The 70,623-nt window shown below is 51.9% G+C and overlaps 3 protein-coding genes across 4 annotated transcripts in view; all 3 read left to right on the forward strand.

Annotated features, from left to right (window-relative positions):
* Window positions 1–3,624: 3,624 nt before the first annotated feature.
* On the forward strand, window positions 3,625–30,743 carry POC1A (POC1 centriolar protein A). The gene is made up of 11 exons (XM_069736161.1): window positions 3,625–3,789; window positions 7,352–7,436; window positions 24,432–24,603; window positions 25,031–25,210; window positions 25,762–25,869; window positions 26,449–26,564; window positions 27,791–27,924; window positions 28,106–28,174; window positions 29,852–29,980; window positions 30,151–30,276; window positions 30,491–30,743. Exons 1-11 carry the CDS (start codon window positions 3,778–3,780, stop codon window positions 30,608–30,610), a joined length of 1,251 nt encoding a protein of 416 aa, XP_069592262.1. The 5' UTR covers window positions 3,625–3,777; the 3' UTR covers window positions 30,611–30,743.
* Window positions 30,744–35,593: 4,850 nt separating this feature from the next.
* LOC138647264 (dual specificity protein phosphatase 7-like) lies at window positions 35,594–49,634 on the forward strand. Its single transcript, XM_069736162.1, has 3 exons — window positions 35,594–36,027; window positions 43,060–43,488; window positions 45,723–49,634. The coding sequence occupies exons 1-3, from the start codon at window positions 35,670–35,672 to the stop codon at window positions 46,028–46,030; spliced, it is 1,095 nt and encodes a 364-aa protein (XP_069592263.1). The 5' UTR covers window positions 35,594–35,669; the 3' UTR covers window positions 46,031–49,634.
* A 10,112-nt stretch (window positions 49,635–59,746) lies between these two features.
* Window positions 59,747–70,623, forward strand: part of LOC138647265 (inter-alpha-trypsin inhibitor heavy chain H3-like) — a 56,763-nt gene continuing 45,886 nt past the window's right edge. The window contains exons 1-7 of one of the 2 annotated variants that reach the window (XM_069736163.1): window positions 59,747–59,959; window positions 61,815–61,981; window positions 63,079–63,183; window positions 65,079–65,241; window positions 67,002–67,112; window positions 67,180–67,308; window positions 67,906–68,022. In XM_069736163.1, coding sequence (XP_069592264.1) covers window positions 59,879–59,959; window positions 61,815–61,981; window positions 63,079–63,183; window positions 65,079–65,241; window positions 67,002–67,112; window positions 67,180–67,308; window positions 67,906–68,022 — 873 coding nt within the window. In that variant the 5' untranslated portion in view covers window positions 59,747–59,878. Of the gene's footprint in view, window positions 59,960–60,222; window positions 60,348–61,814; window positions 61,982–63,078; window positions 63,184–65,078; window positions 65,242–67,001; window positions 67,113–67,179; window positions 67,309–67,905; window positions 68,023–70,623 lie in introns of those variants that run through there. The other variant, XM_069736164.1, reaches the window with a different exon arrangement.

Below are 70,623 nucleotides of genomic sequence, written 5' to 3' on the forward strand. Positions count from 1 at the left end.
GGAGCCGCACGCTCCTCTTCCTAGTGCCGGCGCCAGAGGAGGGATTTCACCTGCGAGACTCGGCCGTATCTCGCGTATGTGTGATCCTGGCAGCACAGTGGCTCAGTGGTTAGCACTGCACTATATATAGGGCAGCATGGTGGCTCAGTGGTTAGCACTGTACTATATATAGGGCAGCACAGTGGCTCAGTGGTTAGCACTGCACTATATATAGGGCAGCATGGTGGCTCAGTGGTTAGCACTGTACTATATATAGGGCAGCACAGTGGCTCAGTGGTTAGCACTGCACTATATATAGGGCAGCATGGTGGCTCAGTGGTTAGCACTGTACTATATATAGGGCAGCATGGTGGCTCAGTGGTTAGCACTGTACTATATATAGGGCAGCAAGGTGGCTCAGTGATTACCACTGCACTATATATAGGGAAGAACGGTGGCTCAGTGGTTAGCACTGTACTATATATAGGGCAGCACAGTGGCTCAGTGGTTAGCACTGCACTATATATAGGGCAGCATGGTGGCGCAGTGGTTAGCACTGCACTATATATAGGGCAGCACAGTGGCTCAGTGGTTAGCACTGCACTATATATAGGGCAGCATGGTGGCTCAGTGATTAGCACTGCACTATATATAGGGAAGAACGGTGGCTCAGTGGTTAGCACTGTACTATATATAGGGCAGCATGGTGGCTCAGTGATTAGCACTGCACTATATATAGGGAAGAACGGTGGCTCAGTGGTTAGCACTGTACTATATATAGGGCAGCACAGTGGCTCAGTGGTTAGCACTGCACTATATATAGGGCAGCATGGTGGCTCAGTGGTTAGCACTGTACTATATATAGGGCAGCACAGTGGCTCAGTGGTTAGCACTGTACTATATATAGGGCAGCACAGTGGCTCAGTGGTTAGCACTGCACTATATATAGGGCAGCATGGTGGCTCAATGGTTAGCACTGTACTATATATAGGGCAGCACAGTGGCTCAGTGATTAGCACTGCACTATATATAGGGAAGCACAGTGGCTCAGTGGTTAGCACTGTACTATATATAGGGCTGCACAGTGGCTCAGTGGTTAGCATTGCATATTATATAGGGCAACATGTTGGCTCAGTGGTTACCACTGTACTATATATAGGGCAGCATGGTGGCTCAGCGGTCACGTTCGTATCTTTCTGCTGCGGAGCCACGGTCACGTTCGCATCTTTCTGCTGCGGAGCCGAGGTCACGTTCGTATCTTTCTGCCGCGGAGCCGAGGTCACGTTCGTATCTTTCTGCTGCGGAGCCGCGGTCACGTTCCTATCTTTCCGCCGCGGTGTTTTCTGCACAGTGGACAGGAGATTTATCAGTCCCATATATACAGGTCCTTCTCAAAAAATTAGCATATAGTGTTAAATTTCATTATTTACCATAATGTAATGATTACAATTAAACTTTCATATATTATAGATTCATTATCCACCAACTGAAATTTGTCAGGTGTTTTATTGTTTTAATACTGATGATTTTGGCATACAACTCCTGATAACCCAAAAAACCTGTCTCAATAAATTAGCATATTTCACCCATCCAATCAAATAAAAGTGTTTTTTAATAACAAACAAAAAAACCAACAAATAATAATGTTCAGTTATGCACTCAATACTTGGTGGGGAATCCTTTGGCAGAAATGACTGCTTCAATGCGGCGTGGCATGGAGGCAATCAGCCTGTGACACTGCTGAGATGTTATGGAGGCCCAGGATGCTTCAATAGCGGCCTTAAGCTCATCCAGAGTGTTGGGTCTTGCGTCTCTCAACTTTCTCTTCACAATATCCCACAGATTCTCTATGGGGTTCAGGTCAGGAGAGTTGGCCGGCCAATTGAGCACAGTAATACCATGGTCAGTAAACCATTTACCAGTGGTTTTGGCACTGTGAGCAGGTGCCAGGTCGTGCTGAAAAATGAAATCTTCATCTCCATAAAGCATTTCAGCCGATGGAAGCATGAAGTGCTCCAAAATCTCCTGATAGCTAGCTGCATTGACCCTGCCCTTGATGAAACACAGTGGACCAACACCAGCAGCTGACATGGCACCCCACACCATCACTGACTGTGGGTACTTGACACTGGACTTCAGGCATTTTGGCATTTCCTTCTCCCCAGTCTTCCTCCAGACTCTGGCACCTTGATTTCCGAATGACATGCAAAATTTGCTTTCATCAGAAAAAAGTACTTGGGACCACTTAGCAACAGTCCAGTGCTGCTTCTCTGTAGCCCAGGTCAGGCGCCTCTGCCGCTGTTTATGGTTCAAAAGTGGCTTTACCTGGGGAATGCGGCACCTGTAGCCCATTTCCTGCACACGCCTGTGCACGGTGGCTCTGGATGTTTCCACACCAGACTCAGTCCACTGCTTCCTCAGGTTCCCCAAGGTCTGGAATCGGTCCTTCTCCACAATCTTCCTCAGGGTCCGGTCTCCTCTTCTCGTTGTACAGCGTTTTCTGCCACATTGTTTCCTTCCAACAGACTTACCATTGAGGTGCCTTGATACAGCACTCTGGGAACAGCCTATTTGTTGAGAAATTTCTTTCTGGGTCTTACCCTCTTGCTTGAGGGTGTCAATGATGGCCTTCTTGACATCTGTCAGGTCGCTAGTCTTACCCATGATGGGGGTTTTGAGTAATGAACCAGGCAGGGAGTTTATAAAAGCCTCAGGTATCTTTTGCATGTGTTTAGAGTTAATTAGTTGATTCAGAAGATTAGGGTAATAGGTCGTTTAGAGAACCTTTTCTTGATATGCTAATTTATTGAGACAGGTTTTTTGGGTTATCAGGAGTTGTATGCCAAAATCATCAGTATTAAAACAATAAAAGACCTGACAAATTTCAGTTGGTGGATAATGAATCTATAATATATGAAAGTTTAATTGTAATCATTACATTATGGTAAATAATGAAATTTAACACTATATGCTAATTTTTTGAGAAGGACCTGTACAACCTGTGAGTCGCTTTTTATTGCACTTTTTGAGGGGAGAAAAATTACAACAAATAATAATTTTGCCATTTTGATGTTTATGTTTTGAATATTTTTCACATTTTAATAGATTTTCCAGTGAGATTTATTTTTATTTTGCACAACATAGGAAATCAGGTTTTCCTGAGAACCCGGAGCCGCTGGGACCTGTGTGACGAATACGGGGGGCACAGGTGCATCATTAAGGTGGGGACCCCACATCAGACCCCAGCGCACATTACTAAGAGGGGACTGGGTGCCCTTCATGTAAAGTCTAGGGCGTTGATCCAGGGAACTAGTCTGATTGCCGTATGTGGAGTCGGGAAGGAATTTGGGCCGGGATCACATGAACTGAGGTCTCCAGAAATGTAACACCTGCTGATGGAACTACAAGTCCCAGCATGACGTGAAACTTAGGAGCTTTAGAACATGCGCAGTAACCAGCTGCAGGGATTGCTGGGATTGATACTTGACACCTCCCTCCCACGCGGTGCATTCTGGTATTGTCAGCTCTATCAGCAGAGTGACTTCCGCTCTATCCTGTAATCCCGTAACCTAGCAACGCGTCGTCCGTTAGCCACGCCTTCATGTTTTTCAGCCAATCAGTTTGGAGGCGGCTAGCGCGGCGCTCGCACTCCTTAACCCCTCGGTGTCTGAACGGCAGGAGCCATCATTGCTGATCAGTGAAGAGAGCGGCGGAGGCGGCGCATGAGGGGTTAACAGGCGCGGAGCGGCAGATTCGTAGTGTGATCAGTGCGGAGAGGAGACGACGGCGGCCGGAGCAATGGAGCAGCCGGTGAGTGCGCCTCAGACCGCAGCACCGACCGTGTCGCCGAGCCTCCTCACACCGAGCGCCTCAGACCGCAGCACCGAGCGCCTCAGACCGCCCCACCGAGCGCCTCAGACCGCCCCACCGAGCGCCTCAGACCGCAGCACCGAGCGCCTCAGACCGCAGCACCGACCGTGTCGCCGAGCCTCCTCACACCGAGCGCCTCAGACCGCAGCACCGAGCGCCTCAGACCGCAGCACCGACCGTGTCGCCGAGCCTCCTCACACCGAGCGCCTCAGACCGCAGCCCCGAGCGCCTCAGACCGCCCCACCGAGCGCCTCAGACCGCCCCACCGAGCGCCTCAGACCGCAGCACCGAGCGCCTCAGACCGCCCCACCGAGCGCCTCAGACCGCCCCGCCGAGCGCCTCAGACCGCCCCGCCGAGCGCCTCAGACCGCAGCACCGAGCGCCTCAGACCGCAGCACCGAGCGCCTCAGACCGCCCCACCGAGCGCCTCAGACTGCCCCACCGAGCGCCTCAGACCGCCCCACCGAGCGCCTCAGACCGCAGCCCCGAGCGCCTCAGACCGCAGCCCCGAGCGCCTCAGACCGCCCCACCGAGCGCCTCAGACCGCAGCACCGACCGTGTCGCCGAGCCTCCTCACACCGAGCTCCTCAGACCGCAGCACCGACCGTGTCGCCGAGCCTCCTCACACCGAGCGCCTCAGACCGCAGCACCGAGCGCCTCAGACCGCAGCACCGAGCGCCTGAGACCGCAGCCCCGAGCGCCTCAGACCGCAGCCCCGAGCGCCTCAGACCGCAGCCCCGAGCGCCTCAGACCGCAGCACCGAGCGCCTCAGACCGCCCCGCCGAGCGCCTCAGACCGCCCCACCGAGCGCCTCAGACCGCAGCCCCGAGCGCCTCAGACCGCAGCCCCGAGCGCCTCAGACCGCCGCACCGAGCTCCTCAGACCGCAGCACCGACCGTGTCGCCGAGCCTCCTCACACCGAGCTCCTCAGACCGCAGCACCGACCGTGTCGCCGAGCCTCCTCACACCGAGCGCCTCAGACCGCAGCACCGAGCGCCTCAGACCGCAGCCCCGAGCGCCTCAGACCGCAGCACCGAGCGCCTCAGACCGCAGCACCGAGCGCCTCAGACCGCAGCACCGAGCGCCTCAGACCGCAGCACCGAGCGCCTCAGACCGCAGCACCGAGCGCCTCAGACCGCAGCACCGAGCGCCTCAGACCGCAGCACCGAGCGCCTCAGACCGCAGCACCGAGCGCCTCAGACCGCAGCACCGAGCGCCTCAGACCGCCCCACCGAGCGCCTCAGACCGCAGCCCCGAGCGCCTCAGACCGCCCCACCGAGCGCCTCAGACCGCAGCCCCGAGCGCCTCAGACCGCAGCCCCGAGCGCCTCAGACCGCCCCACCGAGCGCCTCAGACCGCAGCCCTGAGCGCCTCAGACCGCAGCCCCGAGCGCCTCAGACCGCAGCCCCGAGCGCCTCAGACCGCAGCCCCGAGCGCCTCAGACCGCAGCCCCGAGCGCCTCAGACCGCAGCACCGAGCGCCTCAGACCGCAGCACCGAGCGCCTCAGACCGCCCCACCGAGCGCCTCAGACCGCCCCACCGAGCGCCTCAGACCGCAGCCCCGAGCGCCTCAGACCGCAGCCCCGAGCGCCTCAGACCGCATCACCGAGCGCCTCAGACCGCATCACCGAGCGCCTCAGACCGCATCACCGAGCGCCTCAGACCGCATCACCGAGCGCCTCAGACCGCATCACCGAGCGCCTCAGACCGCAGCACCGAGCGCCTCAGACCGCAGCACCGAGCGCCTCAGACCGCAGCACCGAGCGCCTCAGACCGCAGCACCGAGCGCCTCAGACCGCAGCACCGAGCGCCTCAGACCGCAGCACCGAGCGCCTCAGACCGCAGCACCGAGCGCCTCAGACCGCCCCACCGAGCGCCTCAGACCGCAGCACCGACCGTGTCGCCGAGCTTCCTCACACCGAGCGCCTCAGACCGCAGCACCGAGCGCCTCAGACCGCAGCCCCGAGCGCCTCAGACCGCAGCACTGAGCGCCTCAGACCGCCCCACCGAGCGCCTCAGACCGCAGCACCGAGCGCCTCAGACCGCAGCACCGAGCGCCTCAGACCGCAGCACCGAGCGCCTCAGACCGCCCCACCGAGCGCCTCAGACCGCCCCACCGAGCGCCTCAGACAGCAGCCCAGACCGTGTCGCCGAGCCCCCTCACACCGAACCACTGACCGCCCCTCCGAGCGCCTCAGACCGCCCCTCCGAGCGCCTCAGACCGCAGCACCGAGCGCCTCAGACCGCAGCACCCAGCGCCTCAGACCGCAGCACCGAGCGCCTCAGACCGCCCCACCGAGCGCCTCAGACCGCATCACCGAGCGCCTCAGACCGCATCACCGAGCGCCTCAGACCGCAGCACCGAGCGCCTCAGACCAAACTCCTTAGACTGCATCACCGAGCGCCTCAGACCGCGCCGCCGAGCGCCTCAGACCGCAGCACCGACCGTGTCGCCGAGCCCCCTCACACCGAACCACTGACCGCCCCTCCGAGCGCCTCCGACCGCAGCACCAAGCGCCTCAGACCGCAGCACCGAGCGCCTCAGACCAAACTCCTTAGACTGCATCACCGAGCGCCTCAGACCGCGCCGCCGAGCGCCTCAGACCGCAGCACCGACCGTGTCGCCGAGCCCCCTCACACCGAACCACTGACCGCCCCTCCGAGCGCCTCAGACCGCAGCACCAAGCGCCTCAGACCGCAGCACCGAGCGCCTCAGACCAAACTCCTTAGACTGCATCACCGAGCGCCTCAGACCGCGCCGCCGAGCGCCTCAGACCGCAGCACCGACCGTGTCGCCGAGCCCCCTCACACCGAGCTCCTCAGACCGCCCCTCCGAGCTCCTCAGACCGCCCCTCCGAGCTCCTCAGACCGCCCCACCGAGCGCCTCAGACCGCAGCACCGACCGTGTCGCCGAGCCCCCTCACACCGAACCACTGACCGCCCCTCCGAGCGCCTCAGACCGCCCCTCCGAGCTCCTCAGACCGCAGCACCGACCGTGTCGCCGAGCCCCCTCACACCGAACCACTGACCGCCCCTCCGAGCGCCTCAGACCGCCCCTCCAAGCTCCTCAGACCGCCCCTCCAAGCTCCTCAGACCGCCCCTCCGAGCTCCTCAGACCGCCCCTCCGAGCTTCTCAGACCGCCCCTCCGAGCTCCTCAGACCGCCCCACCGAGCACCTCAGACCGCAGCACCGACCGTGTCGCCGAGCCCCCTCACACCGAACCACTGACCGCCCCTCCGAGCGCCTCAGACCGCCCCTCCGAGCTCCTCAGACCGCCCCTCCGAGCTCCTCAGACCGCCCCTCCGAGCGCCTCGGACCGCCCCACCGAGCGCCTCAGACCAAACTCCTTAGACTGCACCACCGAGCGCATCAGACCGCACCTCGGTAATACCCGTCATGTTGCCTCATTATAACCCGTCCTGTGCCATGTCACTGCCAATACGTGTCCCACGTCCGGCCGCCATCACTGGTTTCTGACAAACCTCTGACCTCTCTCCTCAGGAGGATCCATCTCTGGAGCGGAGCTTCAAAGGGCACCGAGACACCGTCACCAGCGCCGACTTCAACCCCAACATGAAGCAGATCGGTGAGTGGCCAACACAGGCAAGAAACCGCCGCACCGCAGGAAGAACGTAGAAGAGTGAATGCCAGGAGTGTCTGGTGACCGCACGTCACCTCCGTCATCAGTATCTGGTGACCGTCCGTCACCTCCGTCCATCAGTATCTGGTGACCGCCCGTCACCTCGGTCCATCAGTATCTGGTGACCGTCCGTCACCTCCGTCCATCAGTATCTGGTGATCGCCCGTCACCTCCGTCCATCAGTATCTGGTGACCGCCCGTCACCTCCGTCCATCAGTATCTGGTGACCGCCCGTCACCTCCGTCCATCAGTATCTGGTGACCGTCCGTCACCTCCGTCCATCAGTATCTGGTGACCGTCCGTCACCTCCGTCCATCAGTATCTGGTGATCGCCCGTCACCTCCGTCCATCAGTATCTGGGGACCGCCCGTCGCCTCTGTCCATCAGTATTTGGTGACCACCTATCACTAGAGATGGGCGAACCCCTTGATGTTTGAGTTCAAACATGCTTCTGATGGACGGTAAAATCATAACTGCCAGTCAGAGAGCCTCAGTTCCCTCGCGATCAAATAGAACAGCGTTGAAATCGGAGGTAAAATGTTTACCTCCAGTCACTGGCGTCAGCTGATGGGACTACTACTCCCATCAGCCTTCGCCTACTGCCGCTAATAACAGTCGGAGCATGAGCAGCTCATGGGAGTATTCATCAGCTGGCGCCTGTGCTCTAAATAAATAATATAAATGGGGTTGCAACACTCAGCATTCAGCAAGGCTAGTTATCACGAATAGAGGGGTCCCAGAAAAGGGACATCTATTAGATGTGCAAATTCTGGTGCTTTGACCGGCTCTTCCCACTTACTCTGCAGCGGTGGCAAGTGGGGTTCATATTTGTGGGGTTGATGTCACCTTTGTATTGTCAGATGACATCAGGCCCACGGATTAGTAATGGAGAAGCATCTATAAGACACCTATACATTACTAATCCTATACTTATATGGTCAATAAAGACACAGCAAGAATAAAGTCCTTTATTTGAAACAAAACATTTACTTTTTTATTTATAAATAACAAACACAGTTAGTTGAGTTTAACGTCTAATTTCACTGAATCCATCGTCTCCTGTAATAAAACTAAAATAAAAAACAACAATACCCCTCACCTATCCCACGTCGTAATCCATGTCTGGGGATAAATAGCTTTCAACCTGGACGGTGTCAAGATGCGACCGTCCAGGCAGAGAATCACTGAGGAATGAGCCGCTGCGTGTGCAGCCTCAGTGACTAGCGGTGACGTTATCGAGGTTACCTCCGGTCACTGAGGCTGCGTTCCCAGCCGGGCTGAACTGCGGGGACATCGGTGAGATCAGCGCTGCACCATGAGACTTTTTCTCACTGTGCCGGTGGTGATCTCACTGAGGTCCCCGCAGTTCAGGGGCCCGGCTGGGAATGCAGCCTCAGTGATTAGCGGCAACCCTTAATAATGAGGATCTCCAGAGCAGTGATAGAGGTGGAGGGTCCAGAAGATCTGGGTCTTCAATTCTGCTAGTGGAGTTGTATGTTTGGTCAGGATTAATGGGGTCCTCAATGCTGAGAAATCCCGGCAGACACTGAGCCATCATGTAATGTCATCAAGAGGCATCTGATTAGCTCCAAATGTATTTTACTTACAAAGAGCACTCGCTATTCTGCTGGTGCAGTCACTATGTACATACATTACATTACTGATCCTGAGTTACATCCTGTATTATACCCCAGAGCTGCACTCGCTATTCTGCTGGTGCACTCACTGTGTACATACATTACTGATCCTGAGTTACATCCTGTATTATACTCCAGAGCTGCACTCACTATTCTGCTGGTGCACTCACTGTGTACATACATTACTGATCCTGAGTTACATCCTGTTATACCCCAGAGCTGCACTCACTATTCTGCTGGTGCAGTCACTGTGTACATACATTACATTACTGATCCTGAGTTACATCCTGTATTATACCCCAGAGCTGCACTCACTATTCTGCTGGTGCAGTCACTGTGTACATACATTACATTACTGATCCTGAGTTACATCCTGTATTATACTCCAGAGCTGCACTCACTATTCTGCTGGTGCAGTCACTGTGTACATACATTACTGATCCTGAGTTACACCCTGTATTATACCCCAGAGCTGCACTCACTATTCTGCTGGTGCAGTCACTGTGTACATACATTGCATTACTGATCCTGAGTTACATCCTGTATTATACTCCAGAGCTGCACTCACTATTCTGCTGGTGCAGTCACTGTGTACATACATTGCATTACTGATCCTGAGTTACATCCTGTATTATACTCCAGAGCTGCACTCACTATTCTGCTGGTGCAGTCACTGTGTACATACATTACATTACTGATCCTGAGTTACATCCTGTATTATACTCCAGAGCTGCACTCACTATTCTGCTGGTGCACTCACTGTGTACATACATTACTGATCCTGAGTTACATCCTGTTATACTCCAGAGCTGCACTCACTATTCTGCTGGTGCAGTCACTGTGTACATACATTACATTACTGATCCTGAGTTACCTCCTGTATTATACCCCAGAGCTGCACTCACTAGAGTTGAGCGACCTTGACCTTTTTAGAGTCGAGCCGGGTTTTGCGAAACCCGACTATGTCCAAAGTCGGGTCGAGTGAAATCGGCCGATTATGACGTAAAGTCGGGATCGACCGAAACACGAAACCCAATGCAAGTCAATGGGGCAGCATAGTCGGCAGTGAGTGGGGGCCAGGAAAACACCTAGAGTGCCCATTTTAATGTCAAAACCATCCATTCTTCTTAATGAAGCTTGTCAAGCGTAATTTACCTTATAATAATTGGAAGGCATTTGAAATTGGGGGTCATTTGGCTAAAGTTGTGGGGGGTAGGGCTGGTTCAAGTAATTAGTGGGCCCAGGAAATCTGGACCACGTCACGGCAGTGGAGCAGGGAGAGGTAAGTATTTCAACTTTGCAAGTGCTGTGAACCTGAGCAAGCAGGGGGGGCCCACTCGTTGGCATTGGCACTGGCACAGGGCCCCTCAAAGTACAGCGGTGTGTTTGCACGGCGGGGGCGCCTCCCACCGGCAGCAACACTTTTGCGTACTATGAGAGGCCCTGTGCCAGTGACGTCGCCAACTAGTATTCCTCCCCCCACCTGATGAAGGAACCTGCACTTTCATCTGCACCTTCCTCTTTGTCCCCGTGTAAGGTGGTATGGTATGCGGGAAGAGCAACCTGACTTTCAGCAGGGTCACAATGTTGTTGTGTAGCGTGCACGGGGAATGTTGCGTTATGGGTCAATGTACCAGCAGACTCATCTATCACTGGCTGGGCAATGGGCACGATGAAGTGGAAACACAGATATAGGCCCAAAGAAGAAAGTGGGCTAAATGCAGTTCAAAATTGGTAACACAGGAATAACCAGGGGGCATTGCAGTGGAGGACAACTGGAATGAGAGGCTGACACAGAGAGTAGGGCCAAATCAGTAAGTAGTCGAAATGCAGTTCAAAATTGGCAACCGTAGTAAACAGGCGGCACAGCTTTGTTCAGTGGAGGAGAACAGCAAGGAGTGGCAGACACCGATAGTAGGCCCCAAACCAACTAGTACGCCAAATGCAGTTGTTCCATTTAACCACAATTTAATGAGAGCCTGAAGATAGAAGCTCAGGAAAGGCAACCTGGGGAACACCTTGGAGTGTAACACACCATCTCTCTCCACCCCATACCCATTTTGTATGGCCTAATGCAGTGTACTTTTCTACAACTACTAAACGAGAGTCGGAAGACCGAAGCAATGGCAAGGAAACCTGGGGAACACCTTAGAGTGTAACACACCCTCTCTCTACACCCCATACCCAATTTGAAGGCCTAATGCAGTGTAGTTTCCAAGAACTACTAAACGAGAGCCGGAATATCGAAGCTCAGGAAAGGCAACCTGGGGAACACCTTGGAGTGTAACACACCCTCTCTCTACACCCCATACCCAATTTGAAGGCCTAATGCAGTGTAGTTTCCAAGAACTACTAAACGAGAGCCGGAAGATCGAAGCTCAGGAAAGGCAACCTGGGGAACACCTTGGAGTGTAACACACCCTCTCGCTACACCCCATACCCAATTTGAAGGCCTAATGCAGCGTAGTTTCCAACAACTACTAAACGAGAGCCGGAAGATCGAAGCTCAGGAAAGGCAACCTGGGGAACACCTTGGAGTGGAACACACCATCTCTCTACACCCCATACCCAATTTGAAGGCCTAATGCAGAGTAGTTTCCAAGAACTACTAAACGAGAGCCGGAAGATCGAAGCTCAGGAAAGGCAACCTGGGGAACACCTTGGAGTGTAACACAACGTCTCTCTACACGACGGAAGGGCTGATTCTTAGGAAGGAAGGCTGTTGGAAATAAGCATTGCGCGTCCGAGGGTGATTATATTCTTATTAGGTATATACTCACCCTCGGACGCGCCCTGCTTCTTTATTTGGAATGAATGTTTATTTGCAATGTGGTGTTGACTTTCTCTATTATTTTGGTAATTAATGATTTTATTATTTTCATTATTTTGCATCTTCTCGGCAATAATATAAAGAAGACGCGACAGGACAACACTCGGTGGATGCCATATGTGTGTTTTCAATTTAAAAAAACTTTCAGTTAACTACTTGCAGGAGAAAGTAATTGTAGCTGGTGGCCATTTTTAGTACTGTACCAGATTAGAGTTGTGTGTTTGTTTTTAATGTTAAAATGTCTGCATTTGATATCTCACCAGTATTTTCTTTTTTATAAGCAAAATACTTATTTTTATATTTTCTGATGTTGGTTCCAGGGGTACACGGCCAGCAGTGCCCTGGTCAGTGTAGTAGTAGTTGAAAGAATGGACCGCAGACAGGCATCGAAGGCCTAAAATAATAACACATGGCTGTAGGCAATTTTAAATTGGTTCCAGGGGTACACGGACAGCAGTGGTGTGGTCAGTGGAGGCCTAGTGGAAGGAGTGACCGCAGACAGGCATCGAAGGCCTAAAATAATAACACATGGCTGTAGGCAATTTTAAATTGGTTCCAGGGGTACACGGGCAGCAGTGACCTGGTCAGTGTAGTAGTAGTTGAAAGAATGGACCGCAGACAGGCATCGAAGGCCTAAAATAAAAAAATTGGGCTGGCTGTAGGCAATTTTAAATTGGTTCCAGGGGTACACGGGCAGCAGTGGTGTGGTCAGTGGAGGCCTAGTGGAAGGAGTGACCGCAGACAGGCATCGAAGGCCTAAAATAATAACACATGGCTGTAGGCAATTTTAAATTGGTTCCAGGGGTACACGGGCAGCAGTGACCTGGTCAGTGTAGTAGTAGTTGAAAAAATGGACCGCAGACAGGCATCGAATGCCTAAAATAATAACACATGGCTGTAGGCAATTTTAAATTGGTTACAGGGGTACACGGACAGCAGTGACCTGGTCAGTGTAGTAGTAGTTGAAAGAATGGACCGCAGACAGGCATCGAAGGCCTAAAATAAAAAAATTGGGCTGGCTGTAGGCAATTTTAAATTGGTTCCAGGGGTACACGGACAGCAGTGGTGTGGTCAGTGGAGGCCTAGTGGAAGGAGTGACCGCAGACAGGCATCGAAGGCCTAAAATAATAACACATGGCTGTAGGCAATTTTAAATTGGTTCCAGGGGTACACGGACAGCAGTGGTGTGGTCAGTGGAGGCCTAGTGGAAGGAGTGACCGCAGACAGGCATCGAAGGCCTAAAATAATAACACATGGCTGTAGGCAATTTTAAATTGGTTCCAGGGGTACACGGACAGCAGTGACCTGGTCAGTGTAGTAGTAGTTGAAAGAATGGACCGCAGACAGGCATCGAAGGCCTAAAATAAAAAAATTGGGCTGGCTGTAGGCAATTTTAAATTGGTTCCAGGGGTACACGGGCAGCAGTGGTGTGGTCAGTGGAGGCCTAGTGGAAGGAGTGACCGCAGACAGGCATCGAAGGCCTAAAATAATAACACATGGCTGTAGGCAATTTTAAATTGGTTCCAGGGGTACACGGACAGCAGTGACCTGGTCAGTGTAGTAGTAGTTGAAAGAATGGACCGCAGACAGGCATCGAAGGCCTAACATAACAAACTTGGGCTGGCTGTAGGCACTTTTAAATTGGTTCCAGGGGTACACGGGCAGCAGTGGTCTGGTCAGTGGAAGTCTAGTGGAAGGAGTGACCGCAGACAGGCATCGAAGGCCTAAAATAATAACACATGGCTGTAGGCAATTTTAAATTGGTTCCAGGGGTACACGGACAGCAGTGACCTGGTCAGTGTAGTAGTAGTTGAAAGAATGGACCGCAGACAGGCATCGAAGGCCTAAAATAAAAAAATTGGGCTGGCTGTAGGCAATTTTAAATTGGTTCCAGGGGTACACGGGCAGCAGTGGTGTGGTCAGTGGAGGCCTAGTGGAAGGAGTGACCGCAGACAGGCATCGAAGGCCTAAAATAATAACACATGGCTGTAGGCAATTTTAAATTGGTTCCAGGGGTACACGGGCAGCAGTGACCTGGTCAGTGTAGTAGTAGTTGAAAGAATGGACCGCAGACAGGCATCGAAGGCCTAAAATAAAAAAATTGGGCTGGCTGTAGGCAATTTTAAATTGGTTCCAGGGGTACACGGGCAGCAGTGGTGTGGTCAGTGGAGGCCTAGTGGAAGGAGTGACCGCAGACAGGCATCGAAGGCCTAACATAACAAACTTGGGCTGGCTGTAGGCACTTTTAAATTGGTTCCAGGGGTACACGGGCAGCAGTGGTCTGGTCAGTGGAAGTCTAGTGGAAGGAGTGACCGCAGACAGGCATCGAAGGCCTAAAATAATAACACATGGCTGTAGGCAATTTTAAATTGGTTCCAGGGGTACACGGACAGCAGTGACCTGGTCAGTGTAGTAGTAGTTGAAAGAATGGACCGCAGACAGGCATCGAAGGCCTAAAATAAAAAAATTGGGCTGGCTGTAGGCAATTTTAAATTGGTTCCAGGGGTACACGGGCAGCAGTGACCTGGTCAGTGTAGTAGTAGTTGAAAGAATGGACCGCAGACAGGCATCGAAGGCCTAAAATAAAAAAATTGGGCTGGCTGTAGGCAATTTTAAATTGGTTCCAGGGGTACACGGGCAGCAGTGACCTGGTCAGTGTAGTAGTAGTTGAAAGAATGGACCGCAGACAGGCTTAGAAGGCCTAACATAACAAACTTGGGCTGGCTGTAGGCACTTTTAAATTGGTTCCAGGGGTACACGGGCAGCAGTGGTCTGGTCAGTGTAGTAGTAGTTGAAAGAATGGACCGCAGACAGGCATCGAAGGCCTAAAATAAAAAAATTGGGCTGGCTGTAGGCAATTTTAAATTGGTTCCAGGGGTACACGGGCAGCAGTGACCTGGTCAGTGTAGTAGTAGTTGAAAGAATGGACCGCAGACAGGCTTAGAAGGCCTAACATAACAAACTTGGGCTGGCTGTAGGCACTTTTAAATTGGTTCCAGGGGTACACGGGCAGCAGTGGTCTGGTCAGTGGAAGTCTAGTGGAAGGAGTGACCGCAGACAGGCTTCCAAGGCCTAACATAACAAACTTGGGCTGGCTGTAGGCACTTTTAAATTGGTTCCAGGGGTACACGGGCAGCAGTGGTCTGGTCAGTGGAAGTCTAGTGGAAGGAGTGACCGCAGACAGGCTTCCAAGGCCTAACATAACAAACTTGGGCTGGCTGTAGGCACTTTTAAATTGGTTCCAGGGGTACACGGGCAGCAGTGGTCTGGTCAGTGGAAGTCTAGTGGAAGGAGTGACCGCAGACAGGCTTCCAAGGCCTAACATAACAAACTTGGGCTGGCTGTAGGCACTTTTAAATTGGTTCCAGGGGTACACGGGCAGCAGTGGTCTGGTCAGTGGAAGTCTAGTGGAAGGAGTGACCGCAGACAGGCTTCCAAGGCCTAACATAACAAACTTGGGCTGGCTGTAGGCACTTTTAAATTGGTTCCAGGGGTACACGGGCAGCAGTGGTCTGGTCAGTGGAAGTCTAGTGGAAGGAGTGACCGCAGACAGGCTTCCAAGGCCTAACATAACAAACTTGGGCTGGCTGTAGGCACTTTTAAATTGGTTCCAGGGGTACACGGGCAGCAGTGGTCTGGTCAGTGGAAGTCTAGTGGAAGGAGTGACCGCAGACAGGCTTCCAAGGCCTAACATAACAAACTTGGGCTGGCTGTAGGCACTTTTAAATTGGTTCCAGGGGTACACGGGCAGCAGTGGTCTGGTCAGTGGAAGTCTAGTGGAAGGAGTGACCGCAGACAGGCTTCGAAGGCCTAACATAACAAAATTGGGCTGGCTGTAGGCACTTTAAATTGGTTCCAGGGGTACATGGGCAGCAGTGTATGGTCAGTGGAAGTCTAGTGGAAGGAGTGACGGCAGACAGTCTTCGAAGGCCTAACATAACAAAATTGGGCTGACTGTAGGCACTTTTAAATTGGTTCCAGGGTAACACGGCCAGCAGTGGCCTGGTCAGTGTAGTAGTTGTAGAAAGAAGGGACCGCAGACAGGCTTCGAAGGCCTAACATAACAAAAATGTCAAAACAATGGTATTGTCAGTGCCAGGCATTGAAGGATGTCAGCGGCTAGACTACACATTGGTGAAGCTGTGAGAGATAATTTTGCTAGTGGTAGAGCACTGTTTGAGCTGGGGGGGGGAACTGTCTTGTGGCCGGCGGTACAGGCACAGGGCCCCTCATATTACAACGGTGTGTCTGACGTTGGGTGCGCACCACCACCGCCAGAGACACTTTATTGTACTATGAGGGACCCAGTGGCAGTGCCGTCGACCAAAAGCGGCCACACCCACCTCTTCAGACAAACAGCACTCTCAAGGGTCCAAGCGCAAAGTGGCGATAGCACGGCCCCGTGTGGGGAGTTTGGCCATTTCGTGAGGTGGAAACATGTCGTATGCTGGACAATCAGGTGAAGAAAATTACGAGATTGGAAAAGTCATTCAGAATAGTCCACAGGCAAGACCTTTTCATAGGAAAGCTAGGTGTCAGCCGGGCAGGGTGGGGCAAAAGATTTTGAAATCCAGTTGTGGTTCATTTTAATGAAGGTTAGATCATCTACATTTTGGGTAGCCAGACGAGTCCTTTTTTCTGTTAGTATTGAACCTGCAGCACTGAATACTCTTTCTGATAGGACACTAGCTGCCGGGCAAGCAAGCTCCTGCAATGCATATTCTGCCAATTCTGGCCAGGTGTCTAATTTGGATGCCCAGTAATCAAATGGGAATGACGGTTGAGGGAGAACGTCGATAAGGGATGAAAAATAGTTTGTAACCATACTGGACAAATGTTGTCTCCTGTCACTTTGAATTGATGCTGCAGTACCTGTCCTGTCTGCGGTCATAGAAAAATCACTCCACAACCTGGTCAGAAAACCCCTCTGTCCAACGCCACTTCTGATTTCTGCCCCTCTAACACCTCTGGTCTGCTGGCCCCTGGAGCTCGTGTGAGAACGATCACGGGCGCTGTGTGCAGGGAATGCCAGAAGCAAACGGTCAACAAGAGTTGATTGTTTTGTTGCTAATATTAGTTCCAAGTTCTCATGTGGCATAATATTTTGCAATTTGCCTTTATAGCGAGGATCAAGGAGGCAGGCCAACCAGTAATCGTCATCGTTCATCATTTTTGTAATGCGTGTGTCCCTTTTGAGGATACGCAAGGCATAATCCGCCATGTGGGCCAAAGTTCCCGTTGTCAAATCTGCGGTTGTGCTTGGTTGAGGGGCAGTTGCAGGCAAATCTACGTCACTTGTGTCCCTCAAAAAACCAGAACCCGGCCTTGCCACGCCACCAATTTCCCGTGCCCCCGGGAAAGCTTCCTCATTAAAAATATACTCATCCCCATCATCCTCCTCATCCTCCACCTCCTCTTCGCCCGGTACCTCGTCATGTACACTGCCCTGACCAGACAATCGCTGACTGTCATCAAGGCTTTCCTCTTCCTCTGGTGCAGACGCCTGATCCTTTATGTGCGTCAAACTTTGCATCAGCAGACGCATTAGGGGGATGCTCATGCTTATTATGGCGTTGTCTGCACTAACCAGCCGTGTGCATTCCTCAAAACACTGAAGGACTTGACACATGTCTTGAATCTTCGACCACTGCACACCTGACAACTCCATGTCTGCCATCCTACTGCCTGCCCGTGTATGTGTATCCTCCCACAAAAACATAACAGCCCGCCTCTGTTCGCACAGTCTCTGAAGCATGTGCAGTGTTGAGTTCCACCTTGTTGCAACGTCTATGATTAGGCGATGCTGGGGAAGGTTCAAAGAACGCTGATAGGTCTGCATACGGCTGGAGTGTACAGGCGAACGGCGGATATGTGCGCAAAGTCCACGCACTTTGAGGAGCAGGTCGGATAACCCCGGATAACTTTTCAGGAAGCACTGCACCACCAGGTTTAAGGTGTGAGCCAGGCAAGGAATGTGTTTCAGTTGGGAAAGGGAGATGGCAGCCATGAAATTCCTTCCGTTATCACTCACTACCTTGCCTGCCTCAAGATCTACAGTGCCCAGCCACGACTGCGTTTCTTGCTGCAAGAACTCGGACAGAACTTCCGCGGTGTGTCTATTGTCGCCCAAACACTTCATAGCCAATACAGCCTGCTGACGTATGCCAGTAGCTGCCCCATAATGGGAGACCTGGTGTGCAACAGTGGCAGGTGCGGATGGAGTGTTTGTGCGACTGCGGTCTGTGGACGAGCTCTTGCTTCTGCAGGAGGACGAGGAGGAGGAGGAGGAGGGGGTGCGAACGGCTACAGACAACTGTTTACTAGACCGTGGGCTAGGCAGAACTGTCCCAAACTTGCTGTCCCCTGTGGACCCTGAATCCACCACATTTACCCAGTGTGCCGTGATGGACACGTAACGTCCCTGGCCATGCCTACTGGTCCATGCATCTGTTGTCAGGTGCACCTTTGTGCTCACAGATTGCCTGAGTGCATGGACGATGCGCTCTTTAACATGCTGGTGGAGGGCTGGGATGGCTTTTCTGGAAAAAAAGTGTCGACTGGGTAGCTCGTAGCGTGGTACAGCGTAGTCCATCAGGTCTTTGAAAGCTTCGCTTTCAACTAACCGGTAGGGCATCATCTCTAACGAGATTAGTCTAGCTATGTGGGCGTTCAAACCCTGTGTACGCGGATGCGAGGCTAAGTATTTCCTTTTTCTAACCATAGTCTCATGTAGGGTGAGCTGGACTGGAGAGCTGGAGATCGTGGAACTAGCGGGGGTGCCGGTGGACATGGCAGACTGAGAGACGGTGGGAGATGGTATTGTTGCCGCCGGTGCCCTAGATGCAGTGTTTCCTACTACGAAACTGGTGATTCCCTGACCCTGACTGCTTTGGCCTGGCAAAGATACCTGCACAGATACAGCAGGTGGTGCGCTAAATGGTGGTCCTACACTGCCGGAAGGGATGTTGCGTTGATGACTAGCTTCATTGGCCGAGGGTGCAACAACCTTAAGGGACGTTTGGTAGTTAGTCCAAGCTTTCAAATGCATGGTGGTTAAATGTCTATGCATGCAACTAGTATTGAGACTTTTCAGATTCTGACCTCTGCTTAAGGAAGTAGAACATTTTTGACAGATGACTTTGCGCTGATCAATTGGATGTTGTTTAAAAAAATGCCAGACTGCACTCTTTCTAGCATCGGATACCTTTTCAGGCATTGCAGACTGAGCTTTAACCGGATGGCCACGCTGTCCTCCACCAGGTTTTGGCTTTGCCACGCGTTTTGGGCAAGATACGGGCCCGGCAGATGGAACCTGTGGCGATGTTGATGCCTGCTGCGGCCCCTCCTCCTCCTCTGCTTCAGAACTGCTGCCGCCTGCACCCTGTTCCCCCAATGGCTGCCAATCGGGGTCAAGAACTGGGTCATCTAATAACTCTTCTTGTACCTCCTGCGCAACTTCGTCTGTGTCACCGTGTCGTTCGGTGGTATAGCGTTCGTGATGGGGCAACATAGTCTCATCAGGGTCTGATTCTTGATCAGCACCCTGCGAGGGCAATGTTGTGGTCTGAGTCAAAGGACCAGCATAGTAGTCTGGCTGTGGCTGTGCGTCAGTGCACTCCATGTCAGATTCAATTTGTAATGGGCATGGACTGTTAACTGCTTCACTTTCTAAGCCAGGGACGGTATGTGTAAAGAGCTCCATGGAGTAACCCGTTGTGTCGCCTGCTGCATTCTTCTCTGTTGTTGTTTTTGCTGAAGAGGACAAGGAAGTGACTTGTCCCTGACCGTGAACATCCACTAACGACGCGCTGCTTTTACTTTTACCAGTTTCACGAGATGAGGCAAAAGAGCTAGAGGCTGAGTCAGCAAGATAAGCCAAAACTTGCTCTTGCTGCTCCGGCTTTAAAAGCGGTTTTCCTAATCCCAGAAAAGGGAGCGTTCGAGGCCTTGTGTAGCCGGACGACGAACCTGGCTCCACAGCTCCAGACTTAGGTGCAATATTTTTTCCCCCACGACCACCTGATGCTCCACCACTACCACTACCCTCATTACCAGCTGACAATGAACGCCCCCGGCCACGACCTCTTCCACTAGACTTCCTCATTGTTTTAAAAACGTAACCAAACTAACGTTATTTGTTGCAGTCACACAACTTACACGGTGAGCTATAACTTCAGTATGATTTAGCTACCCCTTTACAGGTTGGTGAGACCACAGCGAAAATCAGGCCCAATGTTACACACTCTTTTTTTGGTGGCTGCAAATTAGAGAGATGCCCCACACGCAGGACTGTCACTGAAGCACAAATGTTAATATTAATGTCACACTATTATTTTTTTTTTATTTTTATTTTTTTCAGGAACACTTTAGAAACCCCCCAAAAAAAAAAAAATAGATTTTTGCAGGGAGAATTTAGAAAACAAATGTAACAAACTATATGCTTTCTATGGGCCACTGAGTGAGAGATGACGCACACAGGAATCAGGAGTGGCACACAAGCCCAGAGGCCAATATTTTTCTACCAATGATTGATGGAGTTATTTTCTCTGGTAGATTTTGGAACCCAAATCAAGGAAAAAAAATGTAGGCTTTCTATGGACCACAATTGGAGAGAGAGAGAGAGAGAGATGGCACACCCAGGAGTCAAGACTGGCACACAAGCAGAAAGGCCAATATTAATCTCCCACTGTTTTTTTTGGTTGTTTTTTTTTTTTTTTTTTTCAGGGAGACTTTAGAAAAAAAAATAATAAAAAAAATATGATTTTATCAGGAAGAATTTAGAAACCAAATAAAATAAAATTATTTTTTCAGGGAGAATTTATAAAACAAATAAAACCAAAAATAGGCGTTCTATGGCCCACTGACTGAGAGATGACGCACCCAGGAGTCAAGACTGGCACACAAGCAGAAAGGCCAATATTAATCTCCCACTGTTTTTTTTGGTTGTTTTTTTTTTTTTTTTTTCAGGGAGACTTTAGAAAAAAAAATAATAAAAAAAATATGATTTTATCAGGAAGAATTTAGAAACCAAATAAAATAAAATGATTTTTTCAGGGAGAATTTATAAAACAAATAAAACCAAAAATAGGCGTTCTATGGCCCACTGACTGAGAGATGACGCACCCAGGAGTCAAGACTGGCACACAAGCAGAAAGGCCAATATTAATCTCCCACTGTTTTTTTTTTTTTTTTTCAGGGAGACTTTAGAAAAAAAAATAATAAAAAAAATATGATTTTATCAGGAAGAATTTAGAAACCAAATAAAATAAAATAATTTTTTCAGGGAGAATTTAGAAAACAAATAAAACCAAAAATAGGCGTTCTATGGCCCACTGACTGAGAGATGACGCACACAGGAGTCAGGAGTGGCACACAAACCCAGAGGCCAATATTTTTCTACCAATGATTGATGTAGTTATTTTCTCTGGTAGATTTTAGAACCCAAATCAAGGAAAAAAAATATAGGCTTTCTATGGACCACAATTGGAGAGAGAGAGAGAGAGAGAGAGAGAGAGAGAGATGGCACACCCAGGAGTCAAGACTGGCACACAAGCAGAAAGGCCAATATTAATCTCCCACTGTTTTTTTGGTTGTTTTTTTTTTTTTTTTTTCAGGGAGACTTTAGAAATAAAAATAATAAAAAAAATATGATTTTATCAGGAAGAATTTAGAAACCAAATAAAATAAAATGATTTTTTCAGGGAGAATTTAGAAAACAAATAAAACCAAAAATATGCGTTCTATGGCCCACTGACTGAGAGAGAGAGAGAGATGGAACGCTTAGTACTGGCACACAAGCCCAAAGGGCAATATTAATCTCCCTTTTTTTTTCCATGGAGAATTTCTGAAACCCAAAAAAAAAATAAAATAGGCTTTCTATGGCCCACTATTTGTGAGAGAGATGGGACGCTCAGGACTGGCACAGATGGCACGCTCAGGACTGGCACAGAAGCCCAGAGGCCAATATTAATCTCCCTTTTTTTCTGGGAGAATTTATAAAACCAAAAAAATATTTAAATAGGCTTTCTATGGCCCACTATTTGTGAGAGAGATGGCACGCTCAGGACTGGCACAGATGGCACGCTCACAACTGGCACACAAGCCCAGAGGCCAATATTAATCTCCCTTTTTTCAGGGAGAATTTCTAAAACCCAAAAAAAAAATAAAATAGGCTTTCTATGGCCCACTATTTGTGAGAGAGATGGGACGCTCAGGACTGGCACAGATGGCACGCTCAGGACTGGCACAGAAGCCCAGAGGCCAATATTAATCTCCCTTTTTTTCTGGGAGAATTTATAAAACCAAAAAAATATTTAAATAGGCTTTCTATGGCCCACTATTTGTGAGAGAGATGGCACGCTCAGGACTGGCACAGATGGCACGCTCACAACTGGCACACAAGCCCAGAGGCCAATATTAATCTCCCTTTTTTCAGGGAGAATTTCTAAAACCCAAAAAAAAAATAAAATAGGCTTTCTATGGCCCACTATTTGTGAGAGAGATGGGACGCTCAGGACTGGCACAGATGGCACGCTCAGGACTGGCACAGAAGCCCAGAGGCCAATATTAATCTCCCTTTTTTTCTGGGAGAATTTATAAAACCAAAAAAATATTTAAATAGGCTTTCTATGGCCCACTATTTGTGAGAGAGATGGCACGCTCAGGACTGGCACAGATGGCACGCTCACAACTGGCACACAAGCCCAGAGGCCAATATTAATCTCCCTTTTTTCAGGGAGAATTTCTAAAACCCAAAAAAAAAATAAAATAGGCTTTCTATGGCCCACTATTTGTGAGAGAGATGGGACGCTCAGGACTGGCACAGATGGCACGCTCAGGACTGGCACAGAAGCCCAGAGGCCAATATTAATCTCCCTTTTTTTCTGGGAGAATTTATAAAACCAAAAAAATATTTAAATAGGCTTTCTATGGCCCACTATTTGTGAGAGAGATGGCACGCTCAGGACTGGCACAGATGGCACGCTCACAACTGGCACACAAGCCCAGAGGCCAATATTAATCTCCCTTTTTTCAGGGAAAATTTATAAAACAAAAAAAAAAATTAAATAGGCTTTCTATGGCCCACTATTTGTGAGAGAGATGGCACGCTCAGGGCTGGCACAGATGGCACGCTCAGGACTGGCACACAAGCCCAGAGGCCAATATTAATCTCCCTTTTTTTCAGGGAGAATTTATAAAACCAAAAAAAAAAATAAATAGGCTTTCTATGGCCCACTATTTGTGAGAGAGATGGCACACTCAGGACTGGCACACAAGCCCAAAGGCCAATATTAATCTCCCACTGTATTTTTATCAGGGAGAATTTATACACCCCACAAAAAAAAATACAGAAAAATGAAAAGGCTTTCTATGGCCCACTATGTGAGAGAGATGGCACACACAGGGATGGCACTCTAGCAGAAATGCCAAATTGCCAATCTTAATCTCCCACCAAAAAAAAAAAAAAAAAAAAAACAGGGAATGTCCTACAATTACTATCTCCCTGCCTGCAGTAATCTCAGCCAGGTATGGCAGGCAGCTACTATCTCCCTGCCTGCAGTAATCTCAGCCAGGTATGGCAGGCAGCAATAAGGAGTGGACTGATGCACAAATGAAATAAAAAGTGTGGACAAACAAAAAAGATAGCTGTGCAGAAAGGAAGGAACAAGAGGATTTGTGCTTTGAAAAAAGCAGTTGGTTTGCACAGCGGCGTACACACAGCAATGCAGCTATCAGGGAGCCTTCTAGGGCAGCCCAATGAGCTACAGCGCTGAGGGGAAAAAAAAAAAAAAAAAAAATTCCACTGTCCCTGCACACCGAGGGTGGTGTTGGACAGTGCAAATCGCTGCAGCACAAGCGGTTTTGTGGTTAATGGACCCTGCCTAACGCTATCCCTGCTTCTGACAAAGCGGCAGCAACCTCTCCCTAAGCTCAGATCAGCAGCAGTAAGATGGCGGTCGGCGGGAACGCCTCTTTATAGCCCCTGTGACGTCGCAGACAGCAAGCCAATCACTGCAATGCCCTTCTCTAAGATGGTGGGGACCAGGACCTATGTCATCACGCTGCCCACACTCTGCGTTTACCTTCATTGGCTGAGAAATGGCGCTTTTCGCGTCATTGAAACGCGACTTTGGCGCGAAAGTCGCGTACCGCATGGCCGACCCCGCACAGGGGTCGGATCGGGTTTCATGAAACCCCGACTTAGCCAAAAGTCGGCGACTTTTGAAAATGTTCGACCCGTTTCGCTCAACCCTAGCACTCACTATTCTGCTGGTGCAGTCACTGTGTACATACATTACTGATCCTGAGTTACACCCTGTATTATACCCCAGAGCTGCACTCACTATTCTGCTGGTGCAGTCACTGTGTACATACATTACATTACTGGTCCTGAGTTACACCCTGTATTATACCCCAGAGCTGCACTCACTATTCTGCTGGTGGACATATGTAATGGTGATGATTTCCTTGCAGCCAGTGGATCTATGGACTCGTGTGTGATGGTTTGGAACATGAAGCCTCAGATGAGGGCTTACCGCTTTGTGGGCCATAAGGATGCAGTGATGTCTGTGGAGTTCTCTCCCTCTGGTCATCTCCTCGCTTCGGCCTCCAGGGATAAGACCGTCCGCCTGTGGGTCCCCAGTGTGTGAGTATCTGGGTCTTGTTCTCGTACCTTCACTTGGTGTCAGTGGTGGGATTCACATTTCTGAACACTTTTCCTAAATGTGGAGCTCTTTCTCCCCCTGGTGGTGGATTTAGTTATTGCCACTGATCTGCATACATCCTCGTTCACATGACCCGGGCAGTGAATGGTCTCCGTTTGGTCCTGGCACACGATTTCTGGTCCCCATTCTTCTCATGGGGCATTTTGGGTCATGTTCCTTCAGTAAATCTTATAGTCTTACTATATAGAATATGGCAGGAGATGCTGGACGTGGCTACACTATTTCTTAGATTCACCTACAAGACCGGCAGAGCAGGGGGGAGCAAACAGTCCTGCGGCGTCCGCACATAAATGCCGATTCCCTGTGTTCAGACCACCAGACGTTCTCACATGTGACTTTATTTTCTAGGAAGGGAGAATCGACCGTGTTTAAAGCCCACACGGGCACGGTGCGGAGCGTCAGTTTCTCCAGCGATGGGCAGTCTCTGGTCACCGCGTCAGACGACAAGACGGTGAAAGTGTGGACGGTGCACAGGCAGAAGTTCCTGTTCTCCCTGAATCAGCACATAAACTGGGTGCGCTGCGCCAGGTAAGAGCGTCACAGCGGCGTCACAGCCTTCCACATCAGCACAGGGGACAGGACATAGCCCGCCCAACACTGCACATGTGTAATACCCCACTGCCTTCTCGGGTCCCTGCGCACATCGGTCTGTGGCCAAGCAGTCAGTGGTGAGTTTATTACCTGGCCACATGTGACTACCACAATTCTGTGCCACATGGATCAGTTCAAGACAATAAAGTCCAAGTGTCCACATGAGGGCCCACGTGGCCCTTAGCTAACTGGCGTTTCTCTTCGTGCAGATCCGGTGAAACATTTTGCTGGGTGAATTTTCATCCTCTGCAGCACTACTCTCCTCCTGCTCTTGCAGCACTACTCTCTTCCTCCTGCAGCACTACTCTCTTCCTTTTCTTGCAGCGTTACTCTCCTCCTCCTGCAGCACTACTCTAATCTGCAGCACTACTTTCCTCCTCCTCCTGTAGCACTATTCTCTTCCATCTCTTGCAGCACTACTTTCCTCCACCTCATAGAGCACTACTCTCCTCCTCCTGCAGCGCTACTCTCATTTTCTCCTCCTCCAGGTTTTCACCAGATGGACGGCTGATCGTGTCTGCCAGTGATGACAAAACCATAAAACTGTGGGACAAGAGCAGCAGGGAGTGCACACACTCATTCTGTGAGCACGGCGGGTAAGGAGCACCCTGTCACTGAACTACATCGCCCAGCAAAGATTAAAGGAGCAATCTCATAACCCCTGCACCATCCCTTCTTATTTACATAAAGGAGGTTCCTCACCATTATGCACATCTCTGCTTGCTGTCAGTTCCACATTTCTCACAGCAGAGGTTTTGTAACAGTTGTAGACAATCCTGGGGGTGCACGGATACATTGTAACAAACCAGCAGGACAGGAGAGGGATTTTGTGCGGCTAGTGTCTTTAGCTCCAAGTGAATACTTTGCATTGGATACCATAACATATACCCTCAGCTGCGGGAAGTATGGGGCCTGTAGGTATAAACAAGAATGTTCCTGTTCACTGACGGCAAGCAGAGATACTGCATCGGTGAGGAGTTTAGGATCCTCCTCTGTCCCTGTGAGGCACTGAGCTTTGTGCATATTTCATATAATATAGAGATCCCTAGAACGTTGTCCTCCAGAGGCCGCTCCTGGGGATGCGTCTCACTCAGCTTTATTCGCAATGGTGGGTTATTGCCGTTTGTGGAGTCTCCGTACTGACAAGTGGGGGGCTCGTGTGCTTCGTGCTCCAGGTTCGTGAATTTCGTGGACTTTCACCCCAGCGGGACGTGCGTGGCGGCTGCGGCCACAGACAACACCGTGAAGGTTTGGGATATCCGGATGAACAAACTCATCCAGCATTACCAAGGTATTGTCCTACAGAGTGGGCCCCTCTTTATCGCCCCCCCTCCTACAGCGTGAGCCCTCTGTATTCCCCCTGCTACAGCGTGAACCCTCTGTATTCCCTCTCCTATAGCGTGGGCCCCGCTTTATCGCCACTGCTACAGCGTGGACCCCTCTCTGTCCCCCTCCTACAGCCAGCGACCTTCTGTTTTCCCTCCTCCTACAGCGAGGGCCCCTCTGTATTCACCTTGCAACTACCCAGATATTTAACCATAATGTAGGCCTCATCCAACTTGTTGTCATAGGGAACAGTCAGCAAGCCTGCTGACAGACACCACCCCGATAGCTTATTGTAAGGTTTGTCATTAAAGGGACGTGCTCTGCAGGAAATGTAGTCACTGGACGGACAGTAATGTTTTTTTTGCGCTTGTATTACTGATGCTTAATTAACAAGTCTGCGCTCTGTAACGCTATAACATGGAAACGTGAAATATATGAAATATGAATTACTGCTCTAAATATGAAAAATGGAGATGTTTAGCGCATAATTTTGGCCAATTCATGTGAGCCCGGCCACCGCGATAAGGCAATCGCCTGTAGCTGGGACCTAATGTGAATAAATACAGACTTCAGCCTAGAAGAGGATTCACATTAAGTCCCAGCAATCGGAGATCGCCTTGTCGCTGGCTGCCGGGCTCACATGAATTGGCCACATTAAGCATCTCTATTTTTTCTTATTATCTAGAGCAGTTATTCAGACTTGAGATATTACATGTTATAGCGCTACAGAGGACGTTACCGGCCCTTTAGGTAGTGCTCTGTGTGCACAGTGACCCGGCGGCTCAGAAGGGCACAATACCAGCACGGCTTTCGCTGAGTCACTGTGATGCGGACAGACGCCGCGTGAATGTGATGGTGTAATCCCCAGCGTGCCCAGACTCTGCCGCTTTACTGGCATGCTGAGAGTTGTAGTTTCACACCGGACACAGGTTACAGATCGGACGGATTCTGGACTATTGGACATTAGTAATGGACAGTCACAAAGATGCTGCCTCTAGGGCTCCACCATCCAATATGGCCGCCATAACAGGGTGCCCCAAAGATTTGCAGGCCTGGGCAGCAGGTGACCTGACCGCAGCTCACTGCCGAAGTGGGGCCAGTGGGTGTGAGACGGGGGCTCTGTGTTAAGGTTTGTGCGGCCCCTCTGGTCAGGGTCATGTGACGACGGCTCCTCTGCTCTGTGTCTTGCAGTGCACAGCGCGGCGGTGAACTCGCTCTCCTTCCACCCGTCCGGTAATTACCTGATCACCTCCTCCAATGACTCCACCCTGAAGATCCTGGACCTCCTGGAGGGGCGGCTGCTGTACACGCTGCACGGCCACCAGGCGAGTATACGCCGTATACCGGGCCTACGCTGCACTCGGTGTGGAATGGAACCACTACTCATGTACTGTGTGGGTGTATTCTGTCCTGTAGTCAGAATCTCTGCTTTGCTGTCAGGATCTCTGCCTGCTGCCAGGATCTCTGCTTGCTGTCAGTGACTGAGAACTTATTTCCATTTTGCAGGGGGCGGTGACTTGTGTCAAGTTCTCCAGAGAAGGACAGTTCTTCGCTTCTGGAGGCTCCGATGAGCAAGTGAGTGCAGTACACATGAACTCGGGGAGCCATAATGAGTGCAAGTGTGCCACTCACACCATGGGGAGCCATGATTAGTGCCGGTGTGCCGCTCACACCAGGGAGGAGGTGGTCAGGCTGCCGCCACTCACACCATGGGGAGCCATGATTAGTGCCGGTGTGCCGCTCACACCGGGGAGGAGGCGGTCAGGCTGCCGCCACTCACACCATGGAGAGCCATGATGAGTGTCGGTGTGCCGCTCACACCGGGGAGGAGGCGGTCAGGCTGCTGCCACTCACACCGGGGGGAGCCATGATTAGTGCCGGTGTGCCGCTCACACCAGGGAGGAGGTGGTCAGGCTGCCGCCACTCACACCATGGAGAGCCATGATGAGTGCTGGTGTGCCGCTCACACCGGGGAGGAGGTGGTCAGGCTGCTGCCACTCACACCGGGGGGAGCCATGATTAGTGCCAGTGTGCCGCTCACACCAGGGAGGAGGTGGTCAGGCTGCCGCCACTCACACCATGGAGAGCCATGATGAGTGCTGGTGTGCCGCTCACACCGGGGAGGAGGTGGTCAGGCTGCTGCCACTCACACCGGGGGGAGCCATGATTAGTGCCGGTGTGCCGCTCACACCGGGGAGGAGGCGGTCAGGCTGCCGCCACTCACACCGGGGGGAGCCATGATTAGTGCCGGTGTGCCGCTCACACCGGGGAGGAGGCGGTCAGGCTGCCGCCACTCACATCGGGGGGAGCCATGATTAGTGCCGGTGTGCCGCTCACACCGGGGAGGAGGCGGTCAGGCTGCCGCCACTCACACCGGGGGGAGCCATGATTAGTGCCGGTGTGCCGCTCACACCGGGGAGGAGGCGGTCAGGCTGCTGCCACTCACACCGGGGGGAGCCATGATTAGTGCCGGTGTGCCGCTCACACCGGGGAGGAGGCGGTCAGGCTGCTGCCACTCACACCGGGGGGAGCCATGATTAGTGCCGGTGTGCCGCTCACACCGGGGAGGAGGCGGTCAGGCTGCCGCCACTCACATCGGGGGGAGCCATGATTAGTGCCGCTCACACCGGGGAGGAGGTGGTCAGGCTGCTGCCACTCACACCGGGGGGAGCCATGATTAGTGCCGGTGTGCCGCTCACACCGGGGAGGAGGCGGTCAGGCTGCCGCCACTCACATCGGGGGGAGCCATGATTAGTGCCGCTCACACCGGGGAGGAGGCGGTCAGGCTGCTGCCACTCACACCGGGGGGAGCCATGATTAGTGCCGGTGTGCCGCTCACACCGGGGAGGAGGTGGTCAGGCTGCTGCCACTCACATCGGGGGGAGCCATGATTAGTGCCGCTCACACCGGGGAGGAGGTGGTCAGGCTGCTGCCACTCACACCGGGGGGAGCCATGATTAGTGCCGGTGTGCCGCTCACACCGGGGAGGAGGCGGTCAGGCTGCCGCCACTCACATCGGGGGGAGCCATGATTAGTGCCGGTGTGCCGCTCACACCGGGGAGGAGGTGGTCAGGCTGCTGCCACTCACACCGGGGGGAGCCATGATTAGTGCCGGTGTGCCGCTCACACCGGGGAGGAGGCGGTCAGGCTGCCGCCGCTCACACCGGGGGAAAGCCATGATTAGTGCCGGTGTGCCGCTCACACCGGGGGAGAGGAGGTCGCCGCTTACAATTACTCCCTTTCTCCTTCTAGATCATGGTCTGGAAAACAAACTTTGATTCCTCCACGTACAGCGATGTGCTGAAGCAGAAAAGAGACATTTTCATGAATGGCACAGACGCCAAGGCAAGCGGCGTCCCTCTTCACCCCCCACAGGAGCAGGTAAGGCTGAGCATTATACCAGGGCTCTGCTTCACCCCCAGGTACGCGCCGCCATCATTGGGGAGTGAGAATTCATGGACCTGGCATTGACCTTTACTCACTGTTGTTTGTGTTGAGGTCTCATAGTGCGGACGGCGTCCATTATTATGTTATTTCCATTGTGTTCCCAGCCCACAGTGACTGAGGAGGACATGGGCAACCTTGGCCCACCCGGACCCCAATCTGACAGCTATACCATGAAGAATGTCGCCAACACCCTGGAGCACATTGTGGGACAGCTAGATATCTTGACTCAGGTGCGGACCACCACTAACCCCAGATCCCCTCCCTTAATGATTGCAGCCCATGTCGTCTCACCCCGTTCATCCTGTACCTCCTGGTGCATGAGCAAAGTACTGACGCATTCACAGGCCGCATGTCAGTGCTGATCTGTCTGGCTGCGGCTCCAATTCTTCGCAGTATATTATGATTGGCCCCTGACCCCGCTATAACCTGATCCTTCTCTTCCAGACTGTGGGGATTTTAGAGCAGAGACTTTCCCTGACCGAAGACAAACTGCGAGAATGTATGGCGAGGCAGGAGCGACGGCCTGGCTCTGATACCCGAAGTCTGCCCAATCCTGATAGTTGAGGTCCGCCCAACCCCGATACCCGAGGACCGCCAGGACGGCACCACTGCTCTCAGTTTATATCTGTTTCCTTTTTTATTGTAAATATTAAACTTTAATAAAATATTTTATGTTTTTCATGGATAGAGAAGTTTCTGCCCCGCGTCCCGTCTTGTCACTTCCTGCAGTTGATGTGATCGCGTATAAGAGCCTGATGATGACCTGCGGGACGACGGGGACACGTTTCTGCTGCAATCATTTCCTCTTCGCCCGTCGTTCATTTCCACATTTCTAGTTCCACAAGTTTAACAGGAAGTTTCTTGCTACAATAACATCTCCCCGTCTGTAACTTCCACATTGTAACAACTTAACGGCCCAATACGAGGACGAAAGGAGAAGTTTTACACACCTGACCTATCCAGGCCCCCAAACCGCCATGTCCTCACTGAGCCCTTTATATACTCCAGAACACAACGCGCCCCTTTTATTGCCTTATTGAATAATGCATACCACAAAAACTATCTTATAACTTTGGTGGCGAGATGCTAATTAGTACCTGAGCAGTCGTGGGGGCTTTGTTTTCCCCAGAGTATTGGTCCCATAGATATGTTCTCACGCTCCTGTCACCACCGGCTCTGTACACTGACTGTCCGCAGGACACGGACAGCCTGCTAATCTCATGGTTTGAAGCAAAGTACCAGAAATCTGAAGCCCTCCGCAGACCGCTACAAGCTTTTTCCTCCATCTAGACAGGGACATCATTTTTAGTTGAGCATTTACAGAAAGGGATCAGTAAGTACAGGGTGGAGAAACATCGCTGTCAAGTTCCTCTTAAGTGTTTGTACAATCCAGTGCAATATTATAAAAACTTACCATCAACTGATGAGAACAAGAACGTAAAGAGAAACATTTTGTCTCCATAGATAACATTACTTATCCTGTATTATACTCCAGAGCTGCACTCACTATTCTGCTGCAGACCCCGTGTACAGATCCTGACACTGCTCTCTGGAGCTGCACTCATTTTTCTGCTACAGGCCCCGATCTCTGGAGCTGCACTCAGTATTCTGCTGTAGTCGCTGTGTACAGACATTACTCTCTGGAGGAGCACTCACTATTCTGCTGTAGACCCTGTGTACAGATCCCGCACTGCTGTCTGGAGCTGCACTCACTATTCTGCTGTAGACCCTATGTACAGATCCTGCACTGCTCCCCGCAGCTGCACTCACTATTCTGCTGTGGTCCCTGTGTACAGACCTTACTGTCTGGAGGAGCACTCACTATTCTGCAGACCCTGTGTACAGACATTGCTCTCCGGAGCTGCACTCACTGTTGTGCTGCAGGCCCTGTGTACAGACATTGCTCTCCACAGCGGCATTCACTATTCTGTTGCAGGCCCTGTGTACAGACATTACTCTCCGAAGCTGCACTCACTATTCTGCTGTAGTCCCTGTGTACAGACATTGCTCTCCAGAGCTGCACTCACTATTCTGCTGTAGTCCCTGTGTACAGACACTGCTCCCAGAGCTGCACTCACTATTCCACTGTAGTCACTGTGTAGACACTGCTCTCCAGAGCTGCACTCACTATTCCGCTGTAGTCCCTGTGTACAGACATTGCTCTCCAGAGCTGCACTCACTATTCTGCTGTAGTCCATGTGTACAGACATTGCTCTCCGGAGCTGCACTCACTGTTGTGCTGCAGGCCCTGTGTAGACATTGCTCTCCACAGCGGCATTCACTATTCTGCTGCAGGCCCTGTGTACAGACATTACTCTCCGAAGCTGCACTCACTATTCCGCTGTAGTCTCTGTGTACAGACATTGCTCTCCGCAGCTGCACTCGCTATTCTGTAGTCCCTGTGTACAGATCCTGCACTGCTCTCTGGAGCTGCACTCACTATTCTGCTGTAGTCCCTGTGTACAGACACTGCTCTCCGGAGCTGCACTCACTATTCCGCTGTAGTCCCTGTGTACAGACATTGCTCTCCGGAGCTGCACGCACTATTCTTCTGTAGTCCCTGTGTACAGACATTGCTCTCCGGAGCTGCACTCACTATTCCGCTGTAGTCCCTGTGTACAGACACTGCTCTCCGGAGCGGCACTCACTATTCCGCTGTAGTCCCTGTGTACAGACGCTGCTCTCCGGAGCTGCACTCACTATTCTGCTGTAGTCCCTGTGTACAGACGCTGCTCTCCGGAGCGGCACTCACTATTCCGCTGTAGTCCCTGTGTACAGACGTTGCTCTCCGGAGCTGCACTCACTATTCCGCTGTAGTCCCTGTGTACAGACACTGCTCTCTGGAGCGGCACTCACTATTCTGCTGTAGTCCCTGTGTACAGACACTGCTCTCCGGAGCGGCACTCACTATTCCGCTGTAGTCCCTGTACACAGACACTGCTCTCCGGAGCTGCACTCACTATTCAGCTGTAGTCCCTGTACACAGACACTGCTCTCCGGAGCTGCACTCACTATTCCGCTGTAGTCCCTGTACACAGACACTGCTCTCCGGAGCTGCACTCACTATTCCGCTGTAGTCCCTGTATACAGACATTGCTCTCCGGAGCTGCACTCACTATTCTGCTGTAGTCCCTGCGTACAGACACTGCTCTCCGGAGCTGCACTCACTATTCCGCTGTAGTCCCTGTGCACAGACACTGCTCTCCGGAGCTGCACTCACTATTCTGCTGTAATCCCTGTGCACAAACACTGCTCTCCGGAGCTGCACTCACTATTCCGCTGTAGTCCCTGTACACAGACGCTGCTCTCCGGAGCTGCACTCACTATTCCGCTGTAATCCCTATGTACAGACACTGCTCTCCGGAGCTGCACTCACTGTTGTGCTGTAGTCCCTGTGTACATACACTGCTCTCCGGAGCTGCACTCACTATCCCGCTGTAGTCCCTGTGTACATACACTGCTCTCCGGAGCGGCACTCACTATTCTGCTGTAGTCCCTGTACACAGACACTGCTCTCCGGAGCTGCACTCACTATTCTGCTGTAATTCCTGTGCACAGACACTGCTCTCCGGAGCTGCACTCACTATTCCGCTGTAGTCCCTGTACACAGACACTGCTCTCCGGAGCTGCACTCACTATTTCGCTGTAGTCCCTGTACACAGACACTGCTCTCCGGAGCTGCACTCACTATTCCGCTGTAATTCCTGTGCACAGACACTGCTCTCCGGGGCTGCACTCACTATTCCGCTGTAATCCCTGTGCACAGACACTGCTCTCCGGAGCTGCACTCACTATTCCGCTGTAGTCCCTGTACACAGACACTGCTCTCCAGAGCTGCACTCACTATTCCGCTGTAATCCCTGTACACAGACGCTGCTCTCCGGAGCGGCACTCACTATTTCGCTGTAGTCCCTGTGCACAGACACTGCTCTCCGGAGCTGCAATCACTATTCCGCTGTAGTCCCTGTGCACAGACACTGCTCTCCGGAGCTGCACTCACTATTCCGCTGTAGTCCCTGTGCACAGACACTGCTCTCCGGAGCTGCACTCACTATTCCGCTGTAGTCCCTGTGCACAGACACTGCTCTCCGGAGCGGCACTCACTATTCTGCTGTAGTCCCTGTGCACAGACACTGCTCTCTGGAGCTGCACTCACTATTCTGCTGTAGTCCCTGTGCACAGACACTGCTCTCTGGAGCTGCACTCACTATTCTGCTGTAATCCCTGTGTACAGACACTGCTCTCCGGAGCGGCACTCACTATTCTGCTGTAATCCCTGTGCACAGACACTGCTCTCCGGAGCTGCACTCACTATTCCGCTGTAGTCCCTGTGCACAGACACTGCTCTCCGGAGCTGCACTCACTATTCCGCTGTAGTCCCTGTACACAGACACTGCCCTCCGGAGCTGCACTCACTATTCCGCTGTAGTCCCTGTGCACAGACACTGCTCTCCGGAGCTGCACTCACTATTCCGCTGTAGTCCCTGTACACAGACACTGCTCTCCGGAGCTGCACTCACTATTCCGCTGTAGTCCCTGTACACAGACACTGCTCTCCGGAGCTGCACTCACTATTCCGCTGTAGTCCCTGTGCACAGACACTGCCCTCCGGAGCTGCACTCACTATTCCGCTGTAGTCCCTGTACACAGACGCTGCTCTCCGGAGCTGCACTCACTATTCCGCTGTAGTCCCTGTACACAGACACTGCCCTCCGGAGCTGCACTCACTATTCCGCTGTAATCCCTGTACACAGACACTGCCCTCCGGAGCTGCACTCACTATTCCGCTGTAATCCCTGTACACAGACACTGCCCTCCGGAGCTGCACTCACTATTCCGCTGTAGTCTCTGTACACAGACGCTGCTCTCCGGAGCTGCACTCACTATTCCGCTGTAGTCCCTGTACACAGACACTGCCCTCCGGAGCTGCACTCACTATTCCGCTGTAATCCCTGTGCACAGACACTGCTCTCCGGAGCTGCACTCACTATTCCGCTGTAGTCCCTGTACACAGACACTGCTCTCCGGAGCTGCACTCACTATTCCGCTGTAGTCCCTGTACACAGACGCTGCTCTCCGGAGCTGCACTCACTATTCCGCTGTAGTCCCTGTGTACAGACACTGCTCTCCGGAGCTGCACTCACTATTCCGCTGTAATCCCTGTGCACAGACACTGCTCTCCGGAGCTGCACTCACTATTCCGCTGTAGTCCCTGTACACAGACACTGCTCTCCGGAGCTGCACTCACTATTCCGCTGTAGTCCCTGTACACAGACGCTGCTCTCCGGAGCTGCACTCACTATTCCGCTGTAGTCCCTGTGTACAGACACTGCTCTCCGGAGCTGCACTCACTATTCCGCTGTAGTCCCTGTACACAGACACTGCCCTCCGGAGCGGCACTCACTATTCCGCTGTAGTCCCTGTACACAGACACTGCCCTCCGGAGCTGCACTCACTATTCCGCTGTAGTCCCTGTACACAGACACTGCTCTCCGGAGCGGCGCTCTCTCTGCTGACGTCTCCCCGCCCCCGGCTCTCCCAGCAGCAGGCGCGGCTCCGGTTGTGGCTCCGCCCGGAGGAGGGGATCCCGGGTGTGTAGTGCGCGGTCCGGCGCTGGCCCCCGATGGCGGCGGCGCCCCCCAGTAAGAGCGGCCGGTGGCTGCGGGAGAGCCTGGAGTCGGGCGGCCGCGGGCTGCTGCTGCTGGACTGCCGGCCCCAGGAGCGCTACCAGGCGGCGCACATCGAGGCTGCCGTCAGCGTCACCGTCCCCGGTCTCATGCTCCGCCGCCTCCGTACAGGCAGCATGTCCGTCCGCTCCGTCATCGCCAGCGACCCCGAGGCCTTCTCCCGCCGCAGACAGGCGGACACGGTGCTGCTGTACGACGAGGCCACGCTGGACGGCGCCGACACCCAGAGCTCAGTGCTCGGCCTCCTGCTCCACAGGCTGCGGGAAGACGGCTGCAGAGCGCACTACCTGCGAGGTGGGTCCGGGGGCGGAGCTGTGGTCTGCGGGGGCGGGGCAGGCTGGGGGCGGAGCAAGATGGGAGGTGTTGTCTGGGGGGCGGAGCAGAAAGGGAGGTGTAGTCTGGGGGGCGGAGCAGGAAGGGAGGTGTAGTCTGGGGGCGGAGCAGGAAGGGAGGTGTAGTCTGGGGGCGGAGCAAGATGGGAGGTGTAGTCTGGGGGTGAGGCAGGCTGGGAGGTGTAGTCTGGGGGCGGAGCAGGAAGGGAGGTGTAGCCTGGGGGGGCGGAGCAGGAAGGGAGGTGTAGCCTGGGGGGGCGGAGCAGGAAGGGAGGTGTAGTCTGGGGGGCGGAGCAGGAAGGGAGGTGTAGTCTGGGGGGCGGAGCAGGAAGGGAGGTGTAGCCTGGGGGCGGAGCAGGAAGGGAGGTGTAGTCTGGGGGGCGGAGCAGGAAGGGAGGTGTAGTCTGGGGGGCGGAGCAGGAAGGGAGGTGTAGCCTGGGGGGGCGGAGCAGGAAGGGAGGTGCAGCCTGGGGGTGCGGAGCAGGAAGGGAGGTGTAGTCTGGGGGGCAGAGCAGGAAGGGAGGTGTAGTCTGGGGGGCGGAGCAGGAAGGAAGGTGTAGCCTGGGGGCGGAGCAGGAAAGGAGGTGCAGCCTGGGGGTGCGGAGCAGGAAGGGAGGTGTAGCCTGGGGGGCGGAGCAGGAAGGGAGGTGCAGCCTGGGGGCGGAGCAGGAAGGGAGGTGTAGTCTGGGGGGCGGAGCAGGAAGGAAGGTGTAGCATGGGGGCGGAGCAGGAAAGGAGGTGCAGCCTGGGGGTGCGGAGCAGGATGGGAGGTGTAGTCTGGGGGTGCGGAGCAGGAAGGGAGGTGTAGTCTGGGGGGCCGAGCAGGAAGGGAGGTGTAGCCTGGGGGCGGAGCAGGAAGGGAGGTGTAGCCTGGGGGGGCGGAGCAGGAAGGGAGGTGTAGTCTGGGGGGCGGAGCAGGAAGGGAGGTGCAGCCTGGGGGCGGAGCAGGAAGGGAGGTGTAGTCTGGGGGGCGGAGCAGGAAGGAAGGTGTAGCATGGGGGCGGAGCAGGAAAGGAGGTGCAGCCTGGGGGTGCGGAGCAGGATGGGAGGTGTAGTCTGGGGGCGGAGCAGGAAGGGAGGTGTAGCCTGGGGGCGGAGCAGGAAGGGAGGTGTAGCCTGGGGGGGCGGAGCAGGAAGGGAGGTGTAGTCTGGGGGGCGGAGCAGGAAGGGAGGTGCAGCCTGGGGGCGGAGCAGGAAGGGAGGTGTAGTCTGGGGGGCGGAGCAGGAAGGGAGGTGTAGTCTGGGGGGCGGAGCAGGAAGGGAGGTGTAGTCTGGGGGGCGGAGCAGGAAGGGAGGTGTAGTCTGGGGGGCGGAGCAGGAAGGGAGGTGCAGCCTGGGGGCGGAGCAGGATGGGAGGTGTAGTCTGGGGGGCGAAGCAGGAAGGGAGGTGTAGTCTGGGGGGCGGAGCAGGAAGGGAGGTGTAGCATGGGGGCGGAGCAGGAAGGGAGGTGTAGTCTGGGGGTGCGGAGCAGGATGGGAGGTGTAGTCTGGGGGCGGAGCAGGAAGGGAGGTGCAGCCTGGGGGTGCGGAGCAGGAAGGGAGGTGTAGCCTGGGGGCGGAGCAGGAAGGGAGGTGTAGCCTGGGGGGGCGGAGCAGGAAGGGAGGTGTAGTCTGGGGGGCGGAGCAGGATGGGAGGTGCAGCCTGGGGGCGGAGCAGGAAGGGAGGTGTAGTCTGGGGGGCGGAGCAGGAAGGGAGGTGTAGTCTGGGGGGCGGAGCAGGAAGGGAGGTGTAGTCTGGGGGGCGGAGCAGGAAGGGAGGTGTAGCCTGGGGGCGGAGCAGGAAGGGAGGTGTAGTCTGGGGGGCGGAGCAGGAAGGGAGGTGCAGCCTGGGGGCGGAGCAGGATGGGAGGTGTAGTCTGGGGGGCGAAGCAGGAAGGGAGGTGTAGTCTGGGGGGCGGAGCAGGAAGGGAGGTGTAGCCTGGGGGCGGAGCAGGAAGGGAGGTGTAGTCTGGGGGGCGGAGCAGGAAGAAAGGTGTATCTGGGGGGCGAAGGAGGAAGGGAGGTGTAGTCTGGGAGGCGGAGCAGGAAGGGAGGTGTAGTCTGTGGGGCGAAGCAGGAAGGGAGGTGTAGTCTGGGAGGCGGAGCAGGAAGGGAGGTGTAGTCTGGGGGGCGGAGCAGGAAGGGAGGTGTAGTCTGGGAGGCGGAGCAGGAAGGGAGCTGTAATATGGGGGGCGGGGCAGGCTGGGAGGTGTAGTCTGGGGGGCCGGGCAGGCTGGGAGGTGTAATCTGGGGGGGCAGGCTGTGAGGTGTAGTCTGGGAGGTGTAGTCTGGGAGTCGGGCACGCTTGGAGGTGTAGTCTGGGGGACGGGGCAGGCTGGGAGGTGTAATCTGGGGGGCGGGGCAGGCTGGGAGGTGTAGTCTGGGGGACGGGGCAGGCTGGGAGGTGTAGTCTGGGGCGGGGCAGGCTGGGAGGTGTAGTCTGGGGGCGGGGCAGGCTGGGAGGTGTAGTCTGGGGCGGGGCAGGCTGGGAGGTGTAGTCTGGGGCGGGGCAGGCTGAGAGATGCAGTCTGGGGGATGTAGTCTGGGGGCGGGGCAGGCTGGGAGGTGTAGTCTGGGGGCGGGGCAGGCTGGGAGGTGTAGTCTGGGGGCGGGGCAGGCTGGGAGGTGTAGTCTGGGGGTGGGGCAGGCTGGGAGGTGTAGTCTGGGGGCGGGGCAGGCTGGGAGGTGTAGTCTGGGAGGTGTAGTCTGGGGGCGGGGCAGGCTGGGAGGTGTAGTCTGGGGGCGGGGCAGGCTGGGAGGTGTAGTCTGGGAGGTGTAGTCTGGGGGCGGGGCAGGCTGGGAGGTGTAGTCTGGGAGGTGTAGTCTGGGGGCGGGGCAGGCTGGGAGGTGTAGTCTGGGAGGTGTAGTCTGGGGGCGGGGCAGGATGGGAGGTGTAGTCTGGGGCGGGGCAGGCTGGAAAGTGTAATCTGGGGGCGGGGCAGGCTGGGAGGTGTAGTCTGGGGCGGGGCAGGCTGAGAGATGCAGTCTGGGAGGTGTAGTCTGGGGCGGGGCAGGCTGAGAGATGCAGTCTGGGAGGTGTAGTCTGGGGGTGGGGCAGGCTGGGAGGTGTAGTCTGGGGCGGGGCAGGCTGAGAGATGCAGTCTGGGAGGTGTAGTCTGGGGTCGGGGCAGTCTGGGAGGTGTAGTCTGGGGTCGGGGCAGGCTGGGAGGTGTAGTCTGGGGGCGGGGCAGGCTGGGAGGTGTAGTCTGGGGAGCGGGGCAGGCTGGGAGGTGTAGTCTGGGGAGCGGGGCAGGCTGGAAAGTGTAGTCTGGGGGCGGGGCAGGCTGGAAAGTGTAGTCTGGGGGCGGGGCAGGCTGGGAAGTGTAGTCTGGGGCGGGGCAGGCTGAGAGATGCAGTCTGGGGGATGTAATCTGGGGGCGGGGCAGGCTGGGAGGTGTAGTCTGGGGGCGGGGCAGGCTGGAAAGTGTAGTCTGGGGGCGGGGCAGACTGGGAGGTGTAGTCTGGGAGGTGTAGTCTGGGGGCGGGGCAGGCTGGGAGGTGTAGTCTGGGGGCGGGGCAGGCTGGGAGGTGTAGTCTGGGGGCGGGGCAGACTGGGAGGTGTAGTCTGGGGGCGGGGCAGACTGGGAGGTGTAGTCTGGGGGCGGGGCAGGCTGGGAGGTGTAGTCTGGGGGCGGGGCAGGCTGGGAGGTGTAGTCTGGGGGCGGGGCAGGCTGGGAGGTGTAGTCTGGGGGCGGGGCAGGCTGGGAGGTGTAGTCTGGGGGCGGGGCAGGCTGGGAGGTGTAGTCTGGGGAGCGGGGCAGGCTGGGAGGTGTAGTCTGGGGGCGGGGCAGGCTGGGAGGTGTAGTCTGGGGGCGGGGCAGTCTGGGAGGTGGAGTCTGGGGGCGGGGCAGGCTGGGAGGTGGGGGCGGGGCAGGCTGGGAGGTGTAGTCTGGGGGCGGGGCAGGCTGGGAGGTGTAGTCTGGGGGCGGGGCAGGCTGGGAGGTGGAGTCTGGGGGCGGGGCAGGCTGGGAGCGGGGCAGGCTGGGAGGTGGAGTCTGGGGAGCGGGGCAGGGTGGGAGGTGTAGTCTGGGGAGCGGGGCAGGGTGGGAGGTGTAGTCTGGGGAGCGGGGCAGGGTGGGAGGTGTAGTCTGGGGGCGGGGCAGGCTGGGAGGTGTAGTCTGGGGGCGGGGCAGGCTGGGAGGTGGAGTCTGGGGGGTGGGGCAGGCTCGGAGGTGTAGTCTGGGGGGTGGGGCAGGCTGGGAGGTGTAGTCTGGGGGGTGGGGGGTGGGGCAGGCTGGGAGGTGTAGTCTGGGGGGTGGGGCAGGGTGGGAGGTGTAGTCTGGGGAGCGGGGCAGGCTGGGAGGTGGAGTCTAGGGAGCGGGGCAGGGTGGGAGGTGTAGTCTGGGGAGCGGGGCAGGGTGGGAGGTGTAGTCTGGGGTGGGGCAGGCTGGGGGCGGGGCCAGCTGGGAGGTATAGTCTGGGGGCGGGGCAGGCTGGGAGGTGGAGTCTGGGGGCGGGGCAGGCTGGGAGGTGTAGTCTGGGAGCGGGGCAGGCTGGGAGGTGGAGTCTAGGGAGCGGGGCAGGGTGGGAGGTGTAGTCTGGGGAGCGGGGCAGGGTGGGAGGTGTAGTCTGGGGTGGGGCAGGCTGGGGGCGGGGCCAGCTGGGAGGTATAGTCTGGGGGCGGGGCAGGCTGGGAGGTGTAGTCTGGGGAGCGGGGCAGGCTGGGAGGTGTAGTCTGGGGGGTGGGGCAGGCTGGGAGGTGTCGTCCTTTGCTCTGTGGCTCCTCTCCCTGTAATTTCTCCACTGACCTCGGCCGCCATGTGCGAGGGAACAGATGAGCTGAATATTGTAGATTTCCCCGGTGCAGGTCAGCAGAGGGGATTTATCACCATTCTAAGACCTCTGCTGCGGTCAGTGAACAGGGACAGAGGACTAAGATTGATCGTGACCTGATATTTCTCACAGCTGAGGGTTTGTTACAGTTGTATATGGTCGGCACAATCCTCTGTGGACTGATGAATATTACCTGCACTGATACATTGCATCAAATCTCAGCTGTGACAAGTTAGGACCAAATTTCAGCAGTTAACAGTTCTGTTCATTGACAACAATCAGGAGCCTGGGAATCATGACCGAAACACCAAACGTATCAGGAAGAAGAATGAGAAATGGAGGCGCTGCATGTAGTCGTGCTGTGTCTGCTCGTAGCAGAGCTGTGTGCATATGTAGTCTAGCAGAGCTGTGTATGTGCAGTGGTGCTGTGTGTGACTGTAGTGTAGCAGAGCTGTGTGTGACTAGTGTAGCAGAGCTGTGTGTGACTGTAGTGTAGCAGATTTGTGTGTGACTATAGTGTAGCAGACCTGTGTGTGACTAGTGTAGCAGAGTTGTGTATGACTGCAGTGTAGCAGAATTGTGTGTGTGACTGTAGTGTAGCAGAGCTGTGTGTGACTGTAGTGTAGCAGAGTTGTGTGTGACTGTAGTGTAGCAGAGTTGTGTGTGACTGTAGTGTAGCAGAGCTGTGTGCGACTGTAGTGTAGCAGAGCTGTGTGTGACTGTAGTGTAGCAGAGTTGTGTGTGACTGTAGTGTAGCAGAGTTGTGTGTGACTAGTGTAGCAGAGTTGTGTGTGACTGTAGTGTAGCAGAGTTGTGTGTGACTGTAGTGTAGCAGATTTGTGTGTGTGACTGTAGTGTAGCAGATTTGTGTGTGTGACTGTAGTGTAGCAGATTTGTGTGTGTGACTGTAGTGTAGCAGATTTGTGTGTGTGACTGTAGTGTAGCAGAGCTGTGTGTGCTCTGAGTTTGTCAGTTTTCCTTACATGTATAGCTATTCTGTAATGCCGGGCTGCACATCACGATCTCACATGCGATAACCACCTGAGCTCTGCTGCTCATCGCCTGGCTTTCCCCGGAGTGGAGGACGCACGGGTCATCACCCAGCTTATCCCGGAGCGGAGGATGTACCTATATTCTCCCGGATTTACAAGGAGCAGAGGACGCGTGGGTCATCGTCCATCTTTCTCCGGAGCGGAGGACAGGCCAGTTATCACCCAGCTTTCCTCAGAACAGAAGACTTGTCAGTCATCGCCCAGCTTTCCCCGGAGAGGCGGGCGTGCCTGTTATCACCTGGTTTTTCTCTGAGCGGAGGATGCGCCAGTTATCTCACAGCTTTCCCCGGAGCGGAGGATGAGCCAGTTATCACCCAGCTTTCCCTGGAGCGGAGGATGCGCCAGTTATCTCACAGCTTTCCCCGGAGCGTAGGATGCACCAGTTATCACCCAGCTTTCCCCGGAGCGTAGGATGCGCCAGTTATCGCCCAGCTTTCCCTGGAGCGGAGGATGCGCCAGTTATCACCCAGCTTTTCCTGGAGCGGAGGATGCGCCAGTTATCACCCAGCTTTCTCTGGAGCGGAGGGTGCACCTGTTATCACCCAGCTTTCCCCGGAGCGGAAGACGCGTCAGTTATCACCCAGCTTTCCCCGGAGCGGTGGACACGCCAGTTATCACTCAGCTTTCCCCGGAGCGGAGGACGTGCCAGTTATCACTCAGCTTTCCCCGGAGCGGAGGACGCGCCAGTTATTACTCAGCTTTCCCCGGAGCGGAGGACGCGCCAGTTATCACCCAGCTTTCCCTGGAGCGGAGGATGCGCCAGTCATCACCCAGCTTTCCCTGGGATCTCTTGGCATTTCTGCATCTGTTCCCTGCAGAGGATGTGACGTTTCCTGGCTGACGAGTTCCAGCAGGCCGGGGGTTACTCATCTCCTGCGTCGCACTCTGCTGCGTGGGCGACATAACGCCGTGTGTAATGAGGGCGGGTGGAGACGACTTGTCACATCACGTCCTGCAGGGAGGGACGGCTCCTGGTGTCACCCGACGGGCGACCTCTGTCCAAATCTTGCCCACAAATGTACAATGCGGGTGACCCCTCCGGTGATTTCATGGCGGCAGTTTTGTTACATTGTTACAAGTCAGATTTAAATAAAAATGTAAAAGTTCAGATGACACAAAGTAACAGAAAGCTGCGAGCGGTCGGTGGCGGTTTCCATCTGTGTCTGACTTCTTGTTCCGCTCGTTTGCAGGTGGATACAGTAAGTTCCAGAGGGAGAACCCGCAGCACTGCGAGCTCGGCCTGGAGATCCCCTCCCCCACCGACCCCTCGCCGGAGTCTCTGCTCGGATTGGGCAGTTTGAGGATAAGTTCTGAAGGATCCGACGGAGAATCCGACCGCGAACCCAACAGCGCGACAGAATCGGAAGGGAGCCCCGAGCTCAGCAGCCAGCCCACCTTCCCCGTCCAGATCCTCCCGTATTTGTACCTCGGCTGCGCCAAAGACGCGGCGAACCTGGAAATCCTGGGGAAGTATCACATCCGGTACATCCTGAACGTGACGCCGAACCTGCCCAACGCCTTCGAGAAGAGCGGAGACTTCAAGTACAAGCAGATCCCCATCTCCGACCACTGGAGCCAGAACCTGTCGCAGTTCTTCCCGGAGGCCATATCCTTCATCGGTACGTGGCGGCCGCGCGGATGGCGCTGATCCCGGGCGCTGTGCGCTTGCTGTCAGAGAATGGAAACATGAGCAGATTTGTTACAATTGTATCCAGTGTAGAGAATCCAGACTGATACATTAACCGATACATAGTAACGAAAGAACAGCGCAGGATTTCACAGATTGTCCAGTCCTGGTCACACTGAGAGGTATTAGGCTTCCTTACTTTTTTAGCCTCTGATTGGAAACAATGAATCTTCCCATTCACAGCAAGCAGAGATCTTTAAAATGGAGAGGAATTGACTTGTCGCAGCTGAGAGTTTGTTACACTTGTATCTGGGGGAGAGTTGTGTTTTGCTCACAGTTGATTAGATACCATTGTAACAAATCTCAGCTGTGACAAACGATGGGTTTTAAGCCGTTAATGTTTCCATTTACTGCCTGAAAGCAGAGATCTTAAATGTGGTGAGGAATTGACTTCTCACAGCTGAGGGTTTGTTACACTTGTAAATCTCCAAACTGATACATTGTAACAAACAAGGAGAGACTTGTGCTTATATCTGTTTACGTCACACTCGATGCATTTGTAACAAAATCTCAGCTGTGAAAAGTATTGGATTTAACCCCTTAATGACCGCCAATACGTCTTTTAACTGACCTGACATATAAGAGAATAGCCTCCCCATACAGATGACAATCCAGCATCTGTTGGTTGTACACTATAGCTGACAACTTGCTGTATCAGCCACGATCAGTATTTGCACCATATAAATCTGTTTAACCCCTTAGATGCTGCTGTCAATAGTGACTACATCATTATAAATGGTTAACAGAGTGTGGGGGCTTCTTATTTGTCACAATTGGTGCCCTCAGATCATGATTTTGTTGTCCTGATGTTTGCGATGGCAATTCATGACCAAATAGCGGCCTTAGAGTCTGACGGCTGTAGTAATCTGTTTAGAAGTTAGCAACACTTAGGTGGTAAAAATACACATTTTCATTTCTGTCATACCACTTTGCATTAATTCCTGTAAAGCACCTGAAGGGTTAATAAACTACCTGACAGCAGTTTTCAATATGTCAGGGGGTGCCGTTTTTAAAATGGTATCACGTTTGTGGGTTTCCCAATATATGGGACCCCTAAAGTCACTTCAAACATGGATAAGTCCCTAAAAAAATAAATTTTGTAAATTTCTTTGAAAAAATTAAAAATTGCTGCTACATTTTTAAACCTCCTAAAATGCTAACAAAATAAAATAACATTTTACAAATGGTGCTGATGTAAAGCAGACATGTGAGAAATGTTATTTATTAATGTTTTGTTGTATTATGACTATCTGCATTAAAGGGATAATCATTCAAATTTAGAAAATTGCTAATTTTTTAACATTTTTCTAAAATTTTTGATATTTTTTATAAATAAACACAAAAAACGTTGAACAAAATCTACCATTATCATAAAGTATAATGTGTCACGAAAAAACAATCTCAAAATCACTGGGATTTGTTGAAGCGTTGCAGAGTTATTACCACATAAAGTGACACTGGTCAGATTTCAAAAATTTGGCTCGGTCACTAAGGGGTTAAACCATTAATGTTTCCATTCATTGCCTGCAAGCAGAGATCTTGCACCTTTAAATTTAGTGATTTCCTTAATCAATATTAAGGGTCACCAGCGTAGCCCCCCAGCCTCATCCTCAGAGGTCTGAGCGGTTTCTCATTATTATGTTTCACGGTGGAGACCGTCAGCAGGTTGGCCGCTGGTCATGACTGGCCCAGAAGGGAGATGAGGCAGGGCATCAAACAGGATGGATGGACGTGGACAGTATACTCTAACCACCTCCAGAGCTGCACTCGCCATGCTGATGGTCGCCACTAACCACACAGCAGTGTATTGTGTAAACAGTTTTGCCGCACGTTTACAAATTGCAGATAAAGTCCTGTGGTCAATGGATGGCCAGGAGAACTAGGATTACAGCTCTGGAGGCACTCTATGTGCCCGAACTATGAATGCAGCTCTGGATGTAACTAGAGTTTCCATTTTATAAATCTGTGCCTGTCAGTAATGAAGAGCTGCTGATGAAACCTGACCTGTCCTAGTGCTGCGCACAGCTGGTGGGTTTGTTACAATGTATCGGTGCAGATAAGAGAAGCTAACGGTGCATTGTGACGAACCCTCAGCTGTGAGAATCTGAACATTTCACCGTTCATTGTCCCCATTCCTCTCTTTTATTCTAACTTCTGTCCTTTCAGATGAGGCTCGGTCCAACAAGTGCGGGATCCTGGTCCATTGTCTCGCAGGTATCAGCCGCTCGGTCACGGTCACGGTGGCGTACCTCATGCAGAAGCTCAATCTCTCGCTGAACGACGCCTACGATTTTGTGAAGAGGAAAAAATCGAACATCTCCCCGAACTTTAACTTCATGGGCCAACTGCTGGACTTCGAGCGGACCCTCGGGCTGAAGAGCCCCTGCGACCTGCGCTCGCCCCCCACCCAGCTGTACTTCACCACCCCCACCAACAACAACCTCTTCCAGCTGGACAGCCTGGAGTTCACATGATGACGCTCCTGGCCGGGGGGCCGCGGGTCAGGAGTCTTGTATGTTGCCCCTTTGTCACCTGTAAGTTCCTGCGTTTCACTTCCGGAGCAGAAATCGCTTCCGGTTTCATCTTGCACTTAACCCTTCGACGTGCGGAATAGCGAACGTCCGTTTCCTCTTTTCTGATTGTATCCCGGGCCGAATTCTGCTGAAATTCCTATAATCCGGCAACAGATGCAGTATTATTAGGTGCCGGATTATGGGAATTTCTGGAGTTCAAACGACCCGGCTGCTGCGAGCTTCTTAGAGCGGACGCGGCGTTTGGTGGCGGGTAATTAATATGCGACTAATCAGCTAATAATCGGTGGGTGGAATCGATAATCAGATTTTTTTTTCCTCCTATTTTTTTGTATACAAATTGTATTTTTTGTATTTTTTTTATATATACGCCAAATATTTCTATTGACCAAATGCTGTTTGCACAGTTCACGGGATCCGCCGGCGCCGCTGCTCTCGCTTCTCTGTGATTGGACGTTACCCTCTGCAGCTGCCGCCAGGTGCTCGCTCGTATCCATAGTATTGCGCGGCGTCTGCATTTATATCGGGATTATTCTATGCAAATCGGGATCACGCGGGGAGCCATCGGTGTTTCTCCGAAGTTTATGGAGCTTCCCCTTTAATTTGGGGCAAATATTAAAGCCCCCGTAAGGTTATTGCACCTTCTTCTGGATCTTCTTGGCCAATCAGATCTCTTAAAGGGCCGGCGTCCGTTCTTCCTATCGTATCATCGTACAGAGAATCGTTCTGTGTCTTTCTCCTATTCCTTGTGTGCGATGTGAGGAGCAGCTCAGAAGATACAAATCCGAGTATTCACAGGACCGCTGACAGCAAGCAGAGGTCTTGCAGACAGTTGATGCGAGGTCTGTTGCAAAATTGCAGAACGATTTATGGAAAAACTTTGCATAAATGAGGAAAAGGATAAAGGAAAGTGACCTAATATCAGGTCTCGATAAAGTGCCTGCTCCCCTCTGTACCCCCTTATATAGGGCACACATAGAATGAATCCCCTCACACCTGACGGAGTCACGCTCTACTGATCCTGGATTATAATGGGCAGTATTATATATTCCAGAGCTGCATTCACTATTCTGTAACTTCAGTGCTGAAATCTCCCAGCATTCCCCGCTGTTCAGTGGTGTCATCCTTTCACCAGCTCCTTACTCTCCTGCTTTGTAAGAGGTTGGGGGAATATCTGACCACAAGTTCGCTGACTGTTTCCAGAAATAAGCAGCAGAACGGTGAGTGCAGCTCCGGAGTTGGTCTATTTCTCACACCACCCACTCTCATAGCTCTGTCGATTGTGTAAATGATCACGGTGTAGCTGCGTTAAGTGATCACCGTACAGTCATGGACACACTGAGCTCTTGTTTCGTGTACTCCAGAGCTGCACTCGCTATTCTGCAGCTTCAGGGCTGGATTCTGAATGATGCCCACATATAAGCTGTCAGAGGCGGAGATACCATTTAAAGGGGCAGTCTGGATTAGTCACTATACTCCCGGGGCCCTGGTGAAGACTGCGCCTGTCGCTCTTCCTCCGTTTTGTCGTATTTTGGCAGCTGCTGATGAAGAGTTAGAGGTGCAGCCGTATCCGCTCCTCGCACTTTACTCCTTTATCCAACTCCAGGTGCTCCTCTTAGCTGGAGGAATGATGGGACTTGTGGTCCGACAGTAGCTGAAAAGTAACACCATGTCCTTGATACGTTGTATCGGCAGAGGTGCCGTAAAGCGAGACCTCGGAGTGTTGTAAGATGTCAGGTTCTGCAATACTTGTGCCAAGTCCTGCACTTATTAACCCCTAATGGTAATGACTGTGTTTTGTCAGTATGGTATTGACGAGCGCTCATGTCTGATCACTGCCAAATCGCTGACTCGTCTCATGTTGTGCCTTGTATGCCTTCATGCGCGCTCTCCAGCCGTCGCCTGCGTCCGTTTCCTCAAAGCCTCGGCGGCCGCGTCAGCAGAAATCGCGCACGTCCCCTTTAAATATCATTTCACAGCTTCTCTCCTAAGGCTGGGTGTTCTGCTCCAGTCACAACTAAAGCTGCATCCACCTTCCTGCTCCTTGTGTCCTGCTGCGTCAGTGTCTGTTGGACTCTTTTCGTTAGCGATGCATTGAGGGGGATGCAACGTTTACATTAGTCGCTACTACATCTCCCACAATGCAACGCAGCACAGCGGGGGCCGGCGGGATCCTGAGTCCAGAACCAATGGGAAAAGCTGAGCGCTGACGTTTGGGGGTGCAGCGGCACTTTATGGTGTCCTGCTCGGATGTTTGCAGCGCGGCGCTGCTGCTGAGAAGCCATAGGTTATATATCTGCCAGTATATACAGCGGGCGGCGCAGAAGTGATAACGCTCTAGTGCCAACCAAAGCCGATAATAAAGTCTCTCCACAGACCTGGGCACATGTTGGGGGAGGAGAAGGACATCGAGTCCTGTGCTCTGATCCTCTCTGTGCATCAGTCCTAATATTGTTTACTAATATCTAATATACTTTTTACTTTTTTTAATTAATTATTTTCATTTTATATTTTGTTTAATTTTTTTAAATACTTTTTCTTCATTATTTTTGTATTTCTGGCACTTTTTATTTTCTTTTCACGTTTGTATTTTTCTACATCTTTCCTTAGTTTTGTTTTCTATTATGACTTTCTTTTTACTTTTTTTTAAATCTTTCATTATTTTTGTTTTATTTTCTAAGTTTTCCCATTGTCTTATTTCCTATCTTATTTCACATTTTTAATCTTTTTTTCTTTTACATTTTTCATGTTTTCATACTTTTTTACTTTTCGTTCTATTCTTTTTGTACTTTTTACGTTATTCTTTAATTTCAGTTTTTTATTTTAAATATGTAATACTTTTTATATTTTTTCATTATTTTATTTTGTTTCCTTTTTTGATTATACGTTTTTATTTTAGATATTTTGTTTCCTTATTTTTTTTTATGTATTTTTTTTTTTAAATTCCCTCCCCTTGTGCTGAACCTTCCGTTCTCTCTGGATGTGGATTTTATCGGCTGCCTATATTTGTACTTTATATACCCGGTCTTATAAGCATTTGTACTCCGCTGTCGTTTGCGCGGAGTAGAATGACCGACTTTTCTATCGGTCGCACACTTTATACGGATCAGACACTTTATAAATCTGGGACTTTTCCACTGGTTTCACTTTGTTTTTTATTTTCCTGCAGAAAGAAATTGTATAAAATGTATGAGAATGTCCTTGTTCTGACTGTTGGATGCGATGAGCATGCAGAGAGCGCACCACCCGCTCGCTGTACAGAATTGGCGCAATATGGAGGCCGCGAAGGTCGCATCAGCTCCATCCGGAAGGGGGCACTGCCCTCTGTATTATATGGGTGGGAGATACATTGTAGATGTCACATTAGATCTCCCCCAATACCATCTCCTTGTCTGGGACTGGTGGGACCTGCCGCCCCATCCCCCACACGTCACAGCGAGCCGGTCGTGCGCTCTGTCGACTAATGGTTGTGGTTATATGGCTTCTGATTTACAGAATGTAAGAAAGATGATTGTTGTTTATACTCAAATAAACATATTTTTCTTTATGAAGACTATTTCTTGTCATGATTGTATGAGCAGCATTATGTGCCCCAGAGCTAAGAAGGGTCTGAATTTGTCACAAGACACCATTCTGGGTGCTTTCTTTTTTCACCTGATCATAAATTAAACAAACGTATACACAGACTGATGTTCACAGAATGGAAATCACCAGAATAGTGAGCGCAGCTCTGGAGTATAATACAGGAGGTAACTCAGGATCAGTAATGTAATGTATGTACACAGTGACTGCACCAGCAGAATAGTGAGTGCAGCTCTGGGGTATAATACAGGAGGTAACTCAGGATCAGTGATGTAATGTATGTACACAGTGACTGCACCAGCAGAATAGTGAGTGCAGCTCTGGAGTATAATACAGGATGTAACTCAGGATCAGTGATGTAATGTATGTACACAGTGACTGCACCAGCAGAATAGTGAGTGCAGCTCTGGAGTATAATACAGGATGTAACTCAGGATCAGTAATGTAATGTATGTACACAGTGACTGCAGCAGCAGAATAGTGAGTGCAGCTCTGGAGTATAATACAGGATGTAACTCAGGATCAGTAATGTAATGTATGTACACAGTGACTGCACCAGCAGAATAGTGAGTGCAGCTCTGGGGTATAATACAGGATGTAACTCAGGATCAGTAATGTAATGTATGTACACAGTGATTGCACCAGCAGAATAGTGAGTGCAGCTCTGGAGTATAATACAGGATGTAACTCAGGATCAGTAATGTAATATATGTACACAGTGACTGCACCAGCAGAATAGTGAGTGCAGCTCTGGGGTATAATACAGGATGTAACTCAGGATCAGTAATGTAATGTATGTACACAGTGACTGCACCAGCAGAATATTGAGTGCAGCTCTGGGGGATAATACAGGAGGTAACTCAGGATCAGTAATGAAATGTATGTACACAGTGACTGCACCAGCAGAATATTGAGTGCAGCTCTGGAGTATAATGCAGGAGGTAACTCAGGATCAGTAATGTAATGTATGTGCACAGTGACTCCACCAGCAGAATAGTGAGTGCAGCTCTGGAGTATAATACAGGATGTAACTCAGGATCAGTAATGTAATGTATGTACACAGTGACTACACCAGCAGAATAGTGAGTGCAGCTCTGGAGTATAATACAGGATGTAACTCAGGATCAGTAACGTAATGTATGTACACAGTGACTGCACCAGCAGAATAGTGAGTGCAGCTCTGGGGTATAATACAGGATGTAACTCAGGATCAGTAATGTATGTACACAGTGACTGCACCAGCAGAATAGTGAGTGCAGCTCTGGGGTATAATACAGGATGTAACTCAGGATCAGTAATGTAATGTATATACACACAGTGACTGCACCAGCAGAATAGTGAGTGCAGCTCAGGGGTATAATACAGGATGTAACTCAGGATCAGTAATGTAATGTATGTACACAGTGACTGCACCAGCAGAATAGTGAGTGCAGCTCTGGAGTATAATACTGGATGTAACTCAGGATCAGTAATGTAATGTATGTACACAGTGACTGCACCAGCAGAATAGTGAGTGCAGCTCTGGGGTATAATACAGGATGTAACTCAGGATCAGTAATGTATGTACACAGTGACTGCACCAGCAGAATAGTGAGTGCAGCTCTGGAGAATAATACAGGAGGTAACTCAGGATCAGTAATGTATGTACACAGTGACTGCACCAGCAGAATAGTGAGTGCAGCTCTGGAGTATAATGCAGGAGGTAACTCAGGATCAGTAATGTAATGTATGTACACAGTGACTGCACCAGCAGAATAGTGAGTGCAGCTCAGGGGTATAATACAGGATGTAACTCAGGATCAGTAATGTATGTACACAGTGACTGCACCAGCAGAATAGTGAGTGCAGCTCTGGGGTATAATACAGGATGTAACTCATAATCAGTAATGTAATGTATGTACACAGTGACTGCACCAGCAGAATAGTGAGTGCTGCTCTGGGGTATAATATAGGATGTAACTCAGGATCAGTAATGTATGTACACAGTGACTGCACCAGCAGAATAGTGAGTGCAGCTCTGGGGTATAATACAGGATGTAACTCATAATCAGTAATGTAATGTATGTACACAGTGACTGCACCAGCAGAATAGTGAGTGCTGCTCTGGGGTATAATATAGGATGTAACTCAGGATCAGTAATGTATGTACACAGTGACTGCACCAGCAGAATAGTGAGTGCAGCTCTGGGGTATAATACAGGATGTAACTCATAATCAGTAATGTAATGTATGTACACAGTGACTGCACCAGCAGAATAGTGAGTGCAGCTCTGGAGTATAATACAGGAGGTAACTCAGGATCAGTAATGTAATGTATGTACACAGTGACTGCACCAGCAGAATAGTGAGTGCAGCTCTGGAGTATAATACAGGATGTAACTCAGGATCAGTAATGTAATGTAAGTACACAGTGACTGCACCAGCAGAATAGTGAGTGCAGCTCTGGGGTATAATACAAGATGTATCTCAGGATCAGTAATGTAATGTAAGTACACAGTGACTGTACCAGCAGAATAGTGAGTGCAGCTCTGGGGTATAATACAGGAGGTAACTCTGGATCAGTAATGTAATGTATGTACACAGTGACTGCACCAGCAGAATAGTGAGTGCAGCTCTGCAGTATAATACAGGATGTAACTCAGGATCAGTAATGTAATGTAAGTACACAGTGACTGTACCAGCAGAATAGTGAGTGCAGCTCTGGGGTATAATACAGGAGGTAACTCTGGATCAGTAATGTAATGTATGTACACAGTGACTGCACCAGCAGAATAGTGAGTGCAGCTCTGCAGTATAATACAGGATGTAACTCAGGATCAGTAATGTAATGTATGTACACAGTGACTGCACCAGCAGAATAGTGAGTGCAGCTCTGCAGTATAATACAGGAGGTAACTCAGGATCAGTAATGTAATGTATGTACACAGTGACTGCACCAGCAGAATAGTGAGTGCAGCTCTGGGTTATTTTGTCAGTTTGCTGTCACCCCCGTCTGATGCCGATGACTCCTGCTCTGAGTCATTCGTTATTTTCTGGCTTTAGACGGTGATGTGACCGCAGACGGACAATGGTGGATACAGAACATTAGGCCGGGGTCACACTAAACATGGAAATCGGTCCGAGTCTCCCTGCTGAGAATCGCAGCAATGTTCTCGTCTGGTGATCCGTGTGTGATCCGTTTGCAATGCGATGATGCGATTTCCTTGCTCCCGTGTATCCGTATGACGTATGTATGGCTTTACATTTCTCACTGCTTTTCCCCATTGAATTTAATGGCTCAATGGGCTGAAATGAGGAGAATGTGCGTGTTTCTCTCAAGTCGCACTGATGTCCGTGTGGTGATTTTTTTCTTGCACCCATAGACTTGCATTGGGGAGACTCGGGCGATATACGGTACAATCGCAGCGTGATGAATACGCCCGAGAAAAAGAACGGTGATGTGAGCTTCCCCATAGACTAACACTGGGCCGAGCGCTGCCATGTTTCCTCACATAGCGCTCGCCGTATTCTACACTGAAGATATTTCTGCCTCTGAGACAATGAGGAGGAGGTCGCTGGGTCTATCAGAGACACAAAACATGTGAAAATGGCGGAGGACCGTGATGGGAAGGTTGTGCCGTGTGCTCCCCGTGTATGAGAACCATTGCTACACATTACAGGGCTGACGTCACACTCCGGGGGCTGCGCGTTATTATAATGTGGCGCTGACTCCGTTATTACAGGCCAGCGCCTAATATTATTATCATCTGGTGATGACGTCAGAGTCGACCACGGAACCTTCGTGCTCGCACCTCTGTTGCTTACGGGACACATTTCTCGCTGCACTCCGGCTGAGTTACTTCCCGGCGTGCTCTGCGTCCTTCCTTCCTCTTCCGGTTTGTGATCAGAGCTGTGCAGCGGTGAGTGCGGCCCCGGGGAGCGGGAATCCGGGGGCATCCTCGGCCGTGGCTCCCGGGACCGGGGGGAATTACACCGGGGACATCACAGGTGGTGATGAGGGAGCGGGGCCGCCGGATATTCCCCGGGGCAGGAGGCTGAAGACCGGGAAAGATGTGATTGTGGTGACCTGGGGCTGTGTGTGGTGCAGGGTCCTCCGTGCAAATATGGGGACAGCCCAGGTTGTGGGGTCTCTGCATTAATGTTTGTCATAATCCAACACTGAAGGTCCTCGGCTGTGTGTCCCCCTCTGGTGTAGGGGTGCGGAGGGCTGTGCGTCCCCCTCTGGTGTAGGGGTGCGGAGGGCTGTGCGTCCCCCTCTGGTGTAGGGGTGCGGAGGGCTGTGCGTCCCCCTCTGGTGTTGGGGTGCGGAGGGCCGTGCGTCCCCCTCTGGTGTAGGGGTGCGGAGGGCCGTGCGTCCCCCTCTGGTGTAGGGGTGCGGAGGGCCGTGCGTCCCCCTCTGGTGTAGGGGTGCGGAGGGCTGTGCGTCCCCCTCTGGTGTAGGGGTGCGGAGGGCCGTGCGTCCCCCTCTGGTGTAGGGGTGCGGAGGGCTGTGCGTCCCCCTCTGGTGTAGGGGTGCGGAGGGCCGTGCGTCCCCCTCTGGTGTAGGGGTGCGGAGGGCCGTGCGTGCCCCTCTGGTGTAGGGGTGCGGAGGGCTGTGTGTCCCCCTCTGGTGTAGGGGTGCGGAGGGCCGTGCGTCCCCCTCTGGTGTAGGGGTGCGGAGGGCCGTGCGTCCCCCTCTGGTGTAGGGGTGCGGAGGGCCGTGCGTCCCCCTCTGGTGTAGGGGTGCGGAGGGCCGTGCGTCCCCCTCTGGTGTAGGGGTGCGGAGGGCTGTGCGTCCCCCTCTGGTGTAGGGGTGCGGAGGGCCGTGCGTCCCCCTCTGGTGTAGGGGTGCGGAGGGCCGTGCGTCCCCCTCTGGTGTAGGGGTGCGGAGGGCCGTGCGTCCCCCTCTGGTGTAGGGGTGCGGAGGGCCGTGCGTCCCCCTCTGGTGTAGGGGTGCGGAGGGCCGTGCGTCCCCCTCTGGTGTAGGGGTGCGGAGGGCCGTGCGTCCCCCTCTGGTGTAGGGGTGCGGAGGGCTGTGCGTCCCCCTCTGGTGTAGGGGTGCGGAGGGCCGTGCGTCCCCCTCTGGTGTAGGGGTGCGGAGGGCTGTGCGTCCCCCTCTGGTGTAGGGGTGCGGAGGGCCGTGCGTCCCCCTCTGGTGTAGGGGTGCGGAGGGCCGTGCGTGCCCCTCTGGTGTAGGGGTGCGGAGGGCTGTGTGTCCCCCTCTGGTGTAGGGGTGCGGAGGGCCGTGCGTCCCCCTCTGGTGTAGGGGTGCGGAGGGCCGTGCGTCCCCCTCTGGTGTAGGGGTGCGGAGGGCCGTGCGTCCCCCTCTGGTGTAGGGGTGCGGAGGGCCGTGCGTCCCCCTCTGGTGTAGGGGTGCGGAGGGCTGTGCGTCCCCCTCTGGTGTAGGGGTGCGGAGGGCCGTGCGTCCCCCTCTGGTGTAGGGGTGCGGAGGGCCGTGCGTCCCCCTCTGGTGTAGGGGTGCGGAGGGCCGTGCGTCCCCCTCTGGTGTAGGGGTGCGGAGGGCCGTGCGTCCCCCTCTGGTGTAGGGGTGCGGAGGGCCGTGCGTCCCCCTCTGGTGTAGGGGTGCGGAGGGCTGTGCGTCCCCCTCTGGTGTAGGGGTGCGGAGGGCCGTGCGTCCCCCTCTGGTGTAGGGGTGCGGAGGGCTGTGCGTCCCCCTCTGGTGTAGGGGTGCGGAGGGCCGTGCGTCCCCCTCTGGTGTAGGGGTGCGGAGGGCCGTGCGTGCCCCTCTGGTGTAGGGGTGCGGAGGGCCGTGCGTCCCCCTCTGGTGTAGGGGTGCGGAGGGCCGTGCGTCCCCCTCTGGTGTTGGGGTGCGGAGGGCCGTGCGTCCCCCTCTGGTGTAGGGGTGCGGAGGGCTGTGTGTCCCCCTCTGGTGTAGGGGTGCGGAGGGCTGTGTGTCCCCCTCTGGTGTAGGGGTGCGGAGGGCTGTGTGTCCCCCTCTGGTGTAGGGGTGCGGAGGGCCGTGTCGTCCCCCTCTGGTGTTGGGGTGCGGAGGGCCGTGCGTCCCCCTCTGGTGTAGGGGTGCGGAGGGCCGTGTGTCCCCCTCTGGTGTAGGGGTGCGGAGGGCTGTGTGTCCCCCTCTGGTGTAGGGGTGCGGAGGGCTGTGTGTCCCCCTCTGGTGTAGGGGTGCGGAGGGCCGTGCGTCCCCCTCTGGTGTAGGGGTGCGGAGGGCCGTGCGTCCCCCTCTGGTGTAGGGGTGCGGAGGGCCGTGCGTCCCCCTCTGGTGTAGGGGTGCGGAGGGCCGTGCGTCCCCCTCTGGTGTTGTGGTGCGGAGGGCCGTGCGTCCCCCTCTGGTGTAGGGGTGCGGAGGGCCGTGCGTCCCCCTCTGGTGTAGGGGTTCGGAGGGCTGTGCGTCCCCCTCTGGTGTAGGGGTGCGGAGGGCTGTGCGTCCCCCTCTGGTGTAGGGGTGCGGAGGGCTGTGCGTCCCCCTCTGGTGTAGGGGTGCGGAGGGCTCTGCGTCCCCGCTCTGCATCTCGTTCTGTTTTTGGGGTGCAGAGAGTTCCTTTTGTAGTTAGTTCTGCTTTGGGGGTTTTCAGCTGCAGGGGTGACTGGTTGTTGCTGTTTTGGGTGTTGTCTGTTGGGATGTGTCACCTGCGGGGACGGGTTGTATTAATTGTTTTCCTTTTCTTGCAGGATTTATCATGGCCAAGTCCAAAAATCACACAACTCACAACCAGTGTAAGTGACGCTCCCTGGACCCCCACTATTCTCTCAGCGCCCCCTGGTATCCCATTCTTGGAAGCTAAACCTGTTTGTGTTTTTACAGCTCGCAAATGGCACAGGAATGGCATCAAGAAGCCGCGATCCCAGAGATACGAGTCTCTTAAAGGGGTAAGAAAGGCCCCACAGTTTTTTGTTTTTCTGGAGTTTTAGGATATTTTCCAAAGAGTAGAAAATGCACTAGAGACGAATGGATCAATTTCCATCGCTCTGATCCTGATGTCCCCGCTCCTCTTCTGATTATTCACACCGCAAGAATGACGTGCACAAGACTTGTGATCCGTAAAGGCGCTGGGGATTCCGGCCTGTGTGAGGAGGTTTCCAGGGCTCCAGTCTGGCGCCCATGGAGTGCCGACCACTGGACCAGGGTCCTGCTAAATGATCTGATTGTCTCTATCCAGCGATATACACTGATGAGGGGCAGAACTGGAACAGTCGGGTGTTTATAAGGCGAATTATGAAGATATAATTCTGTTATAAAATCCGGGAAAACCCTTTTCTGCATCTCTAGACTTTCCGCTCTGCTGACATTCTGCCGTTCTGGGCTGGATTTTCAGATGCTGGATGAGCGGTGGGCGACAGTTTATTAGGGTCGCCTATTGCATGAACATGTCGTGGTGGTAAATGAGAGTGGCTCTGACTATAGGGGTCTGTTCAGCTGCAACCCCCGACTTGTGTGTCTCCTCGTTCACTACAGACTGGTCTTGTACAAGGGTTTTTCTGGTTCCCTGGGATTGTATAAAGAATGCATTGTTCACCGCTTGCTCCTCTATTCACTAAACACTTCATCTGTAAGGTCAATATTTTATTTTTTATTTGTCGGGCTTCTTCCTTTGCATTGTAGAGATTTAAAGGGGTTGTGTAACTTCTGGACTGCCGTTTCTTAAATGTTTGGGCCCCAAATAAAGTAAAAACCAAACAGTTCCTCCAGGACCAGCGATGCTGCTGCTGTCTTTCAGCTATCACATGACGTCACCTGAGCGCAGCAGCTGATTAGAGGACTCAGTTTGGCTGCAGAAGTCGTGTGACATAATGTAATCTGACTTCCTGGAGATTAAGCACCAACATCGCTGGTCCCGGCGGTGGTCTTGGAGATGGCTTTTCTCTTTATTTTATTTTTGAAATTATTTGGGGCACTGTTGAGATGGGGCTGTCCAGTAATAGAGCGATCAGCCATGGTTCCTGGCACAATGGTGAAATGCTGGAGGGAGTCTGATGTCAGAACCGAGCCCATAGCCTTCTGTGCATTCAGATGGGTCAGCTCAAACAATAGAGTGACTGCAGCGTGACGAGATCAATGAGATCAGCTGCCACGTGTGAACGCAGCCTTACTGCCCTGGTGATGAGGGACTGTTCACTATTGGGGTGCTTTCACATTTTGCTCTATGTCCCCGATGGGGCATGTGTCAGAAAATCTCCCAAAAAACAGGGTCGTAGACTGTAATGGTGACAGCAGAGCAAGTGTAACCTTTGCCGTGCATCATTTTCGGGAGTGTACGTTTTCAGGAGGTGGATACTCAGACATAGTAGACAGTGTTTGCTTCTCCGTCTAATGTAGGCTTACCCTCCTAAAAAAAGTGCACAGCAAAGCTCACGTTCGTTCTTCAGTCACCATAACAGTCTATGGCCCCGTTGGTGCATACATCCAGACCTCATTTTTCTGGGGATTTCGGACGTATGCCCTAAGTCACATGTCCAACGATGTCGCTTTTGGTGTCTTTCTGTGTGACATCACAATCTACGTAAAATAAATATCAATTGCTCACTCCTTTTGAATGCAAAGAAGATTTCCTTTATTAAAGTTCAAGATATAAGAGCAAACTTTGAGCGTCAACACGTTTCGGCCAAACAGGCCTTTTTGACGACAGTTGCATTCAGTAGGTATTCTCTTCTAGAAAGGGGTTTTCTCTTCTACACAGGGATTTTCCCTTCCCTGGCAGTGCAATTTGTGAAGTCTGGAGGGTATTGTTCAAGAGATGTCCTTGAGTAGGTTAGTGAATATGAAAAGCCTGTATTTTACATGTCCCGGGCTGGGTGGTTGCTCTAGTGTGCCCACTAAGGACATCTCTGGAACAATACCCTCCAGACTTCGCAAACTGCACCGTCAGGGAAGGGAAAGTCCCTGTCTAGAAGAGAATACCTACTGAATGCAACTGTCGTCAAAAAGGCCTGTTTGGCCAAAACGCGTTGACACTGAAGGTTGCTCTTATGTCTTGAACTTTAATAAAGGAAATCTTGTTTGCATTCAAAAGGAGTGAGCAATTGATATTTATTTTACATAGTCTACGAGGGACCTCACCAATCCCCTGAATTGGTGCCTCCGTTAGTGAAATACCTCCGTGTGCACGCCAATATCTATTTTTCATGACCTCACAATCTGACGTCCATCGGAGGCCGCGTCCGCCCGCCATCATCACTTCACATCAGATTATTGATTAGTGATCTGATGCGTTTCCTTTGTACTTTTTCACGTTCAGTTCTCTGCAGGTTGAGATACGGTCCGTCATCTCCTCAGTGTCTGCAATAGATCACATCACGCGCACGTCTCACCTTTTCTTTACCCTCACGTTTTATTTTCTTGTATTTTTCAGGTCGACCCCAAGTTTCTGAGGAACATGCGCTTCGCCAAGAAACACAACAAGAAAGGAATGAAGAAGATGCTGGCGAACAATGCCAAGAACGCCAAATAGTTGTGTCCTGTGACCTGTTGTTTGATTAAAAAAAAACCTTGTACGATCTGTAGTTTTGCCTCCATTTCTAGACTCCAAAATCCACGTTCGCAGCGAGGAACGACTGTCGTCAGCGTAACTCGTGGAGTCCCAGGATGAACACTTGGGTACGGAGCTCTGAACCGGGTGGGGACTTTTCTTAATTACTCCTGATACATTGTAGGGGGCTCTTTTCTTAATTACTCCTGATACATTGTAACAAGTCTTCAGTCCCTTATGGAGAATCCTCCCAGTTATTCTGCTATTTCCATCAGATTGGTGCAGAATTGAAGCACGATGAATGCAGTCACAGCAGTTCTCTGTGTTCAGTGATTATCGCCTGTTCCCTCCGTTTCACTGTTCCGCATTCTTTTTTCTTTTTTTATTTGTTCAGATTTTCAGAGTAGAGCATTCTCCAGAGACGTCACAATTCTGCGAGATTAACTGCTCCAGATTAGCTGCGTTGTCCACTGAGAATCCACCGTCCTTCATGCTTTATACTGCAGCTGTGCTTGTTCAGATGAGCAGCTGTGTAAATGCTTGCATACACTGCGGACGTAGGGAGTGCTTCCTAGGATGATTTCTGACCTAACGCATTGGGACACATCTGCAATCTGCTTCCAGCAAACATTTGTTCGCTGTTTACCGCTTGTGATTACAGTTTACTCTGGGGGAGTAGTACCCCGTCACATCGCAGGCGGCAGCGGAGTCTGAGGGTTTGAGTCCAGTTATCCATTAACACGTGTGACTATCCAGCGGCCCCCGCTCCGGGGGCAGAATCTCCATGGCGCTGCTCAGGTGCTGTCCGTTATTCGCTGTTCTGCTCCTGATAATCTGTAATGAAGGAGACGGTGATGGCGCCCTGGTGAGTAACAGTCTGAGCCCCTACTGTCAGGCGCAGGGTGATATTTGGGCTGCAGCGGCCGGCCAGACGTGTGCGCGGCGTGATATACACACCATGCTTAATGCCACTGACTGACCTAAAGCATCTGGAAAGTGTTAAGAGCCTGCAGTGTAAAGAATCTGTCCGTCATGGCTCGGTCTATCCACCTAGATACATTACATGTGATAGATGTAGGAATCCGCACAGTAGTTTTATCTTTGTGTTATCAGACTGACCCGTAATATGTTTTCTTTTTTAAATACTTTTTTACATTTTTCTAATTTTTCCATTATCCTTGTATTAAGAAAACAACCCTCAACCTTGCAGCTTTCACTTCGGCTCCGTGGCCTCATATCCAGCAATACTTCAGGTCCGATTCACCGCTTGTGTCTTCTTTAAAGCCACTTTTATTCGTCTTGTATTTTTGTCTTTTCTTACACTAAATTCATAAATTTTGCTATGGCGAAATAAAAAAAAAAAAAAACAACAAAGTGACTCAAAAAAACAAAAATGCATAAATGGAAAGAGAAGGTACAAAAATGGTGCAAATGTAATAATGAAGGGGCCCCTCCTGTGGAGTTCACTTCCCTGCAGTCCTCTCATAATAAGGGGAGGTTATGCTGGTGCAGATAGTGCTGGGCCCAGCTCGCCCCCCACCTTCCCTGCAAAGAACATGCCCACTACACTCCCATAGAAGTCAATGGCATCTGACTTGTCTGTCTCGTGCCTGCTGTAGAAGAATCCTCTGCTTGTGTCATCAGTAGCTCGGGAAACATCTGCAGCCCGAAAACAAAAAAAATGTACAATTCAAAAATAAAGAAATTGGTTCCCTGTAAATAAAGACGTCCAGGATGCTGATCGTCGCCACCAGAATGAAATTCCCTTCCTTTCATTCTTTTAGGTTTTTCCCCCATTTTCAGCCTTTACAGCTGAACATTCAGAACTCTGATAAGTTTCGCAACAAAGTATCAACAATTAAATAGAATCCGGAGCAAAGAGCGCGGAGTTCAATGTCTCCTCCAGCAAACAGCAGTGACCGAAGAGAATCAATAAGTGATGCCACAAAGTTTTCCGTAGTGAATGGAATCTGTGCTACGTATTTGCTACTCATTCCTCGGAGACAGAGACGCTGATTCCAGCGATGTCACTTGCTGGGATACTTTCTGTAGTTTATCAACAGAAGATTATCACTAAAGATCTACTAAACCTGCTGCCATGTATCCTCCTTATTCATGAACCCTTTATAATACTCCCCACACCACTGATTGGCAGCTTTCTGCCTATGCACAGTGTACACAGCTGCCAATTAGTGGTGTGGGCGGGGTTATTCAGAGATCAGCATTCAGAGGTCTGCTAGATGTGCAGCTGAGAAAACTGGGATTGCATCGAAAGTGCTGCAGTCAGTAAGTGATACCTCGCTGGAATCGGGGTCTCTGCCACTACCTATATCTATGTATATTTATTATCTATCTATTATCTATCTCTAATAAGTATCAACCCATCTAGTGTCTAATTTCTTTATCCCATATGTATTTTTTCTATTGATATATCCGTATTCTCTTTTTCTATCTTTATATCTGTTTTTTCTACACCTGCCTAAATCTTTTGCACACTACTGTGTATCTGGCGGCAGATTACCAGATCTCCAGGGTGAACAATGCACCAATTGTACCTGAAACGTCAGAACAAGAGCGCCATACAATGACGTTCGGAACATCTGATTTCTGGGGGCTGCACTGAGGGTCCAGCGCCTTCCTTGCGTTCCATGGCGGTGGCAGAGGTTCTGATCGGGTGATTGTAACACTGACGGGAGGTTTATACCATTACATTGTTCCAGGAGGCGCCATCGCTGCTCGTACACAACATGGACATCGACTGCAGAGTGACGTCACGTTTCGCTCACACGTCGATCGTTGCAGAGATTGAGAACCGGTTGAACTCGTCCCATGAAGCCGCGTTTGATGTTGAACTTCCCAAAACGGCATTTATCACCAACTTCAGCATGTGAGTCCTCGTCTGCGACATTCCTGGGTCCCGACAATCTTGTAGTGAGCAGAATGATACATTTGGCTTCTCTGACATTTTCCCGCCATGGCTGAAATTCTAAGAAACACCTGTCCCACAATGTGGCAGAACAATGGGCGGTTGTGGTGGGCAGTGCCCCACAGTGCAGGGTTGTGGTGGGCAGCGCCCGCCAGAGGATTGTCATGGTGGGCAGCGCCCCACAGTGGACGGTTGTGGTGGGCAGCACCCCATAGTGGACGGTTGTGGTGGGCAGTGCCCCACAGTGCAGGGTTGTGGTGGGCAGCGCCCCATAGTGGACGGTTGTGGTGGGCAGTGCCCCACAGTGCACGGTTCCAGTGGGCAGCGCCCCACAGAGGACGGTCATGGTGGGCAGCACCCCACAGTGGACGGTCGTGGTGGGCAGCGCCCCATAGTGGATGGTCGTGGTGGGCAGTGCCCCACAGTGGATGGTTGTGGGTAGCGCCCCACAGTGGACTGTTGTGGTGGGCAGCGCCCCACAGAGGACGGTCATGGTGGGCAGCGCCCCATAGTGGACGGTCATGGTGGGCAGCGCCCCACAGTGGACGGTCGTGGTGGGCAGCGCCCCATAGTGGATGGTCGTGGTGGGCAGTGCCCCATGGTGGACAGTCGTGGTGGGCAGTGCCCCACAGTGGACGGTTGTGATGGGTAGCGCCCCACAGTGGACTGTTGTGGTGGGCAGCGCCCCACAGTGGACGGTTGTGGTGGGCAGCGCCCCATAGTGGACGGTCGTGGTGGGCAGTGCCCCACAGTGGACGGTTGTGGTGGGTAGCGCCCCACAGTGGACTTGTGGTGGGCAGCCTCCTGCAGCAGACGGTTTCACTGCGCATTTCCACATACACTTCGACAGAGGAGTGGACGCTGTGATAACTGCGGTCATGTGATGGCGCCAAGTTACTGGTGCGGTCCCTAAATAAAGACCCGCATTTGGGTCCTTTTTTTGCTACAGGTGATTCCCCGCCGTGCGCTTCATCGTTCTACAAATGGTTTTCAGATGCAGATACAAGTTCTTACATCCAACTGATTGATATAAAATGTCGTCTTTTTCCGTCATTCAGGACCATCGATGGAGTCACCACGGTTGGTTCGGTGGAGAAGAAGGCGGAGGCGGACGAGCAGTACGAAAGAGCCGTGTCCAAGGGCCAAAACGCCGGACTGGTCCAGTACGTGACCCCTGTATATTGTGTTGTGAGGAACGAGGGAGACTCCATTTTGGATTTATGAATTCAGGCCCCATAGATTATCCAGAGATCTCCCTCCACTCCTGAGGTGGCCCCACCCTTGGGATAAGTACACAATTCTCAAAACAGCAGAACTTTACCACATGGCCAGAGAATTAGAGGCCATATGTTGATAAAGGTGAGGAGGAGCAGAGCTGGGACCCCCTGCTGTCTTTTGTGCAAGGCGGCCAACATCAAAAGGAAAGTGTAGACACTTGGGCATCGACACCTAGACATGAATTATGAGAGCACCGTGCATCTCTGGGTTAAGTTCAATATACCACCAGAACCCTGGGAGCCCTCCGCATGCACCTGTGTCTCATATTTCTCTAGCTGTCCTGGATTCGAGCTATCGAGACCGGCCCTCCAGAACCATTTAGCCGACCCAAGTTTCGACTCTCCACATCGGTCCAGCCCCAACGAACCCGTTGAGACGTGAGTTGTCCTGTTTGGACCTCCCGCTAGGAAGTTTTGTCCCATCCTTGATATTGGGAATTATTTCAGCTAGGAGGTCAAAGGAGGAGAATTCAGTCCATCCCAGAGGGGTGGTGGCGAGTATTGGATGGAGCGAGCCAAGGTTTAAAAGCTAGCTATATGCCTTTAGCCTTGGTCCTTGTTCTGTCATGGAAGCCGCCATGTCATCTCACATGTGGAGACGGACCAGAATCTAAGAAGGTGCCTGTGGATACGAGAGCTTCCCTTCATCCACAAGTGATAAGAATTGGTAACGTGACACCTACAGTTAACTGCTATCACAACCTGTTCCCCACCTTTACCTGTACTTGCGGCTGTAATATCTGTATATTCTTCTGTATGTATTTTTAGTATATTTAGTCATTTGGCAATTAAAATATCAGGTAATTTTGTGCTGCTCTTTTATCTGGAAACCCGATTTCCCACGTCCGTGAGTCCGGCTAGTCCTTATACGCTACCTGGGGTTGGTTTCTGACCCGATATAAGCTTGATAACGGACTGGGCTTATATCTAACAAGGAACTGGTGGCAGCATACCATCCTGGTGTTATTGGGGGATCCTGACAGTGACGGGTCAGAGGTTTATATATATATATATATATATATATATATATATATATATATATATATATATATATATATATTCCTGGCCTGGGACTGGTGATATATATACCGCCCTCACTGCAGAGTGCCCCGATAACCAGTGTGTGACAGGACAGCCTGTCTGGCGACTACTTACCCTCGGTGCAGTTCCGTGACTGACCTGAGGTTGGGGGGGGGGGGGGCGTCAGAGAGCTGTGACTGTGTAAGCTCACAGATTGGTAATGATGGGGGGGGATATCCGTATTCCCCGTCTCTCCTCTCTGAGAGTGTTTTCCTTTTATGTATCATCAAAAGTCAAAAAAGCTGGAAAGATATAAAGAGACTGAGACAAATACACTGGGAAATGTGTCCAGTGCTCTCTGTTATCAGCCAGTGCAGGCTGGCACAGGGAGACCGGTGCTTGTCAGTGGGAAGAGTGACAAATGAGATAATGACTTTTGGGTTTTCATTGGCTGTCAGCCATAATCATCGACATTAACAGAAATAAACACGTGGAATAGATCACTCTGTGTGTAATGACTCTATAGAATATAGGAGATTCACTGTTTGCATTGAAGAACTGAAATTAACTTTTTGATGATTTTCTAATTTTGCGAGAAGCTCTTGTAGTTCTCACTTTTATCTTGTGACCGAATCTCCATCATGGGGAAAGGGGGGGTATTTTCTCTGCTGAAGTTGGGGTCCAGCACATCTATTGATCCTATCAGATTGGTAGTTGGCACACTTTACATGTTTTGCTATATGGAATTAATATTTATTTAGATCCATTGGACGGAAAATGGAGAATTTTAAGATTTCTGTAAACGTCGGCGCTCGGGCTACAGCGATATTCACACTGACGTACGAGGAATTGCTGAAGAGAAACCAAGGAGCTTATCAACTGCAGATGAAGGTGAAACCGAAACAGCTGGTGGAGAATTTCCAGGTGAGAACATAGAAGCCTCCCCTGAAATATCGTACATTATGCTGCTGAGAGGACCCTGCTGCCTCTATGTATCTCCAAGAGATTAGCCCACTGCTCTCCTGACATCCTCTGTGCTGCTGGGAACCCTGCTCCTTCCCCCATATATCTCCCTCTGTGACCCCCATAGACCAGCACAGTTCTCTCCTGACATCCTCTGTGCTGCTGGGAACCCTGCTCCTTCCCCCATATATCTCCCTCTGTGACCCCCATAGACCAGCACAGTTCTCTCCTGACATCCTCTGTGCTGCTGGGAACCCTGCTCCTTCCCCCATATATCTCCCTCTGTGACCCCCATAGACCAGCACAGTTCTCTCCTGACATCCTCTGTGCTGCTGGGAACCCTGCTCCTTCCCCCATATATCTCCCTCTGTGACCCCCATAGACCAGCACAGTTCTCTCCTGACATCCTCTGTGCTGCTGGGAACCCTGCTCCTTCCCCCATATATCTCCCTCTGTGACCCCAATAGACCAGCACAGTTCTCTCCTGACATCCTCTGTGCTGCTGGGAACCCTGCTCCTTCCCCCATATATCTTCCTACCCTGCTCCTTCCCCCATATATCTCTCTCTGTGACCCCCATAGACCAGCACAGTTCTCTCCTGACATCCTCTGTGCTGCTGGGAACCCCACTCCTTCCCCCATATATCTCCCTCTGTGACCCCCCATAGACCAGCACCTTTCTCTCCTGACATCCTCTGTGCTGCTGGGAACCCTGCTCCTTCCCCCATATATCTTCCTACCCTGCTCCTTCCCCCATATATCTCCCTCTGTGACCCCCATAGACCAGCACAGTTCTCTCCTGACATCCTCTGTGCTGCTGGGAACCCTGCTCCTTCCCCCATATATCTCCCTCTGTGACCCCAATAGACCAGCACAGTTCTCTCCTGACATCCTCTGTGCTGCTGGGAACCCTGCTCCTTCCCCCATATATCTCCCTCTGTGACCCCCATAGACCAGCACAGTTCTCTCCTGACATCCTCTGTGCTGCTGGGAACCCTGCTCCTTCCCCCATATATCTCCCTCTGTGACCCCAATAGACCAGCACAGTTCTCTCCTGACATCCTCTGTGCTGCTGGGAACCCTGCTCCTTCCCCCATATATCTCCCTCTGTGACCCCCATAGACCAGCACAGTTCTCTCCTGACATCCTCTGTGCTGCTGGGAACCCTGCTCCTTACCCCATATATCTCCCTCTGTGACCCCCATAGACCAGCACAGTTCTCTCCTGACATCCTCTGTGCTGCTGGGAACCCCACTCCTTCCCCCATATATCTCCCTCTGTGACCCCCCATAGACCAGCACCCTTCTCTCCTGACATCCTCTGTGCTGCTGGGAACCCTGCTCCTTCCCCCATATATCTTCCTACCCTGCTCCTTCCCCCATATATCTCCCTCTGTGACCCCCATAGACCAGCACAGTTCTCTCCTGACATCCTCTGTGCTGCTGGGAACCCTGCTCCTTCCCCCATATATCTCCCTCTGTGACCCCCATAGACCAGCACACTGCTCTCCTGACATCCTCTGTGCTGCTGGGAACCCTGCTGCTTCCACAATATATTTCTGAGTCTGTCATCTCCCACACAGTCAGCACTCTCCTCCTTTCCTGACATCCTCTGTGCTGCTGGGTAACTCAGTCTGTGACCTCCAATAATATCGGCACACCTCTGTCCTGAAATACTCTGTGCTGCAGGGACCCTGCTCCACTAACTACACTTGGTTTGCAGGTTATCGTAGACATCTTAGAGCCACAAGGTATCAGCTTTGTGAACGCAGATGGCGCTTTCATGACGAATGAACTGCTGGACGCGGTGCTGGTGGATCACAGCGGGACCAGGGTGAGGTGTGTGTCGTCTGGTTCTGCAGATGGTGGAGGCTGTTGTGCTCACGGCGTCTATTTTACAGGCTCACGTGGAATTTAAGCCGACACTGGAGCAGCAGCGCAAATGTCCGTCGTGTTCAGAAACGCTTCTAGACGGAGACTTTATCGTCCAGTACGATGTGAACAGGGAGAAGTCGGCCGGGAACATACAGGTGACAACAAAGCGCGAGCGCAGGGCCGGCGCAGATCGTCATAAAGCCTGAAACGCTGCCTGATATCAGCAAAACATCTGCACCAAAAACACGTAAAAATGCATAAAAAATGTATGAAAAAAGCTTCTAATTTACTGAGCGTCTTTCCTGCCAAGAGAAACAGAAATGGAGCAGAAATTTCTGCACCGAATGCTTCATGTGTGCACAGACCCTAAACTGTAAAGCGCTGCAGAATATGTTGGTGCTATATAAAGATTATTATTATTAAGAGTCATTTACATGAACATGAGCATTGGGCGAATGCAGATCAGTAAATATTTCCTCTCCTGTTCGTTTGTTACTTTGTATCAGTCTGGAGGCCACAGACAATTGTCTAGAATGGATACAATTGTAACAACCTCAGCAGTGACAAGCGCAGATCTGCTCCAGATTTCAGGGAGCAAACAACAATTCCCCCTTTCATTGACAGCAGAGATATTCAAAAGAATAAGGAGTTAAAGCCAAAATATATTAGACATTCGCAAAACTTTGCATTAACTGTAGAAACTGATCCTGTGAAATCTCGTCACTTACAGCAATAATATTTTTCATCCACAGATTGTCAATGGATATTTTGTCCATTACTTTGCTCCGAGCGTCCTTGAAAGGGTCCCGAAAAATATGGTGTTTGTTATTGACTCCAGCCTGTCCATGGTTGGCCGGAAGATAAAACAGGTTAATGCTATGTAAGATTGATCTGACAATCATACTGCAAATCATCTAATATGCTCCAGAGCTGCACTCACTATTCTACTGGTGCAGTCACTGTGTACATACATTACATTACTGATCCTGAGTTACCTCCTGTATTATACCTCAGAGCTGCACTCACTATTCTGCAGGTGCAGTCACTGTGTACATACATTACATTACTGATCCTGAGTTACATCCTGTATTATACTCCAGAGCTGCACTCACTATTCTGCTGGTGCAGTCACTGTGTACATACATTACATTACTGATCCTGAGTTACCTCCTGTATTATACACCAGAGCTGCACTCACTATTCTGCTGGTGCAGTCACTGTGTACAGACATTACATTACTGATCCTGAGCTAGATCCTGTATTATACCCCAGAGCTGCACTCACTATTCTGCTGGTGCAGTCACTGTGTACATACATTACATTACTGATCCTGAGTTACCTCCTGTATTATACTCCAGAGCTGCACTCACTATTCTGCTGGTGCAGTCACTGTGTACATACATTACATTACTGATCCTGAGTTACCTCCTGTATTATACTCCAGAGCTGCACTCACTATTCTGCTGGTGTAGTCACTGTGTACATACATTATATTACTGATCCTGAGTTACATCCTGTATTATACTCCAGAGCTGCACTCACTATTCTGCTGGTGCAGTCACTGTGTACATACATTACTGATCCTGAGTTACCTCCTGTATTATACCTCAGAGCTGCACTCACTATTCTGCTCGTGTAGTCACTGTGTACATACATTACATTACTGATCCTGAGTTACCTCCTGTATTATACTCCAGAGCTGCACTCACTATTCTGCTCGTGTAGTCACTGTGTATATACATTACATTACTGATCCTGAGTTACCTCCTGTATTATACACCAGAGCTGCACTCACTATTCTGCTGGTGAAGTCACTGTGTACATACATTACTGATCCTGAGTTACCTCCTGTATTATACCTCAGAGCTGCACTCACTATTCTGCTCGTGTAGTCACTGTGTACATACTTTACATTACTGATCCTGAGTTACATCCTGTATTATACTCCAGAGCTGCACTCACTACTCTGCTGGTGCCATCACTGTGTACATACATTACATTACTGATCCTGAGTTACCTCCTGTATTATACCCCAGAGCTGCACTCACTATTCTGCAGGTGCAGTCACTGTGTACATACATTACATTACTGATCCTGAGTTACATCCTGTATTATACCCCAGAGCTGCACTCACTATTCTGCAGGTGCAGTCACTGTGTACATACATTACATTACTGATCCTGAGTTACATCCTGTATTATACTCCAGAGCTGCACTCACTATTCTGCTGGTGCAGTCACTGTGTACATACATTACATTACTGATCCTGAGTTACATCCTGTATTATACTCCAGAGCTGCACTCACTATTCTGCTGGTGCAGTCACTGTGTACATACATTACATTACTGATCCTGAGTTACATCCTGTATTATACTCCAGAGCTGCACTCACTATTCTGCTGGTGCAGTCACTGTGTACATACATTACATTACTGATCCTGAGTTACATCCTGTATTATACCTCAGAGCTGCCCTCACTACTCTGCTGGTGCAGTCACTGTGTACATACATTACATTACTGATCCTGAGCTACATCCTGTATTATACCCCAGAGATGCACTCACTATTCTGCTGGTGCGGTCATTGTGTACATACATTACATTACTGATCCTGAGCTACATCCTGTATTATACTCCAGAGCTGCACTCACTATTCTGCTGGTGCGGTCATTGTGTACATACATTACATTACTGATCCTGAGCTACATCCTGTATTATACTCCAGAGCTGCACTCACTATTCTGCTGTTGCAGTCACTGTGTACATACATTACATTACTGATCCTGAGTTACATCCTGTATTATCCTCCAGAGCTGCACTCACTATTCTGCTGGTGCAGTCACTGTGCACATACATTACATTACTAATCCTAAATTACATCCTGTATTATACTCCAGAGCTGCACTCACTATTCTGCTGGTGCAGTCACTGTGTACATACATTACATTACTGATCCTGAGTTACCTCCTGTATTATCCTCCAGAGCTGCACTCACTGTTCTGCAGGTGCAGTCACTGTGTGCATACATTACATTACTGATCCTGAGTTACATCCTGTATTATACTCCAGAGCTGCACTCACTATTCTGCTGGTGCAGTCACTGTGTACATACATTACATTACTAATCCTAAATTACATCCTGTATTATACCCCAGAGCTGCACTCACTATTCTGCTGGTGCAGTCACTGTGTACATACATACATTACTGATCCTGAGTTACCTCCTGTATTATACTCCAGAGCTGCACTCACTATTCTGCTGGTGCAGTCACTGTGTACATACATTACATTACTGATCCTGAGTTACATCCTGTATTATACTCCAGAGCTGCACTCACTATTCTGCGGGTCCAGTCACTGTGTACATACATTACATTACTGATCCTGAGTTACATCCTGTATTACACTCCAGAGCTGCACTCACTATTCTGCTGGTGCAGTCACTGTGTACATACATTACATTACTGATCC

The sequence above is a fragment of the Ranitomeya imitator genome, chromosome 8 (assembly GCF_032444005.1).
Source record: "Ranitomeya imitator isolate aRanImi1 chromosome 8, aRanImi1.pri, whole genome shotgun sequence".
Taxonomy (NCBI): Eukaryota; Metazoa; Chordata; class Amphibia; order Anura; family Dendrobatidae; genus Ranitomeya; species Ranitomeya imitator.

Excerpts from the sequence above, each read along its gene's own strand:
- POC1A (XM_069736161.1), top strand. Across the intron at positions 24,604-25,030 it reads CGCCTGTGGGTCCCCAGTGT|GAAGGGAGAATCGACCGTGT; the intron begins GTGAGTATCTGG and ends TTTATTTTCTAG. Across the intron at positions 27,925-28,105 it reads ACACGCTGCACGGCCACCAG|GGGGCGGTGACTTGTGTCAA; the intron begins GCGAGTATACGC and ends TCCATTTTGCAG.
- LOC138647264 (XM_069736162.1), top strand. The coding sequence starts at position 35,670 with ATGGCGGCGGCGCCCCCCAGTAAGAGCGGCCGGTGGCTGCGGGAGAGC. Across the intron at positions 36,028-43,059 it reads CAGAGCGCACTACCTGCGAG|GTGGATACAGTAAGTTCCAG; the intron begins GTGGGTCCGGGG and ends GCTCGTTTGCAG. Across the intron at positions 43,489-45,722 it reads GGAGGCCATATCCTTCATCG|ATGAGGCTCGGTCCAACAAG; the intron begins GTACGTGGCGGC and ends CTGTCCTTTCAG.